Source organism: Aegilops tauschii, chromosome 2 (assembly GCF_002575655.3).
Source record: "Aegilops tauschii subsp. strangulata cultivar AL8/78 chromosome 2, Aet v6.0, whole genome shotgun sequence".
Lineage (NCBI taxonomy): Eukaryota > Viridiplantae > Streptophyta > Magnoliopsida > Poales > Poaceae > Aegilops > Aegilops tauschii.
Genome location: NC_053036.3, coordinates 421,570,048 through 421,642,136, shown reverse-complemented (window position 1 = coordinate 421,642,136; position 72,089 = coordinate 421,570,048). Strand labels below are relative to the sequence as shown.

At 47.0% G+C, this 72,089-nt stretch overlaps 1 protein-coding gene and 1 pseudogene across 1 annotated transcript; one reads left to right on the top strand and one right to left on the bottom strand.

Annotated features, from left to right (window-relative positions):
• The first annotated feature begins 33,724 nt into the window (after positions 1 to 33,724).
• Positions 33,725 to 51,399, top strand: LOC109774694 (uncharacterized; annotated as a pseudogene).
• On the bottom strand, positions 46,509 to 62,951 carry LOC109774693 (MADS-box transcription factor 27). The gene is made up of 8 exons (XM_020333457.4): positions 62,561 to 62,951; positions 61,932 to 62,010; positions 49,932 to 49,993; positions 49,065 to 49,164; positions 48,939 to 48,980; positions 48,783 to 48,866; positions 48,553 to 48,707; positions 46,509 to 48,446 (listed from the first exon to the last, which is right to left on the bottom strand). Exons 1-8 carry the CDS (start codon positions 62,740 to 62,742, stop codon positions 48,428 to 48,430), a joined length of 723 nt encoding a protein of 240 aa, XP_020189046.3. The 5' UTR covers positions 62,743 to 62,951; the 3' UTR covers positions 46,509 to 48,427.
• Between the last annotated feature and the right edge of the window lie 9,138 nt (positions 62,952 to 72,089).

The following is a 72,089-nucleotide window of genomic DNA, read 5'->3' as shown; positions in this document are numbered from 1 at the left end:
TTCTTGTTTATCAGCCATTTCAATTGGAGGGGGTGATGGCAGTATCTATGGGAGTAAAAACACGGTCTTCAGAAAAGATCATGCTACCTGTCGATGCAGATAGAACCACGGTTGTACTTGCCCAAGAACCAGCCCCACCACACATAACCCAGACTCACGCAGATTGTACCCCTACCCAGTTGGACAAAGAACCAGCTACACCCCTTCTAACCCCAACCCCAGTGCTACCTCTTGAGCATGTGTTGGTTTTCCCTTGAAGAGGAAAGGGTGATGTACCAAAGTAGCGTAAGTATTTCCCTCAGTTTTGAGAACCAAGGTATCAATCCAGTAGGACACAACACACAAGTCACCTAGTACCTGCACAAACAATCAAGAACCTTGCAACCAACGCGATAAAGGGGTTGTCAATCCCTTCACGGTCACTCGCAAAAGTGAGATCTAATAAAGATAGTAAAGTAAAAAATTTGGTATTTTTGTTGTACAGATTGAAAAGTAAAGATTGCAAAATAGTAAACGAGATGCGATGTAAATAAAAGAGATGAAATATAATAAGAAAGATGTTGGGGATCGTTGCAGAAATTAAAAAATTTCTACGCATCACCAAGATCAATCTATGAAGTTTACTAGCAACGAGAGGGGAGTGCATCTTCATACCTTTGAAGATCGCGATGCGGAAGCGTTGCAAGAACGCGGTTGGAGGAGTCGTACACGTAGCAATTCAGATCGCGGCAGAATCCGATCCAAGCACCGAACAACGGTGCCTCCGCGTTCAACACACGTGCAGCCCGGTGACGTCTCCCGGGCCTTGATCCAGCAAGGAGGAGGGAGAGGTTGAGGAAGAAGGCTCCAACAGCAGCACGACGGCGTGGTGGTGGTGGAGTGGCAGTTCTCCGGCAGGGCTTCGCCAAGCTCACGCGGAGGAGGAGAGGTGTTGGGGAGGGGAGGGGTTGTGCCTTGGATGTGGTGGTGCTGCCCTCCCACCCTCTTTCTATTTATAGGGGCAAGGGAGAGGGGGCCGGCCCCCTCCAGATGGATCTAGAGGGGGGCGGCGGCCAAGGGGGAGGCTTGCCCCCCAAGCCAAGGGGGGCGCCCCCTCCAGGGTTTCCCCCAACCCTAGGCGCATGGGCCCTGGGGGGGTTTGGCGCCCAGCCCACCTAGGGGCTGGTTCCCCTCTATATTCAGCCCATAGGGCCCTCCGGGGCAGGTGGACCCTCCCGGTGGACCCCCGGAACCCTTTCGGTGGTCCCGGTACAATACCGATATACCCCCGAACACTTCCAGCGACCGAATAAGGACTTCCCATATATAAATCTTCGTCTCCGGACCATTCCGGAACTCCTCATGACGTCCGAGATCTCATCCGAGACTCCGAACAACATTCGCTAATCACATACAAACCTTCCTTATAACCCTAGCGTCATCGAACCTTAAGTGTGTAGACCCTACGGGTTCGGGAATCATGCAGACATGACCGAGACACCTCTCTAGCCAATAACCAACAGCGGGATCTGGATACCCATGTTGGCTCCCACACGTTCCACGATGATCTCATCGGATGAACCACGATGTCGAGGATTCAAGAAATCCTGTATACAATTCCCTTTGTCAATCGGTACGTTACTTGCCCGAGATTCGATCGTCGGTATCCCAATACCTCGTTCAATCTCGTTACCGGCAAGTCACTTTACTCGTTCCGTAATGCATGATCCCGTGGCCAACTAATTGGTCACATTGAGCTCATTATGATGATGCATTACCGAGTGGGCCCAGAGATACCTCTCCGTCATACGGAGTGACAAATCCCAGTCTCGATCCGTGCCAACCCAACAAACACTTTCGGAGATACCTGTAGTGCACCTTTATAGCCACCCAGTTACGTTGTGACGTTTGGTACACCCAAAGCATTCCTACGGCATCCGGGAGTTGCACGATCTCATGGTCTAAGGAAATGATACTTGACATTAGAAAAGCTTTAGCAAACGAACTACACGATCTAGTGCTATGCTTAGGATTGGGTCTTGTCCATCACATCATTCTCCTAATGATGTGATCCCGTTATCAATGACATCCAATGTCCATGGTCAGGAAACCGTAACCATCTATTTATCAACGAGATAGTCAACTAGAGGCTCACTAGGGACATGTTGTGGTCTATGTATTCACACATGTATTACGATTTCCGGATAACACAATTATAGCATGAACAATAGACAATTATCATGAACAAGGAAATATAATAATAACCATTTTATTATTGCCTCTAGGGCATATTTCCAATAGTCTCCCACTTGCACTAGAGTCAATAATCTAGTTACATTGTGATGATCGAACACCCATAGAGTTCTGGTGTTGATCATGTTTTGCTCGTGGAAGAGGTTTAGTCAACGGATCTGCGACATTCAGGTCCGTATGCACTTTACAAATATCTATGTCTCCATCTTGAACATTTTCACGAATGGAGTTGAAGCGACGCTTGATATGCCTGGTCTTCTTGTGAAACCTGGGCTCCTTGGCCAGGGCAATAGCTCCAGTGTTGTCACAGAAGAGAGTCATCGGGCCCGACGCATTGGGAATAACTCCTAGGTCGGTAATGAACTCCTTCATCCAGATTGCTTCATGTGCTGCCTCCGAGGCTGCCATGTACTCCGCTTCACATGTAGATCCCGCCACGACGCTTTGCTTGCAACTGCACCAGCTGACTGCCCCACCATTCAAAATATACACGTATCCGGTTTGTGACTTAGAGTCATCCAGATCTGTGTCGAAGCTAGCGTCGACGTAACCCTTTACGACGAGCTCTTCGTCACCTCCATAAACGAGAAACATATCCTTAGTCCTTTTCAGGTACTTCAGGATATTCTTGACCGCTGTCCAGTGTTCCATGCCGGGATTACTTTGGTACCTTCCTACCAAACTTACGGCAAGGTTTACTTCAGGTCTGGTACACAGCATGGCATACATAATAGACCCTATGGCCGAGGCATAGGGGATGACACTCATCTTTTCTCTATCTTCTGCCGTGGTCGGGCATTGAGCCGTGCTCAATCTCACACCTTGCAATACAGGCAAGAACCCCTTCTTGGACTGATCCATATTGAACTTCTTCAATATCTTGTCAAGGTACGTGCTTTGTGAAAGACCAATGAGGCGTCTCGATCTATCTCTATAGATCTTGATGCCTAATATATAAGCAGCTTCTCCAAGGTCCTTCATTGAAAAACACTTATTCAAGTGGGCCTTTATGCTTTCCAAGAATTCTATATCATTTCCCATCAATAGTATGTCATCCACATATAATATGAGAAACGCTACAGAGCTCCCACTCACTTTCTTGTAAACACAGGCTTCTCCATAAGTCTGCGTAAACCCAAACGCTTTGATCATCTCATCAAAGCGAATGTTCCAACTCCGAGATGCTTGCACCAGCCCATAGATTGAGCGCTGGAGCTTGCACACTTTGTTAGCATTCTTAGGATCGACAAAACCTTCCGACTGCATCATATACAATTCTTCCTTAAGGAAACCATTAAGGAATGCCGTTTTGACGTCCATTTGCCATATCTCATAATCGTAGAATGCGGCAATTGCTAACATGATTCGGACGGACTTCAGCTTCGCTACGGGTGAGAAGGTCTCATCGTAGTCAACCCCTTGAACTTGCCAATAACCCTTAGCGACAAGTCGAGCTTTATAGATGGTAACATTACCATCCGCGTCCGTCTTCTTCTTAAAGATCCATTTATTTTCTATCGCTCGCCGATCATCGGGCAAGTCTGTCAAAGTCCATACTTTGTTTTCATACATGGATCCTATCTCGGATTGCATGGCTTCAAGCCATTTGTTGGAATCTGGGCCCGCCATCGCTTCTTCATAGTTCGAAGGTTCACCGTTGTCTAACAACATGATTTCTAGGACAGGGTTGTCGTACCACTCTGGTGCGGAACGTGTCCTTGTGGACCTACAAAGTTCAGTGGTAACTTGATCATGATCGTCATCATTAACCTCCTCTCTAGTCGGTGCAGGCACCACAGAAACATTTTCTTGTGCTGCGCTACTCTCTGGTTCGAGAAGAGTCATCTCATCAAGTTCCACTTTCCTCCCACTTACTTCTTTCGAGAGAAACTCTTTCTCCAGAAAGGACCCGTTCTTGGCAACGAAGATCTTGCCTTCGGATCTGAGGTAGAAGGTATACCCAATGGTTTCCTTCGGGTATCCTATGAAGACGCATTTTTCCGACTTGGGTTCGAGCTTTTCAGGTTGAAGTTTCTTGACATAAGCATCGCATCCCCAAACTTTTAGAAACGACAGCTTAGGTTTCTTCCCAAACCATAATTCATACGGTGTCGCCTCAACGGATTTTGACGAAGCCCTATTTAAAGTGAATGCGGCAGTCTCTAAAGCATATCCCCAAAATGATAGCGGTAGGTCGGTAAGAGACATCATAGATCGCACCATGTCCAACAGAGTGCGATTACGACATTCAGACACACCATTACGCTGAGGTGTTCCAGGCGGCGTGAGTTGTGAAACAATTCCACATTTCCTTAAGTGTGCGCCAAATTCGTGACTCAAATATTCTCCCCCACGGTCTGATCGTAAGAACTTTATTTTCCTGTCATGTTGATTCTCAACCTCACTCTGAAATTCCTTGAACTTTTCAAAGGTCTCAGACTTGTGTTTCATCAAGTAGACATACCCATATCTACTTAAGTCATCAGTGAGGGTGAGAACATAACGATAGCCACCGCGAGCCTCAACGCTCATTGGAGCGCACACATCAGTATGTATGATTTCCAATAAGTTGGTTGCTCACTCCATTGTTCCGGAGAACGGAGTCTTGGTCATTTTGCCCATGAGGCATGGTTCGCACATGTCAAATGATTCATAATCAAGAGACTCCAAGAGTCCATCTGCATGGAGTTTCTTCATGCGTTTGACACCAATGTGACCAAGGTGGCAGTGCCACAAGTATGTGGGACTATCATTATCAACCTTACATTTCTTGGCATTCACACTATGAATATGTGTAACATCACGTTCGAGATTCATTAAGAATAAACCATTGACCAACGGGGCATGACCATAAAACATATCTCTCATACAGATAGAACAACCATTATTCTCGGATTTAAATGAGTAGCCATCTCGCATTAAACGAGATCCAGATACAATGTTCATGCTCAAAGCTGGCACTAAATAACAATTATTGAGGTTTAAAACTAATCCCGTAGGTAAATGTAGAGGTAGCGTGCCGACGGCGATCATATCGACCTTGGAACCATTTCCGACGCGCATCATCACCTCGTCCTTCGCCAGTCTCCGCTTAATCCGCAGCTCCTGTTTTGAGTTACAAATATGAGCAACCGCACCGGTATCAAATACCCAGGAGCTACTACGAGTACTGGTAAGGTACACATCAATAACATGTATATCACATATACCTTTGGTGTTGCCGGCCTTCTTGTCCGCTAAGTACTTGGGGCAGTTCCGCTTCCAGTGACCGTTTCCCTTGCAATAAAAGCACTCAGTCTCAGGCTTGGGTCCATTCTTTGTCTTCTTCCCGGCAGCTTGCTTACCGGGCGCAGCAACTCCCTTGCCGTCTTTCTTGAAGCTCTTTTTACCCTTGCCTTTCTTGAACTTAGTGGTTTTATTCACCATCAACACTTGATGTTCCTTTTTGATCTCCACCTCCGCTGATTTCAGCATCGAATATACCTCAGGAATGGTCTTTTCCATCCCCTGCATATTGAAGTTCATCACAAAGCTCTTGTAGCTAGGTGGGAGCGACTGAAGGATTCTGCCAACGACCGCGTCATCTGGGAGATTAACTCCCAGCTGAGACAAGCGGTTGTGCAACCCAAACATTTTGAGTATGTGTTCGCTGACGGAACTATTCTCCTCCATCTTACAACTGTAGAACTTGTCGGAGACTTCATATCTCTCGACCCGGGCATGAGCTTGGAAAACCATTTTCAGCTCTTGGAACATCTCATATGCTCCGTGCTGCTCGAAACGCTTTTGGAGCCCCGGTTCTAAGCTGTAAAGCATGCCGCACTGAACCAGGGAGTAATCATCAACACGTGTTTGCCAGGCGTTCATAACGTCTTGGTTTGCTGGGACGGGTGCTTCACCTAGCGGTGCTTCCAGGACATATGCTTTCTTGGCAGCTATGAGGATGATCCTCAAGTTCAGACCCAGTCCGTATAGTTGCTACCATCGTCTTTCAGCTTGGTTTTCTCTAGGAACGCGTTGAAGTTGAGGTTGACATTAGCGTGGGCCATTTGATCTACAAGACATATTGTAAAGGTTTTAGACTAAGTTCATGATAATTAAGTTCATCTAATCAAATTATTAATGAACTCCCACTCAGACAGACATCTCTCTAGTCATCTAAGTGATACATGATCCGAGTCAACTAGGCCGTGTCCGATCATCATGTGAGACGGACTAGTCATCATCGGTGAACATCTTCATGTTGATCGTATCTGCTATACGACCCATGCTCGACCTTTCGGTCTCTTGTGTTCCGAGGCCATGTCTGTACATGCTAGGCTCGTCAAGTCAACCTAAGTGTATTGCGTGTGTAAATCTGGCTTACACCCGTTGTATGCGAACGTTAGAACCTATCACACCCGATCATCACGTGGTGCTTCGGAACAACGAACCTTCGCAACGGTGCACAGTTAGGGGGAACACTTTCTTGAAATTTTAGCGAGGGATCATCTTATTTATGCTACCGTCGTTCTAAGCAAATAAGATGTAAAACATGATAAACATCACATGCAATCAAATAGTGACATGATATGGCCAATATCATTTTGCTCCTTTTGATCTCCATCTTCGGGGCGCCATGATCATCTTCGTCACCGGCATGACACCATGATCTCCATCATCGTGTCTTCATGAAGTTGTCTCGCCAACTATTACTTCTACTACTATGGATAACGGTTAGCAATAAAGTAAAGTAATTACATGACGTTCCAGTTGACACGCAGGTCATAAATAAATTAAGACAACTCCTATGGCTCCTGCCGGTTGTCATACTCATCGACATGCAAGTCGTGATTCCTATTACAAGAACATGATCAATCTCATACATCACATATGTCATTCATCACATCCTTCTGGCCATATCACATCACATGACACTTGCTGCAAAAACAAGTTAGACGTCCTCTAATTGTTGTTGCAAAAAAAATTTACATGGCTGCTATAGGTTTCTAGCAAGAACGTTTCTTACCTACGCCAAAACCACAACATGATATGCCAATTTCTATTTACCCTTCATAAGGACCCTTTTCATCGAATCCGATTCGACTAAACTGGGAGAGACAGACACCCGCTAGCCACCTTATGCAACTAGTGCATGTCAGTCAGTGGAACCTGTCTCACGTAAGCGTACGTGTAAGGTCGGTCCGAGCCGCTTCATCCCATGATGCCGCCGAATCAAGATAAGACTAGTAACGGCAAGTAAATTGACAAAATCGATGCCCACAACAACTTGTGTTCTACTCGTGCATAGAACTACGCATAGACCTAGCTCATGATGCCACTGTTGGGGATCAATGCAGAAATTAAAAAAATTCTACGCATCACCAAGATCAATCTATGGAGTTTACTAGCAATGAGAGGGGAGTGCATCTTCATACCTTTGAAGATCGCGATGCGGAAGCGTTGCAAGAACGCGGTTGGAGGAGTCGTACACGTAGCGATTCAGATCGCGGCAGAATCCGATCCAAGCACCGAACAATGGTGCCTCCGCGTTCAACACACGTGCAGCCCGGTGACGTCTCCCGCGCCTTGATCCAGCAAGGAGGAGGGAGAGGTTGAGGAAGAAGGTTCCAACAGCAGCACGACGGCGTGGTGGTGGTGGAGTGGCAGTTCTCCGGCAGGGCTTCGCCAAGCTCAAGCGGAGGAGGAGAGGTGTTGGGGAGGGGAGGGGTTGCGCCTTGGATGTGGTGGTGCTGCCCTCCCACCCCCTTTCTATTTATAGGGGCAAGGGAGAGGGGGCCGTCCCTCTCCAGATGGATCTAGAGGGGGGCGACGGCCAAGGGGGGAGGCTTGCCCCCCAAGCCAAGGGGGGCGCCCCCTCCAGGGTTTCCCCCAACCCTAGGCGCATGGGCCCTGGGGGGTTTGGCCCCCAGCCCACCTAGGGGCTGGTTCCCCTCTATATTCAGCCCATAGGGCCCTCTGGGGCAGGTGGACCCTCCCGGTGGACCCCCGGAACCCTTTCGGTGGTCCCGGTACAATACCGATATACCCCCGAACACTTTCGGCGACCGAATAAGGACTTCCCATATGTAAATCTTCGTCTCCGGACCATTCCGGAACTCCTCGTGACGTCCGGGATCTCATCCGGGACTCCGAACAACATTCGGTAATCACATACAAACCTTCCTTATAACCCTAGCGTCATCGAACCTTAAGTGTGTAGACCCTACGGGTTCGGGAATCATGCAGACATGACCGAGACACCTCTCTAGCCAATAACCAACAGTGGGATCTGGATACCCATGTTGGCTCCCACACATTCCATGATGATCTCATCAGATGAACCACGATGTCGAGGATTCAAGCAATCTCGTATACAATTCCCTTTGTCAATCGGTACGTTACTTGCCCGAGATTCGATCGTCGGTATCCCAATACCTCGTTCAATCTCGTTACCGGCAAGTCACTTTACTCATTCCGTAATGCATGATCCCGTGGCCAACTAATTGGTCACATTGAGCTCATTATGATGATGCATTACCGAGTGGACCCAGAGATACCTCTCCGTCATACGGAGTGACAAATCCCAGTCTCGATCCGTGCCAACCCAACAGACACTTTCAGAGATACCTGTAGTGCACCTTTATAGCCACCCAGTTACGTTGTGAAGTTTGGTACACCCAAAGCATTCCTACGGCAGCCGGGAGTTGCACGATCTCATGGTCTAAGGAAATGATACTTGACATTAGAAAAGCTTTAGCAAACGAACTACACGATCTAGTGCTATGCTTAGGATTGGGTCTTGTCCATCACATCATTCTCCTAATGATGTGATCCCGTTATCAATGACATCCAATGTCCATGGTCAGGAAACCGTAACCATCTATTGATCAACGAGCTAGTCAACTAGAGGCTCACTAGGGACATGTTGTGGTCTATGTATTCACACATGTATTACGATTTCCGGATAACACAATTATAGCATGAACAATAGGCAATTATCATGAACAAGGAAATATAATAATAACCATTTTATTATTGCCTCTAGGGCATATTTCCAACAAAAGAGACCCGGGGGCCATAGGTTTCACTAGTGGCTTCTCTCAAGATAGCATGTATTATGGTGGGTGAACAAATTAGTGCCGAGCAATTGATAGAAAAGCGCATAGTTATGAGAATATCTAAGGCAATGATCATGAATATAGGCATCACGTCCGCGTCAAGTAGATCGAAACGATTCTGCATCTACTACTATTACGCCACACATCGACCGCTATCCAGCATGCATCTAGAGTATTAAGTTCATAAGAACAGAGTAATGCATTAAACAAGATGACATGATGTAGAGGGATAAACTCAAGCAATATGATATAAACCCCATCTTTTTATCCTCGATGGCAACAATACAATACGTGCCTTGCTGCCCCTACTGTCACTGGGAAAGGACACCGCAAGATAGAACCCAAAGCTAAGCACTTCTCCCATTGCAAGAAAGATCAATCTAGTAGGCCAAACTAAACCGATAATTCGAAGAGACTTACAAAGATATCAAATCATGCATATAAGAATTCAGAGAAGAACCAAATAATATTCATAGATAATCTTGTTCATAAATCCACAACTCATTGGATCTCGACAAACACACCACAAAAGAGTATTACACTGAATAGATCTCCAAGAACATCAAGGAGAACTTTGTATTGAGAATCTAAGAGAGAGAAGAAGCCATGTAGCTAATAACTATGGACCCGAATGTCTGTGGTAAAATACTCACGCTTCATCGAAGAGGTAATGGTGTTGATGTAGAAGCCCTCCGTGATCGATTCCCCCTCCGGCAGATCGCCGGAAAAGGCCCCAACATGGGATCTCACGGGTACAGAAGGTTGCGGCGGTGGAAAAGTTGTTTCGTGGCTCTCTTTGGTCGATCTAGGGTATAAGAGTATATATAGGCAAAAGAAGTACGTCGGTGGAGCTACGAGGGCCCACGAGGGTGGGGGGCGCGCCTACCCCCCTGGGCGCGCCCTCCTGCCTCGTGGCCACCTCGTGGCGTTCCAGACTTCAACTCTAAGTCTTCTGGTTTGCTTTCGGTCCAAGAAAGATCATCGTGAAGGTTTCATTCCGTTTGGACTCCGTTTGGTATTCCTTTTCTGCAAAACTCTAAAATAGGCAAAAAAACAGAAACTGGCACTGGGCCTCCGGTTAATAGGTTAGTCCCAAAAATAATATAACAGAGCATATTAAAGCCCATTAAACATCCAAAGCAGATAATATAATAGCATAGAACAATAAAAAAATTATAGATATGTTGGAGACGTATCACCCAGCAGATAGTAACCCAGTTCCGGTTGACACAACACCGTCTCCACCACAAAGCACCCAAAAACGAGCAGTTAGTAAGGCAACTGCAGTGCCCAAAGCACGAGGACCACCACTCCGAACCCCAAGTCAACGCTTAAAGCAGAAGAAGAATTGTTCTCAGGTCAGGTTCCGTAGCTATGGTTCATACTACTTTGCTCTTGCATCACTGTATTTACTCATACCAACTAATTTTAAATTTGAAGGATGCAATTGAAACTCCAATGGCGCAACAGGTATGTTTTAAACCTGTTTCTTTAACGTGTTTGCTGTTGTAACTTGCTCTATGTTGATTTCAGTTTCAATTGAATAAACAGTTATGTTCTCATGCCATGCACATTGCAAGTGTTGTTATTGTTGTGTAGTTTCCCACACTTATATTCTGTCTATGCTGCTTTGTCTTAAATAGATATGATTCGAACTGTATCTATCTTGATTTGGCAACATAAACTAGAATGATATAGACCATACAGTGACCATACTACATAGATATATGTTTGTTTCATGTTGTTATCCTGTCCACCTTACTACTGAACTGGTTTACCAAAATGAGTTTCATATACTACATTGTAAACCTGTGATGTGTTTGTTTGTTTCTCTTTTAGAATGCGGATAAAATATTGGAGAAGAGTACCCCGTTATGCAATGGTAAAGGAAGTAATGCAGATAAGGTTCAAGATAGTGAGACATCCCTGTTGGTCTCCAAGAAAGCTGATAAAAACTATATTGAAGACACTCAGACAACCCCAAAGTCCTGTCTTGATGTAGTGTTCGAGTTACTGGCTACTACTGCTGGCACCAGCTCTTCGAACTCGCTGCCTGAATCAGTTCAGCTTCTTAAGTCTCCACTTCAAGTTGAAAGACATTGATCAGATGTTATGCGGTAGGAAGCCGAAGAACTGAGGAAGTCCCTGCAGAATTCAGATGCATACTTCCTGGTGCAACAACAAGTGCTGGAGGATTTAAGCGCCAAACAAGAGAAACTTAATAAGCTTGCTAAGCATCTTCCAGCATTATGGGTACCCAGGATATTGTTTGTTGAGCTCTTCTGAACTGGTTTCAGTTCTGGACTTGTTTTGCTGCGGCGTTTATTTGTACTGGTCGCCAACTTTGACAACCAGTGTATATGGTATGCTACTTTGTTCCCTATATTTGCACTGGTGGCGAACCTTGATGCCCAGTGGATGTAATATGTGTAATAGTCGTGATAGCCTAGCGTAAGTTGCTTGCTTATTTATTTCCTTATTGTCTTGTTTATTTGTTTGCTTGTAGTCTGTGCAGTTCTTTTTCCGCGGTTTGCTAGTGGCCGCAATAACCTATTTTTTAAAACTAGGCCACAATAACCATGGGCCACATATTTACTGTAGTTACCATGGGCCTCCTACGGGCCGTAGAAACAATGGGCCTTCTAAGGGCCGTATAAACAATGGGCCTTCTATGGGGCATAGAAACAATGGGCCTTATACGGGCCATAGACACAATGGGCCATTTACGGCCCGTATCATCAGTGGGCCTTCTACGGGCCGTACCTGTGACACCTGGGGGCACTGGGCTGGCCTATATGGTTGCTTTGTCGTCCGCTATCAGACGACAAAGACCTTTTCCTCTTTGCCATCTGCCAGCAGACGGTATAGCATGCCGTGGCAACAATCTGGGCTGGCCTATATGGGCACTTGAGAAGGATTATATGCATCTTGTAGGATTCGGGATTCGGATGGAAGGCTCGGGCTCTAGCGACTCGGGCGCCTCCGCCGCCCCGTTGGTCGTCTCGCCTGCCGAACCTCCCTCGCCGCCGGTGTCCCCCTCCGCCATGGCCTCCGCCACCCCCGCCGCTCCCTCCTCCCCGCCGGCCCCTCCCCTCCCGTCCCCTGGACCCCCCGGCCGGGTGGTTTGGGCGGACTGGGTGGAGGACGCCGACCAGGCCGCGGGCCGGCCGGTGGAGTGCCGCGCCCCCCCCCCCCCCCCGCCCGCCCCGGCTCGCCCTGCGCCGGCCCGCTCCGCCGGCGGCCTTACTCCCGGGGGTGGGAGTTCGGCTCCCCGGGCGTGTGCTCGCCCCCCCCCCCCGTCGGTTGCCGTGCGCCTCGTCGGTGACCGCGGGGAAAGGCTTGGCCTTTGGGGCTGAGGCTGGCCGCCGCCGGCGCTCCCCCGGCTGGGGTGTGGCCGGCCGGGCGGACCTCGGCTCTGCCCTGGCCTCCTGGAAGGGCTCCGGCTGGCCCGCCCCGGTTCGGCCGGTCGCCCCGCCGCCGTCATCGGTCGCCGGCGTCCCTCTGCTTTTCCAACGTGCGCCTTTTCGACCCTTCATCGCCTTCTTCGGCTCTTCACGGGTCTGCTGCACCCCGTCCCCCCGCCGCCTCGCTGTCCCTCGCCCGCCGGGTCGGCCGTCCGCCGCGTCCTCCTCATCCGGGGCGGCTGCTGGAACCCTAGCCGGTGGTGCGGGTTCAGTTCCTGGGCTGGGCCTTGCCGTGTCGGGCCCCGGATGCCAGCTGGGCCTGCTCCGCACCCCCAGGGTGGCCGGCCCATCGGGGCGGCCTGGGATCTGCGGGCCGGCCCAGCCTCCGGGCGGTGGCCCAGCGGCCTCGGCCCTCGCCCCTGCAGGCTGCCCCGCGGCCTCGGCCCAGATACCCCCCGCTCGGGGTGGAATCTGGCTCCCGAAAGGGTTTCTGCTTTAGCCTTCTCTCCCTCCCGCTGCCCGACCCTGCTCCCTCCTCCCCCCGATCCCGCCGCCGCCGGCTCCCCCTCCCCCCTGCGACGCCGCTATCCCTTCCCATGACCCGCTCCTGGGGCGACGGCTCGGGGCGCCCCAAGCGGCCCCTGGATGACCCTCGTCCGTCGGGGCGCGCCTCGCCGGAGGGCCAGCGGCGCGAAGCCGACCTCCGCTGCCAGCTAGCCAACCGCGACGGCCGTCGGTCTCCTGGCCGCGACGCACGCCGTTCCCCGCCGCGTGACTTGCACCGGTCCCCCTCCCGAGATGCTCGCCGGTCGCCTCCCCGCGACTCTCGGCGCTCGCCACCCCGCCACGACCGTCGCTCGCCAGGCCGTGCGGAGGGCTGCTCCCCGGTGCGAGCCGACAGCCGGCTCTCCCCCTCTCAGGATAGCCGTCGCGACCGGCCCCGCTCCCCCTCTCCCGCGCGTCAGCATGGGTGGTCCTCGTCACCCCCTCGGCCTGCGCCCTTCGACGCCGCGGCCACCCGCCGGTACCAGCCCCCCAGGACCCAGCCGAGCCATCCTCCGGGCAATGGTGGCCCCGGGGCCCGCGGCCGCCAAGGTGCCAAGAAGAAGAAGAAGAAGGGTGCCGCCCGAACCCCCTCGACCACGGATCTGGATCCCGCGTCCTCGGCCGCGCCCAACTCCGGTGCCCCTCGCGACCCTCCTCCGTGCTTCAACTGCGGTGTTGTCGGCCACTACCAGGTTGAGTGCCCCAACCCACCGACGTGCTACCTCTGCAAGGAGTCGGGCCATCCCGCGGCTCTCTGCCCGGACCGGCCGATGACGGAGGAGCTCATGATGTACATGTAGGAGATATGCCCTAGAGGCAATAATAAATGATATTATTTATCTCTGAGTTCATAATTATGTTTATGTTCCATGCTATGACTGCAATGATTCTCGAGTCTGCAATATCCACGAGGCTCGGAGGAAGACTCATATGCACGTGTGGAATAATAAACGGTAAGAAGTATTCCTAGTCTGGCCTCTAAGACTAGCTCAAGTGTTGCATGATGGTTCTGTTTTCCTGGTCATGGGCATGTCTATGCCAGCAATTTTGAGGGCACAATGTTAAGAGAACATTTGTGTTGAATCGACCCGGATTGATGTTATGCTAAGAGATTCATTCGTCACAAGTTAATGGTGCATAACACAGAGATGATTAACGTTTGCATGATTCCTTAGACCATGAGAGTATCGAGTTTCTTCATGCTTGCTTCATGAACTTTGGGGTTTGTTAAACGTCATCCGTAAATGAGTGGCTATTACGGCGGCTTGCGGGTTCATGGAAAAGTGTGTCAAGTAACTTGATAGCTCAAGATTGGGATTTGCTCCTCCGACGATGGAGAGATATTCTCGGGCCCTCTCGGTATTAGGGTATCCATCATCGTCTGGCCAAACACAGTGTGATTTGATCACTGGGATGCCGGAACACGGAAACGAGAAAAGAGAACAAAACCAGTAACGAGGTAACTAGCATAGTGGACAAGTTGTTGATCCACGGGAATGCCAACATGTCTCACCTCGGGTATTTGTAACATATCGCGAAGCAACAGGAATAGCACACGGCAACTGGAGGTTCACTCGAATATTTATTCGTGTGGGTATAGGGGTTAATATGGGTGTCCACGGCTCCGATGTTGATCATTGATCGGAAGGGGTTCCGGGTCATGTCTATACTTCACCGAACCTATAGGGTCACACGCTTAAGGGTCATCTATCTGCTGAATACTAGACAGAGACTGAGAGAAAATCACCGAAAAAGTTTCGGACAGCGGAATCGTACCGCAGAGAGAGGTCATCGGATAAGTTTCGATGATACCGAAAAGTTGTTTCGGGATACACCATTAAGTCAAATTGGTTACGGCACATGCTTGATAATTCTTGGAGGATGCTAGAATCATTCTGGAAGCTTTTTGGAACTTTCTGAGATAAAAACCGGAAATGTTCCGGAGCTGCCGGAGCCACTTCAGATGCGTTTCGCAGATGAAAATCACTAAAACTGGAATTGTTTCGGAACGCGTTGAAAATCATTTTAGTGGGTACTGGAAATGTTCTTAGCCCACATAAATATTTTCAGTTCGATCAGACGCTGAAAAATGTCGTCGTGAATAGTGAAAATCAGCTTTATGGTTACTTTATGGAAAGCCACCTTTTGGGGCTTTGCTCCAAAAGATCTTGGGGATGACATGGATGGATAGGAGCCATTTTTTGGGCCCCTCATGGGGGTGTGGCCGGCCACATGGGGTATCCCCCCTTGGGGACCCTCTTGTTCATTGGTTTCACTCCTAGGTCCTTGTGGAAGGACTTCATTCATGTGCATTTTGGGTTTTTTGTGAAACTACCCTACCCCCTTGGGATTTCCTATAAATAGAGGTGGAGGGGCAGCCCTCCACACTCATCCCTTGCTCTCATACACATGCCATGCATTATCTGGCTTCTTCTCTCCCTCCCACGAAAAGAGTTTCGTAGAGCCGTAAGGCTGTCTGGGTTCCGGCAGGAACTAGTTCTGGACGGCGAAGCCCTGCCGGATAGATGACACCGTATGTGTGCAACTCTGTAGAGAGATCGTAGTTTCGGTCTTAGTTCGTGAGTGCCTCCCGAAGGGCTGTCCGTGTGACCGTCCGAGTTTTGAAGGTCCTCCTGAAGGGTTGTCCGAGTGACCGTTCGAGTTTCGAAGGTCCTCCCGAAGGGCTGTCCGCGACATCGTCCGGGGGGCTGTTCGACCGCCTCCCGGAGGGTTGTCTGAGGAGCAGATGAGGGTATACATCCTCGCGGTTGGGAGGTTGTAAATCCTAGCTGCGGGGATCTGCACCGCCGATCGTCATCGACTCTACTTCCCGCTGCGCTACGAGTCGATAACGAAAAAGATCAAACCATGTATGCAGTCTCCATAGTGGTCCTGGGCTGGTGCGTAGGTCGGAAATTTTTTGTTTTCTGCTGCGTTACCCTATAGTGGCATCAAGAGCCGTGCTATGCGTAGATGCAGGTTTTGATCTAGAATACATGGAGATGTATGGGTATTGCATAATATAATTAGGTAGTAGATGAGATCTATTGCTGAAAATTATTTATGCGGGTGAGAGATGAAATCTGTTACCCGAGGTTCTTGTTGCTTCCCTAGAATTTGCGTTTGCTCAATCTCGAGACAGCATTGTGGAATTTGACAAAGTTCTGGCAATCCGTGATCCTGATTGATCATGGAAGTGCTATCAGTTCTTTGGGTTCTGCCGTAGTCAAAATAAAGATGAAATTCGCAGATGAAAGGGCATTGCAGATATGATCTGCACAGGGGTCATGCGTATGACGAAGTTTAGTATGGGGCTCGAGATTTAATTATCTCGTGTTTCATACACCCCGAGATGTTAATCTAGCAACTTGAATAATCATACTTGATGATAAAACGTTGGTAGCTGCGGTTTAAGTCAAAACCTTAGAAGCCACGTAAAATAAAATTTTACAAAAACCGATTAGAGGCGTCTAACTTGGTTTTGCAGGATGTGCATGTGATGTGGTATAGCAATGCTCATATTCAATTTGATTATGTATGAGATGACTATATGATGTAATTAACATGACCTGCGTGTCATGATTCGGCATGATGGCTGGAGCCATATGATTGTCACTTTAATGACTTGCGTGTCAACCTTAAGTAATGCACTTATTTTATTAGCTATAGAGATAGCAATATTATCTGGTGCATCGACAAGGTGGTGGCAATCTTCGCGAAGGTGAACACCGACGCGAATGCCGAAGACGAAGAAATGAAAGACTTCTCCGTCAGAAAGGGATATACCATATCATGCTATTATGAATTGCCTGAGATGTTTATCACTTATGATGCACCCTTCTTGATTGCGCGGTAGTCGCTTTTTATTAGGGTGATCTCTCACTTAAAATATCAAAGTAGTTAGTGTTCACCCAAGTGTAGCACCGTCTGAAATTCGTATCTTTTCGGGGTGCGCCATGTACACATGAGCACGAACGAATCGAGAGGAATGAGGCGGGTGAGGTCAGACCTCGCAGCAAGATCACTTGGTTGTCTTTGACGTTCAGGAAGGAGAGTCCTGAGCTCGGAACACGCCCATCGAAAGATGAACAAGAATCACATAGAGATGTGATCGGCAAGTTGGCCTACCGATTGAAATTCGTGTCATCGGTGATGAACCCGTCAATGGCATCGAATAGAAATATGGATCTTGAATCACTCTAAATCAATTATGAGAGATATTGATTTGAGTGGGAGCGCACTGTTGAATTAACATGTTTAATTCTCAGTCCAATTAATTATGAACACTGTCTAAGTGTTTCTTGCAAAATAGTTGTCGAATAATGGCTCGCGATTCCACTTTCCCTGTTAAAATTGAATAGCTGTTAAATATCTGGTTAAAACTTTACGATTGGTAACGTAATATGAGGATTGTCCTCAAAAGTGCCAAGAAGGACTTTGTCCTATCGCATGCTTTCCGTATCCTCCCGCTAATGCTATGGATCATGTGACTCTCGTCCTTCGATCCAAAAGCTAGAATTCTGTTACGGTCAAGTGGAATATGTTTGCTTCCATGAAACCCAAACTTCGAAAGTTGGGATAGTTATATGATATTCATGGAACTGAAAATTATTTCCAGATACAAACAAAAAATGTTTGTTTGCAAGTATTAGTAAAAGTGTTTACTATGCATTTGACTGTTGGGAAAGGGATCCAGAAGAACGCCTGTCATATAATGAAAGGTGAATAAAACAACAACTTAAAGAGAAAGGAAGTGTCCAAAGGGTGTTAGTATGACTTACACGCCTAGGAAGTCCGGGGCTAACGCCACTCTTAAGTTGGGTGCTTCTTTTGCGAGTAGGAGAAATACTAAAAGTTAAACTGTTAGAAGTATAAAGGCAGAAAGAAAGATGACTGGAATATCCAGCTCATGTATGAATGTCATACAAGTTTTTGATGTATAGTAGGCTGGTCAAAGATATAGTTCTTGGGAATTATGGTTAAACATGTTAATCACTAATTCTTGGGTATTGTGAGTTAATCACAAAGATACCCGCTCGATTGCATTCTGTTATGAATCAATGTAAGAGCTACTATGGCCTAAAAAGACTAGCCTGAAATGAGGTTAAGGTATACACAGGGAACATAGTAAATGTTACTATACCTTCCATCGGTGTATTGCCGTCTGTATTTATTTTCATAATTCATTTAGAGTTTTACAAACTCTAGCCCATTGCATAAGGTATCTTGCAAGAAGGTTGTTCATAAGAGAACTTTTTATGTTCGATGTTATGAATAACACAAGGGCCATACTTTCATTATGAATGAGATGTATGTTATGAATATTGATAATAATACAATACCTCTGGGTTTACTTTCATAATTCATTTTAGAGTTTCATACACTCTAGCCCATTGCACAATGTTTGTTGCAAAAGAGTTGTTCATAAAAACAACAATTGTTGTTAAGTATTATGAATAACATGAAGGGCCATGCTTCCATCCAAGATGGCATGTATGTTATGAATATTCATGGTAATATGATACATCCATAACACTGACGCTAAATGTCGCAAGACTAAAAGAATACCACACAAGTGTGGCACTACATTTGGTCACATTGGAGAAACCCGCATGGAAAATTCCATTATGATGGATTTTGAAGTCTTTTTGATTTTGAATCATCTGACACTTGCAACTTTCCTCCGAAAAGTGAAGTGACTAAAATACCGTTCACAGGCCATAAGGAACGAACAACAAACTTATTAGTGATCATACATTTGATGTGTGTAGTCCGATAAGTGTTGTTAGTGGTGGATTTATTTATCTTCAGAAATGACTCAAGTAGATATATGGATATTTACTTGATGAGACGTAAGTCTGGATCTTTTGAAATCATTCGAAAGGTTTTCAAAAATGAAGTAGAAGTTATTGTAACAAGAAAATTATGTTTCTGCAATTTGATTGCACAAAGGAATATTTGAGTTACATGTTTAGCGAATGTCTGATGAGTTGTGAAAGGGGTTTCATAACTTGCACCTCCCAGAACACCACTGCAAGTGGAAAGTCCGTGGAGATGTCATCAAACCATTTATGAAATGGTAAGGTCAAAGATGACAAATAAATTTGCCATTATCCCTTTTAAAGTGATGCTTTAGAGAGTGCAACTTTTACACTGAAAAGAGCTACATCGGGTCTGTTGAAATGAAGCCATGGTATGGTACGCCCAACCATGTTATATCTTTTCTTAACATTTGGAATATGGGGCTTGTGTAAAAGGTTACGAACCTATTCCAAATCAGACAAGTGCTACTTTGTAGGTTATACCAAAATGTTGGGTATTCCTCCCTCACTATACCGAGGCAAATAGTTTTGCCGCGAAACGGTGTGCTTTTAAAGAGAATGGTTCTTTCAAAAAGGTGAGTGGGAGAATAGTGCAACTCGACGAGATAAACAGTATCTACGTCATCATATCAAAGGAAAGAGACCTTGGAAGTAATTCCAGACTTTCCTACTGCGACTGATACGGAAGTCTCTACAATAAAATGTATGAACTTCGGTCGAACTTGCAGCTGAACCACGTAGGCAAGGCTCGTGCAAACCTCTCAGGTGCGCAAACGAGATATTGTTGTTAGACAACATTATACCTATGATACACAAGGAAGCGTTGATGGGCCCTGACTCCGGAATTGGCTAAATGCCAATACAACCGAGTTAGTTTCCATATAAGTGATTCAAGATTTAAACCTTGATACACCTTTCGGAAGACTTGGAGTCTAATGAATATTTATGGAACTTAAAACTGATACGGATAAAAATGTTTTATCCATAAAGCTCGACTTGTTGAAATAACAAGTTCAAGAGTTGACTACGATGAGGTTGTTTTCATCGTAGCGATGCTTAAAGTCGGTTCGGGTTGAACTAGCAATTAATACATATTTCAATCATGAGATATGAAACATGGATGACAATAGGATTTCCATCTGATGGAAATGAAACCAAGGACTTCCATGTGTTACAGTCCAAAGAATTTTGTCTATCCAGAGGATGCTAGTAAGGGTGCAAACTTCAGAGTTCCAGCGATGGACAGAAGAGAGCAAAATGGAGTTGGAATCTTCGTGCTTTGATGAAATGCTCAAAGGGGTTTGACTTCATCAATGGGTAACGAAGATGCTTGTAATTCAAGAAAGTAAGTGGGAGCGTAATAATATTTCTAAAAACCTTGTGTGCTTGACACATTGTTAATTGGAAATAAATTTCTTGACACGAATTAGGACTTCATTTGAAAATAGCTTTTTGATGAAGTGCTTAGGCTAAATAGCCTCAATATTAGGCATAATGATCTATGGAGATAGATTTACCTAATAGGGCTAAGCAATGAATACATATTGACAAGGTGCTAAAACCTTTTAGCATTTAAAACCGCCAGGGAGTGATTCTTGCCGGAGTCACATGGAAGAGTTTTTTGCAAGACTCGGTGTCCCAAAACACTGATGAGCAAAATACATGATGCAGATTCCACACACTTTTGTGTTTGGATTAATCATGTATTCCATGGTATGTAAAACAACCAGATATGTCCGATACTCCCAAGGTGTTGCGAGTATGGATACCAAAGTGATCAAAGTACTGATCATGGGACAACAGTGAAAGATGTCATTGAGTACTAGAGTAAGTACTGATGATATGTTTTCTCGCAAGCAGAGATCATGAAGAGTTCGTTGTAAAATGTTACATCGATACAGTCTTCATCTTTTCTCGATGCGATTTTCGATTTAAGTTAAGGGTTTTGTGTAATACACAATATGGTGGCACGGTAGTTGGAAATTGTTCCCAACAGGATACTGTGGCGAATTCTATAACAAATGACTAAGTATGTTGACGCTTTAGAAGCGACAAACAAGATGTTGAACATATAGTTCATTCATGAACTTACTATGGTTCCAAGATGGCTTTTGTCAATGGGACACTACTACAGGTAGTTTCTCCATAACTCAGTCTGAGGAATCCAGGTTCGACCTGTGATTCACATACATAAAACCCAAGTCCGCACAAAATATGAATTTTGTGAAAGCGTGAAAATGCGAGGATATGCAGAGATAGACACGGAGCTGAAGTTGTCAGATCCGATGGACATCAGGCTATACCACATGCGAAGCATTTTTTACACCAGTATGCCAGAGGTGTGAAGTGCATTAGCATTAACTAGATTATTGACTCTAGTGCAAGTGGGAGTCTATAGGAGATATGCCCTAGAGGCAATAATAAATGATATTATTTATCTCCAAGTTCATAATTATGTTTATGTTCCATGCTATAACTGCAATGATTCTCGAGTCTGCAATATCCACGAGGCTCGGAGGAAGACTCATATGCACGTGTGGAATAATAAACGGTAAGAAGTATTCCTAGTCTGGCCTCTAAGACTAGCTCAAGTGTTGCATGATGGTTCTGTTTTCCTGATCATGGGCATGTCTATGCCAGCAATTTTGAGGGCACAATGTTAAGAGAACATTTGTGTTGAATCGACCCGGATTGATGTTATGCTAAGAGATTCATTCGTCACAAGTTAATGGTGCATAACACAGAGATGGTTAACGTTTGCATGATTCCTTAGACCATGAGAGTATCGAGTTTCTTCATGCTTGCTTCATGAACTTTGGGGTTTGTTAAACGTCATCCGTAAATGGGTGGCTATTACGGCGGCTTGCGGGTTCATGGAAAAGTGTGTCAAGTAACTTGATAGCTCAAGATTGGGATTTGCTCCTCCGACGATGGAGAGATATTCTCGGGCCCTCTCGGTATTATGGTATCCATCATCGTCTAGCCAGACACAGTGTGATTTGATCACTGGGATGCTGGAACACGGAAACGAGAAAAGAGAACAAAACCGGTAACGAGGTAACTAGCATAGTGGACAAGTTGTTGATCCACGGGAATGCCAACATGTCTCACCTCGGGTATTTGTAACATATCGCGAAGCAACAGGAATAGCACACGGCAACTGGAGGTTCACTCGAATATTTATTCGTGTGGGTATAGGGGTCAATATGGGTGTCTACGGCTCCGATGTTGATCATTGATCGGAAGGGGTTCCGGGTCATGTCTATACTTCACCGAACCTATAGGGTCACACACTTAAGGGTCATCTATCTGCTGAATACTAGACAGGGACTGAGAGAAAATCACCGAAAAAGTTTCGGACACCGAAAAGTTTCGGACAGCGGAATCGTACCGCAGAGAGAGGTCATCGGATAAGTTTCGATGATACCGAAAAGTTGTTTCGGGATACACCATTAAGTCAAATTGGTTTCGGCACATGCCTGATAATTCTTGGAGGATGCTAGAATCATTCTGGAAGCTTTTTGGAATTTTCTGAGATAAAAACCGGAAATGTTCTGGAGCTGTCGGAGCCACTTCAGATGCGTTTCGCAGATGAAAAACACTAAAATCGGAATTGTTTCGGAATGCGTTGAAAATCATTTTAGTGGGTACTGGAAATGTTCTTAGCCCACATAAATATTTTCAGTTCGATCAGACGCTGAAAAATGTCGTCGTGAATAGTGAAAATCAGCTTTATGGTTACTTTATGGAAAGCCACCTTTTGGGGCTTTGCTCCAAAAGATCTTGGGGATGACATGGATGGATAGGAGCCATTTTTTGGGCCCCTCATGGGGGTGTGGCCGGCCACATGGGGTATCCCCCCTTGGGGACCCTCTTGTTCATTGGTTTCACTCCTAGGTCCTTGTGGAAGGACTTCATTCATGTGCATTTTGGGTTTTTTGTGAAACTACCCTACCCCCTTGGGATTTCCTATAAATAGAGGTGGAGGGGCAGCCCTCCACAATCATCCCTTGCTCTCATACACATGCCATGCATTATCTGGCTTCTTCTCTTCCTCCCACGAAAAGAGTTTCGTAGAGCCGTAAGGCTGTCTGGGTTCCGGCAGGAACTAGTTCTGGACGGCGAAGCCCTGCCGGATAGATGACACCGTATGTGTGCAACTCTGTAGAGAGATCGTAGTTTCGGTCTTAGTTCATGAGTGCCTCCCGAAGGGCTGTCCGTGTGACCGTCCGAGTTTCGAAGGTCCTCTCGAAGGGCTGTCCGAGTGACCGTTCGAGTTTCGAAGGTCCTCCCGAAGGGCTGTCCGCGACACCGTCCGGGGGGCTGTTCGACCGCCTCCCGGAGGGTTGTCTGAGGAGCAGATCAGGGTATACATCCTCACGGTTGGGAGGTTGTAAATCCTAGTTGCGGGGATCTGCACCGCCGATCATCATCGACTCTACTTCCCGCTGCGCTACGAGTCGGTAACGAAAAAGATCAAACCATGTATGCAGTCTCCATAGTGGTCCTGTGCTGGTGCGTAGGTCGGAAATTTTTTGTTTTCTGCTGCATTACCCTACAGTACGGCCACGACATCGAGGGCCTCGGATTCTTCCACATCGAGGTGGAGGACGTCCCCCCCCGTCTCCGTCGCTCCTTGCTGTCGTCTCCATCGTGGGGGCCGGGGTCGCTTCGCCAGAGATGATCGAGGCGGAGCTTAACCACCTCTGCCGTCGCGTCTGGGACTGGCAGGTGACTCCGACCTCGGATAGCTCCTTCACTGTGGTCTTCCCCGACGCTCTCAGCCTGGGCCTCTGCACCCGTAGCGACGACATCACCCTCGCCCTCAACAAACTCGTCGTCAACATCTCTGAGCCCCTGTTGGACCCCAAGGCGGTTGCCGTGCTAGACACCGCTTGGATCCTCATAGCGGGCCTCCCCGACATCGCCCGCTCTGAGAAGGTGATCCGGAGCATGTCCAAGCTCCTAGGCAAGGTGGTGGTGGTGGACGAGCTCTCCCTCTGCAAGGAGGAGGAGGTTCGTGTCAAGGTCTAAGTGCTTGGACTCCTCCACCCTCCGTGCCACCGTTCGTGTGTTCTTCAACGACTAGGGATTCGACCTCAAGATCTACCCCGAGCCTCCCAACCATGTCGGCCGCCCTCGACACCTCGCTGATGGCCACTTTGGTGGGGGCGGCGCGGACCCCCGCGACGACTCCCACTACCGCCGTCCGCGCCCCTCCCGCCACGAGGATCCGGAGGACGACGACGAGCGCTCTGGCCGCAGCCGCTCCCCCTCACGGGACCCCTCTCCACCTCCGGGGCGTGGGGGCGCGGGTGCGGGCCGGTCGCGTGGGTTGACCTTCTTCGCCGAGGCCGCCCCCGCCACGCTTCCTGTCTCCTCTCCCTCCTCTTCGGCCGAGCTCAGCGACATCTCCAGCGTCAGCCTCCTCGTCCTCCCGGCATATCCGCCGTGCTCGCCGTGCGTCCTTCCCGTGGTGGCCACAGCACCCTCGTCTCCGGCCTCGACTTCTTTGCTGCCTCCGGCCTCGCCGACGTCGGTGCCTCCCCCCTCGGATCCCCCCGATGGACCCCCTGGGGCAGATGCGCCGCCGCCTCCCGCCTCCCCCCCCGGCTCCCTCCCTGGCCCCGGTTGACGACGCGCCGGCCCCGGATCCGCCGGCCCCGGACCCGCCCTCTCCTCAGGCGGTGTCTGGAGCCCGTATGATCCCTCTGGTGCCTGCTTCCCCGACTCGTCTGTTGCTGGTGGCCTCCGAGGAGGTGGTCACCCCCGTCGCCTCCCACCCGCCTCGATCGGTGCCCTACGTCCGTCGGGCTCGGGCCTCATCGACCCCGGTGACGACTTCCTGCCGCAGCGCCCGGCTCAATGCGGATCGCCCGGCCGGCCTCCCAGCGCCGTCCATCTCCGAACGGGCTGAGATCCGGGCTGCGGCCCGGAACCTCGAGTCAGGTGCGATCGACATCCCTTCCAGTTCTTCCAGCTGCTCTTTTTCTGCGCTCGAAGCCGTTCCGCTCGGCCGCCTTGCCAAGGTGGCCCTAGACTTGTCCGTAGTTTTCAGAGGGGAGGTTGGCCCCCCCTTGGAGCAGATTGCGGCTATCCAGGCCCGCGAGATCCTTGACGGGAAACTCGCCGAGACACGAGCCCGCCTCCTCCGCACCCCAGCACCCCAGCCCTCTGGGAAGCCGGTCGAGGAGATCCGTGGCCGCACTCGCTCTCGCACTGCCGTTCTTAGAGCTCATAGTGCTTCCACCGTCCTGGGGTCAAGCAGCCCCTCAATGGCGGTTTAGATGCGCGCCCTTTTCTGGAACATTCGCGGCTTCGGCCATGACGGCCGCCGCCGCCAGCTAGTTGAGTACATCCGGGACAAGCACATCGACATCATCGCCATCCAAGAAACCATGCGCACGGATTTCTGTCTCCCCGAGCTTGACAGCCTTAGCTCCCACCTGTTCGCCTGGCATTGGCTCCCTTCTAGTGGGAACAGTGGCCACTCGGGTGGCATCCTCTTAGGTGTTAAGGATGCCACCTTTGAGGTGGGAGGTATGGATCGGGGTGAGTTCTTCGTTAGTATGGACATCTTCGAGCGCGCGCTCAACTTCAAATGGGAGGTCATCATCGTCTACGGACCGGCGGATCACAGCCGCTCCCCGACCTTCCTCGCCGAGCTGCAGCAGAAGATCTCCGCTTCCCCCTACCTGTTGTGGTGGGTGGTGACTTTAACCTCATCCGCTCCCCGGATGAGAAGAACAATGACCGGGTTAATCGCCCCCGGATGCAGATGTTTAACGACTGCATCGCGGAGCTTGGCCTCCGTGAGCTCGAGCGCACGGGGGCCCGGTTCACCTGGACTAACCGCCAGGCAAACCCGACGCAGTCTGTCCTGGACCGCGTCTTAGTTTCCCCGGAATGGGAGCTCAGATGCCCCCTGGCCTCGGTTCAGGCTATTACCAAGATCGGCTCTGATCATATCCCTCTCCTCCTCTCCTCTGCTGATGAGCGCCCCCCATTCCCCCCCGGTTCCGGTTCGAGCTCTTCTGGCTCAACCAAGCCGGGTTCCGCGCGGCTGTTGCGGCTAAGTGGACCGCCGCGCGCGACTCCCCCCACCGCGCCATGTCCGCGGTCGACTCCTGGCAGTTTTGCGCCAAGCTAGCCCGCCAATTTATGAAGGGCTGGGGCGCGAACCTCGGCCGTGATATCCGTGACCGCAAGAAGGCCCTCTTGAGTGCCATCCAGGCCCTGGACGCCCGTGCTGACTCGTCCGGGATCTCCCCGGATGAGTGGATGTTGAGATATGATCTCGAGGACCAGCTCTCGGTCATTTACGCCGACAAAGAGGCCTACTGGCGGTTGCGCGGCACCCAACGGTGGGTGCTCCAGGGCGACGCCAACACGGCCTACTTCTAGGCGATTGCCAACGGCCGGCGTCGCCGCAACTCCATTCACTCCCTTTGGGCGGGTGATACTCAGCTTGTTCGACCCTCGGACATCCGCGCCCACGTAGATGGCTTCTATAAAGCCCTTTTCACCCCCACCCCTCGGGGTGGGGCTGCGCTGGCCCCCGATACCTGGTCGGGTGCCCAGCTTGTTTCCGCCGAGGCCAATGCCGCTTTAGTGGCGCCTTTCTCAAAGGAGGAGGTCCTTGCGGCGATTAAAGGCATGAACCCCTCCTCGGCTCCGGGCCCGGATGGATTGCCAGTATTGTTCTTTAAAACATTCTGGCAAACCATCAAACTGGAGGTCATGGCCCTCTTCGACGAGTTCTTCTCTGGGACCATGGACCTTGGGCGCCTAACTATGGGATCATTACCCTCATCCCAAAGGTTCCTGGGGCCTCGGACATCCGCCAGTTCCGCCCGATCACCGTGATTAACGTGATCTTCAGGATCCTGGCCAAAGGGTACGCCAATAGGGTGACCCTTCTTGCGGACTCTGTCACCCACCCCAACCAATCCGCCTTCATCCAAGGCCGATTTATTTTGGATGGGGTGTTGGTCTTTCACGAAGTCCTCCATGAAGTTCGATCCAAGCACCACCGCGCAGTGTTCCTTAAGCTCGACTTTCACAAGGCCTACGACACAGTCCACTGGCCCTTCCTTCGGGAAGTATTGCTTCGGAAGGGCTTCGACGACCGCTGGGTGACACGGGTTATGCAACTTGTCACCTGCGGCCGGACGGCGGTCAACATTAACGGCGAGATCGGGTCTTACTTCCCCACCTTATGTGGGGTTCGCCAGGGTGACCCATTCTCCCCGTTCCTCTTTAACATGGTTGTCGATGCCCTTGCGGTCGTCCTTGATAAGGCCAAAGCCTGCGGCCATATCCGGGGCGTTGTCCCCCACCTTGTGGACGGAGGAGGGGTCTCCCTCCTCCAATATGCGGACGACACCATTGTCATGGTGGAGGGCTCCGCGTCCGACATCGCCAACCCGAAGTTCCTCCTCATGTGTTTCCAACAGATGTCGGGACTCACCATCAACTTCGACAAGAGCGAAGTGATGGTCCTCGGCTACCCCTCGGACGAAGCTTTGGCCATTGCGGACCGGCTTAACTGCCGCCTGGGCACCTTCCCCACCACCTACTTGGGGGTGCCCATTAGTGACTCCAGACTCACCGTCGCGGATCTTCGCCCGACGGTGACTAGGATGCAGCACAGGGTCGAACCCTGGAGGGGACGCTAGCTGTCGAAGGCTGCCAGGGTGATCCTAATCAACTCCTCGCTGGCTAGCCTTCTCTGGTTTCTCATGAGCTTCTACAGCCGGTATGAGACCCTCCATCAGGAGGTGGCCAAATACCAGTCGAGGTTCTTCTGGGCTGGCGAGGGCGACAAGCAGAAGTACCATATGGTGAGCTGGCCCGACATCTGCAAACCCAAAGACCAGGGGGGCCTTGGGATCCTGTCCTCCCGACGCATGAACATTGCCCTCCTGACCCGATGGTTGTGGCGTATTGCCAATGGGGAGGGAGGCCTCTGGCTCTCCATCATCCGTAATAAGTACCTCCGTGGCCAACCTCTTGCCTTTTGCCAACGTACGGGTGGTTCCCAGTTCTGGAAGTCCGTGATCCAGCTTCTACCCGTACTACGCATCGGCACATCCATCTCAGTTGGCTCCGGAGCCTCGACCTTGTTTTGGTTCGACCGCTGGCTTGGGGACGCCCCCCTGGCGGCGCGTTTCCCAGAACTTTTTGCCATTACGGCTGACCCTCGGGTCTCTGTCGAGACGGCCCTTATTGACTTAGGGCGTCTCGCCTTCCGGCGCCCCTTTGGCCCCCTCGAGGTGGCTGCCTGGGACTCCCTCCTCCAAGACATCGCACTTATGCCGATGGACGTGGCGGAGGACCGGGATGTTCTGTCCTGGCGCCTCGAGCCCTCTGGACGTTTCTCCACGAAGTCCCTGTACGGCGCCATTGCTCCCTCGACGGCCCCGGAACCTTTTAGCATGATCTGGGACATCCGTCTCCCGCTGAAGATCAGGATCTTCCTGTGGCAATGGATCCGTGGACGCCTCCCCTCTGGGGTTGATGTCCTCAAGCGTAATGGCCCGGGTGATGGGATGTGCCCCATTTGTGGCACGATTGAGGATGCTAACCACATCTTTTTCTCGTGCCACTCTGCCCAGTTCCTTTGGGCCTGCTTCCGCGAAACGGTTGGCGGACAGTGGTGTAATACCAACTTTCCCGACCTGCTTGCCGAGCTTAACGCCTGCCCTGCTCGCTACCGCCATATTAGATGGCTGTGCGTTGGGGTTCTCGCCTGGACGCTTTGGAACATTCGAAATAAGCTTGTTATTCAGAAGGTGCCCCTCCGTCGTGCGACTGACGCAATCTTTAAATTGTGTGGTTACCTGCAGCTTTGGCGGCCGCTTAGCCGCCCCCAGGACCGAGACGTCATCACCGCCCTCCTCTCCGATCTTCGCTCGATGGCGCTCCGCGTGGCTCCCCCGCTGCCGCCTCCTCCACCTGAGCATGACTAGACCGCCTGGCGGTTATGTGGTTTGTGGCGTGTGTGTTTTGGGTTTAGGGCTTGTTGTGTTGTGCCCTTAGTATTGACCCTTTCGTGTACTATTTGTCCCTGTGGACCTCCGTATGTGTGTGCGTGTGTGTGTGTTGGACCTTGTTGGATGCTTGCTGTGCGGTTGGCTTTATAATATAAAGCGGGGCGAAAGCCTTTTTCGGTATATGGGCACTTTGCCGTCTGCTGGCTGACGACAAAGATGCAAAAGACTTTGCCGTCCGCCAGCAGACGGCAAAGCACGCCGTTAACCCCCTAACGGACCTAACCTTCCACGTGTGCCGTCCAGGCTCTTTGCCGTCTACTGGCGGATGACAAAGACCATTTCATCTTTGCCGTCCGCCAGCAGACGGCAAAGAGCCCTTCGCCGTAGCCTATTCAGCCGAACATGTTGCTGTCCGCTGGCGGACGACAAAGGCCTTTGCCGTCCGCCGGACATGCCTTTGTCGTCAGCCATGGCAGACGGCAAAGTGCCTGATTCTTGTAGTGAATTGAAAAGTAAAATAAAAGAAGTAAAATTGCAGCAAAGTATTTTCTATTTTAGTAATATGATTAAAGTAGACCCCTGGGCCATAGTTTTCATTAGAGACTTCTCTCTCGAAACATAGCATAAGGTGGGTAGACAAATTACTGTTGGGCAATTGATAGAAAAGTGCATAGTTATGACGATATTCATGGCAATGATCATGTATATAGGCATCAGGCCCATGACAAGTAGACCGACTCTGCCTGCATCTACTACTATTACTCCACCAATCGACCGACTCCTGCCTGCATCTATAGTATTAAGTTCATGACAAACAGAGTAACGCTTTAAGCAAGATGACATGGTGGAGACAGAATAAAACCAAGCAATATGATTAAACCCCGTCGTTTTACCCTTAATGACAACAATACAAATACGTGCCTCGCTACCCCTGCTGTCATTGGGTGAGGACACCACAAGATTGAACCCACTACAAAGCACCTCTCCCACTGAAGATAAATCAATCTAGTTGGCCAAACCAAATGGATAAATCGGAGAGAAATACAAAACTATAACAATCATGCATCATAAAGTTCAGAAAAGACTTAATTACTTTCAATGAATAATCTGACCATAAACCACAATTCATCGGATCCTAACAAACACACCGCAAAAGAAGATTACACATCGAATCGATCTCCGGAGAGAACATTGTATTGAAGATCAAAGAGAGAAAAGAAGCCACCTAGCTAATCACTATGACCCCGTAGGTCTGTGGTGAACTACTCACACATCATCAGAAGGGCAGCAAGGTTGATGTAGAAGCCCTCTGTTATCGATTTCCCCTCCGACAGAGTACCAGAAAAGGCCTCCAGATGGGATCACGGAAGAATAGAAGCTTGCGGCGGCGGAAAAATGTTTCGTTTGGCTCTCTAGGGTTTTTGGAATATTTGGGAATTTATAGCGCTAAAATTAGGTTAGAGGAAGCCACGTGGGGCCCATAAGGCATCAGGGCACGCCCTATCCCCCTGGGCGACCCCTGTTGCCTTGCCGTCTCCTTGCTTCTCATCTGGTCTCCTCCTGAAGTTCCAAGGGTCTCTTATGTCCAGAAAAAAATCGTCAAAAAGTTTCATAGCGTTTGGACTTCGTTTGGTACAATTCTTGGGGAAAACCAAAAACAAGTAGAAAACAGCAACAGGCACTAGGCACTAAGTTAATAGATCAGTCCCCCAAAATGATACAAAATTGCATATAAAGTATCCAGGATTGATAATATAATAGCATGAAACAATCAAAAATTATAGATACGTTGTTGACATATCACCTAGTGACACCTAGCCAATCCAGGAGACACCACTCTCCGTAAGGTAATAGATGTTGTTGTTGATGATGAACTCCTTGCTCTTGTGCTTCAAAAGATAGTCTCCTCAACACTCAATCATTCTCTCATAGATTTGACATATGGTGGTAGGAGAAGGATTGGAGTGGAAAGCAACTTGAGGGGGGCTAGAAATCAAGGATCAGAAGTTGGAGTGGAATTTCCTTGATTTCAACACAAGTGTACGTGGTTCTCTCTTAGAAAATGGATATGGGAAGTGGTAGTTTCGCCCTGGATACTCTCTCAGAGAGTAGGTGGAATGAGTGGGGTATATATAGCCATCACCAAAAATCTAACCATCACCCACCTTTGTGCACAATTCGGTGTGACTGGGTGGAATCACTCGGTGAGACCGACTAGTGCAAAAGGTTTGAACTTTAGGATTTTAGGTGAGACCGGATGAAACAACTCAGAGGGACCGATGGATGATGACCTAAGCACTTTCCACACTTCAGTGACACCGATCGAAACCACTCAGAAATTCCGAGATGAAATCGATAGGTTACAGAAGGTTGGCAAGCGCACTTCAGTGGGACCGAATGTCATCTCGGTGAGACCAAGTTGCTAGGGTTCAGGCATTGGCTCTGTCAAGTGTATCTCGATGGGTCCGAATAGATGTGTATCGGTGGGACCGAGATTGACTTTAGGGTTTGGGATAATTAGATTTATGCCCCTAGTTTTGTCCCACTCATCTGTTTTACCCCTAATTCCCAAAAGTCACTGGTTCTGTCCAAGTCACTTTGCTCCTATTGTGCTTTTGCCCTTTGACCGTTTGACCATCAGTTTGAAAACTTCATAACTAATTCATACTAAATCAGAAAAATGCAAAATAAGATACTGAAATGTTCAGAAAAACATCACCTATATGTCAGTGTCATTTGCATTCATGAAAAAAGTGTTGGAAAGTGCCCATCCGAGTTTTAGCTCTTATGCTACCACCATGAATAGTGAAATCTAAAAAAGTTCAAAAAATTGAAAAACAAATGGTGGCAAAGAATGGCAAATGTTTTAAGTGCCTGCCAAGTTTCATCAGGGAATAACATTCGTGGGTGCCGTGGCAAAAAAAAACAATCAGCACTCCAAAATAGATTTTTTTTGCCACGACATCCACGAATGTCGTTCGCTAATGAAACTTGGCAAGCACTTAGAACATTTGTTGTTCTTCGCCACCATATTTTTTTGAATTTTTTTTGAGTTCACTATTCATGGTGGTATCAAAAGAGCTAAAACTCGGATGTGCACTTTCCAACACTTTTTTCATGAATGCAAATGACACTGACATATAGGTGATGTTTTTCTGAACATTTTGGTATCTTATTTGCATTTTTATGATTCACTATGAATTAGTTATGAAGTTTTCAAACTGACGGTCAACCGGTCAAAGGGCAAAAGCATAAGAGGAGCAAAGTGACTCGGACAGAACCGGTGACTTTTGGGAATTAGGGGTAAAACAGACTAGTGGGACACAACTAGGGGCATAAATCTAATTATCCCTTAGGGTTTTGGACAAATAGGAATATGAGGGTGTGGCTGAGGGTTTTGGAGCAATATCCCTAAGCACTTAAGCAAATGATTCATGATCAAAACCTCACCCCCTTTTAATAGTATTGACTTTTCTATGGACTCAATGTGATCTTTGATCACTTAACAAAAAAAGTAGTCTTGAAGCTTTTGTCAATGCTTTATCCTTTGCATTTGAGGGATCCACATCCACATCCCATTGCCATACCTAGATTGAACTTCCCTGAAATATTCTTTTAATAGGTATTAGTTCAATGATTTATATATTATTATGAATTATGAAATCACCTGAATATTAGTTGCACTTTCAGCCGACAGCAAACCCCCCATTGGGAAGCGAAGGGATCCGACGGGAAACCTGGTTGAGAGGGGGGATGGGGCTCCAACGAAAAAGTAAAAAAAAATGATGTCGGACTGTTAGACCGACGTGACAGATAGTCCAAACTTTTCTATTTTCCCCTCAATTTGAAGTTGGATTGTAGACCGTCCAACACATATACGAATCCAAATAAAGCAGTCCATTGGATGTCAAAATTGTCCGGACTATGTGATGCAGACAAATGAGAGTAAAATGGGGCTAGCCTTGGAGATGTCCTAATCATGGATCGTGCCGTGGGATTTTGATGCAAGTTGCAACTTTTCGAGATACTTCCGATACAATGACTAAACTAACCAACCCACCCTCGCTAGAAAGGCGTAAATCCCCGGCAAAATTGACAAATTTGACCTATAAACGAAATCAAATCATAGAATGAACTGTCCGTGAAACTATTTCACGCGGCTGACCCGTGGCGCCTAGCTCCCAGGCGCTGCACTAGTGCAACGCCTGGGAGCTAGGCGCTGCACTAGTGCAACGCCTAGGAGCTAGGCGCTACATTGTATAGTGTGGCGCCTAGCTCTCAGGCGCTGCACACTGACTTAGTAATTTTCGGATCACACGGGTGCGACGCTGGCCGTGTAGCGCCTACCTGTGAGGCGTTGCACAGTGTAGTGTGGCGCCTTCGTGTCGGGCGTCACACAAAAAGGTCAGCCGCGTGAAATAGTTTCACGGACAGTTCGTTCTATGATTTGATTTCGTTTATAGGTCAAATTTGCCTAAATCCCCTGACCCGATTGATCCTTGGCCATCCGGTCGGACCCGACAAGCGCACGCGGGGACAGGTGTCGCCCGCACGGAGGATCGCAACCCTTCCCTTCCGCATCCAACGGCCACTGCTCCACCACGAGCCGCGACCCACATGCCCCACTTGCCCGGTTCCGGCGACACCCCGGGGAGCGCTGCCGGCGTCGCCTCCCAATGGCTGCCCCCCATCGACAGTGGCGGAGGTACACCTGTCGGGGTGCGCGAAGCAGCGCCCCTTGAAAATGGCGCCGGGGCGACGTGGCCGGGCGAGGCACCGCTCGTCGGCCGCATATTTTACTTGCCCCAAAAGGCCAAAACCCCCACTTGCTCGCCCCTCCGACCGAACCCGCCTCCACCTTCCGCCCTACAAGAGCGCCACCGCCCCGTCGCTTGCTCCCGCATCAATCGGTCCGACCAAAATCCAGCTCAAATCCCTCGCCTCGCCTCGCCGTGCCCCGGCTGGTGCCCGCTGGCCTGCCTCGTTCCTCTCGGTGTCGGATTGGAGAGATCGATTTCCATGTCCCTGCCTTGTACAGTAGCCAGCTGTCGCTTGCTGTTGCATCTGCGCAGCTGGTGCATGACCCCCCCTCCCAAATCGTAGTCGCCGCCGGCACACCATCTGCCCACCATTGCTCAACCACCGCTCCCATCCCATCCGGTTGCGAGCTTTGGCCTTGATTTTGGTGTCTACCCCGTCTAGGGTTTCAAGCTCAAGCTCAGGGTCGGCGTTTCAGGTGAAAAATCTATTACCATCTCCCAGTTACTCTGCGTGATTTTGTTTCCCTCCTAGGTACTCCAGTGTAGCTGCTGAGTTAATTGTATGCATGTGCAGCTCTGTGTAGTTTTTGTTATCTCCCGTGTTAAAACTTCGATTAGCTAACCTCTTAGCATAAAATTACGAGCTCCTTGCTTGATCCAGACGCAGGTGCAGGCTGCGCTAGATATTTTTTTATTTGATTTTGGGTACTGAAAATGATACTAGAAGTAGAACTGGCGTTGCTGAGTTTTTGCATTGCGAGGATTTTGCCGCTTTGAATCAATCTTAGGAGATTTATTTTAGTTGCCGCGCTTGATGTTGAAATTTGTGCCACAATGTTGGAGATGGCGTTCGAGTTCTGCATTGTTGTTGGCGGGTGTCACAGTTTTCCTTGATTCTAGAGATGCCATGCTTTTAGTCATGTGGTATCCTATATGTTATCATGTTGTGAGCGCTGAGAGCTATAGATGTAGTATCAGAAACTTAAGCTGTGTTGTAGTTTGTTGTTTCATGATTATGAATTTTGTGAACAATAACCGTGGACATCTCAAGTATAATGACCAGAAATGGAGGAGGATGAGAGTTCCTGCCAAATCTGTGTTATGGCATATTTTTGTTTTGCAAATAGTGGATTATATTTTGCGCATCATTTGTTCCTAGTTGTGATGGTTCCACAAGCTTTGGGTTGTAATACCCTATTTGTATTTGGTTTTCTTGCTCTTCATGCATAGTTCATGTATAAGTATGCCACGGGTTATGCTCCTATATGTACTAAAATTCAGTGTACCCTTCTCGGCCGTGAATGTACAATTCAATGAAGAGCAACTGCAGAAATATCGTAATTGTATTTCTTTGGACGGCTTACTCAGTTTTAACTAGGTTTTTGAACGTCTTCGGTGCTTTTGTAGCAACTATGCGTTTATGCAATAGCTTCAGATTTTGAAAAGGCAATTATTATTGCAATGGTGGAGGTTTGGCATATAAAATGGTCACTGGAAAATTGGATTGCTTCAGTAAAATTTAAAGCATGTGTAAGGATGAATTGTTTCACTAAACATCATGATCCGTTGCATGTTTCATGCTACTGCCAAAATATATTATTTCACCATTTGGAAAGGAAAATAACTGGTCCTCCTTTGTGATTTGACCAACATCTTTGTGGAAATTGTGGTTTGTGGGGTTGGCGTGCTCTGTATTCAAACATTGCAATTTGCATGTACACCTTAGTAGCTGCCATTGGTGTTTTGACATTTCTGTGTTCGATATGCTATAATTAGTACAAATCTACTTGAATTGGCGGAGGCTCTGTGTCATTTGTCGAAGTTCAGACTCTACAGAACCAAATGATTACATTGGTTTGTAGAGAGGCTTCTACTGGTCCGCCTTAACAGAAGCTTCTTCCAGGAGCAAGTTATATTAACAAGTACTTTCCTGTTTGTTTTCTAGTTCTTGAAGGGGAAATACCCCTTGGCCCTCAGGTGTATATGCACCTGATATGGGAAAAGAAATAGTAACTGCGAAAAAAGTCAAAAAATTCTGAAACTTATTTAAAAACAAACTTGACCTTCTGTTTTACTACTCCCTCCGTTCACTTTTCTAAGACCTTTTAGACATTTAAGACAGCACCTAAAACAGTTCAATTTCAACTGTCTTAAACGACTTATAAAAGTGAACAGAGGGAGTAGTATAAAAAGTTTCGCGAAGGAAAAACTCGCGGCGTCTTCAGGGAAAACATAAATAAAAAATTTGAGGACAAAAAGTGTGAATAATAACTTGTATATAGTGTTGATTTAGTTTTTTTCCATCCAGAATACCATGAAAGTCAATCCTTGATGAAACTTTTAATACAAGTACAACAGAAGGTCAAGTTTGTTTCCAAATAAGTTTCCGATATTTTTGACTTTTTTTTGCAATTACTAAATTATTTTTTCATATCAGATGCATATACACCCGAGAGCCAAAGGTGCTTGTCCTTTCTTGAAGGCTATTCTAAGCAGTTCTGTATTACCTCTGAAGGAACCGTATACTGTTCAGATAAGAAACTAGAGCTGAGCTGCCTTAGCTTATACTTGGCCATCAAGCAACAACAACAACAACAAAGCCTTTAGTCCCAAACAAGTTGGGGTAGGCTAGAGGTGAAACCCATAAGATCTCGCAACCAACTCATGGCTCTGGCACATGGATAGCAAGCTTCCATGCACCCCCCTGTCCATAGCTAGCTCTTTGGTGATACTCCAATCCTTCAGGTCTCTCTTAACGGACTCCTCCCATGTCAAATTCGGTCTACCCCGCCCTCTCTTGACATTCTCCGCACGCCTTAGCCGTCCGCTATGCACTGGAGCTTCTGGAGGCCTGCGCTGAATATGCCCAAACCATCTCAGACGATGTTGGACAAGCTTCTCCTCAATTGGTGCTACCCCAACTCTATCTCGTATATCATCATTCCGGACTCGATCCTTCCTCGTATGGCCACACATCCATCTCAACATACGCATCTCCGCCACACCTAACTGTTGAACATGTCGCCTTTTAGTCGGCCAACACTCCGCGCCATACAACATTGCGGGTCGAACCGCCGTCTTGTAGAACTTGCCTTTTAGCTTTTGTGGCACTCTCTTGTCACAGAGAATGCCAGAAGCTTGGCGCCACTTCATCCTTCCGGCTTTGATTCGATGGTTCACATCTTCATCAATACCCCCATCCTCCTGCAACATTGACCCCAAATACCGAAAGGTGTCCTTCTGAGGTACCACCTGGCCATCAAGGCTAACCTCCTCCTCCTCACACCTAGTAGTACTGAAACCGCACATCATGTACTCGGTTTTAGTTCTACTAAGCCTAAACCCTTTCGATTCCAAGGTTTGTCTCCATAACTCTAACTTCCTATTTACCCCCGTCCGACTATCGTCAACTAGCACCACATCATCCGCAAAGAGCATACACCATGGGATATCTCCTTGTATATCCCTTGTGACCTCATCCATCACCAATGCAAAAAGATAAGGGCTCAAAGCTGACCCCTGATGCAGTCCTATCTTAATCGGGAAGTCATCGGTGTCGACATCACTTGTTCGAACACTTGTCACAACATTATCGTACATGTCCTTGATGAGGGTAGTGTACTTTGCTGGGACTTTGTGTTTCTCCAAGGCCCACCACATGACATTCCGCGGTATCTTGTCATAGGCCTTCTCCAAGTCAATGAACACCATATGCAAGTCCTTTTTTTGCTCCCTATATCTCTCCATAAGTTGTCGTACCAAGAAAATGGCTTCGACCTCCCAGGCATGAAACCAAACTGATTTTTGGTCACGCTTGTCATTCTTCTTAAGCGGTGCTCAATGACTCTCTCCCATAGCTTCATTGTATGGCTCATCAGCTTAATTCCACGGTAATTAGTACAACTCTGAACACCCCCCTTGTTCTTGAAGATTGGTACTAATATACTCCGTCTCCATTCTTCTGGCATCTTGTTTGCCCGAAAAATGAGGTTGAAAAGCTTGGTTAGCCATACTATTGCTGTCCCCGAGACCTTTCCACACCTCAATGGGGATACAATCAGGGCCCATCGCCTTGCCTCCTTTCATCATTTTTAAAGCCTCCTTCACCTCAGACTCCTGGATTCGCCGCACAAAACGCATGCTGGTCTCATCAAAGGAGTCGTCCAGTTCAATGGTAGAACTCTCATTCTCCCCATTGAACAGCTTGTCGAAGTACTCCCGCCATCTATGCTTAATCTCCTCGTCCTTCACCAAGAGTTGGCCTGCTCTGTCCTTGATGCATTTGACTTGGCCAATATCCCTCGTCTTCCTCTCTCGGATCTTGGCCATCTTATAGATGTCCCTTTCACCTTCCTTCGTGCCTAACTGTTGGTAGAGGTCCTCATATGCCCGACCCCTTGCTTCACCAACAGCTCGCTTTGCGGCCTTCTTCGCCATCTTGTACTTCTGTATGTTGTCTGCACTCCTATCCAGGTATAGGCGTCTGAAGCAATCTTTCTTCTCTTTAATCGCCTTCTGGACATCATCATTCCACCACCAGGTATCCTTATCTTCGCTTCTCCTTCCCCTGGACACTCCAAACTCCTCCGAGGCCACCTTACGAATGCAAGTCGCCATATTCATCCACACATTGTCCGCATCCCCTCCTTCCTCCCAAGGGCCCTCCTTAATAACCCTCTCCTTGAACACCTGAGCTACCACCCCCTTGAGCTTCCACCACTTCGTTCTAGCGACTTTGGCACGCTTGTCCCGCTGGACACGAATCCGAAAGCGGAAGTCAGCAACCACCAGCTTATGTTGGGGTACAACACTCTCTCCAGGAATCACCTTACAGTCTAGGCACGCATGCCTATCTTCTCTTCTCGAGAGGATGAAATCAATCTGGCTAGAGTGTTGGCCACTACTAAAAGTCACCAGATGTGATTCTCTCTTTCTAAAGAGGGTGTTAGCTACAATCATGTTGTAGGCTAGAGCAAAGCTTAAGACATCTTCTCCTTCTTGATTCCTGATGCCATAGCCAAAGCCCCCATGCGCCCCTTCAAAACCTGTGTTAAATGTACCCACGTGGCCATTGAGGTCTCCTCCTATGAAGAGCTTCTCACCAATCGGTACACTCCTAACCATGTCTTCCAGGCCTTCCCAGAACTCCCTCTTGGTGTTCTCATTGTGGCCTACTTGCGGGGCATACGCGCTGATAACATTGAGAACCAAGTCCTCAACTACCAGCTTGACCAGGATAATCCGGTCCCCACGTCTCTTGACGTCTACCACTCCATACTTGAGGCTCTTGTTGATCAAGATGCCTACGCCATTTCTGTTTGCAGCCGTCCCCGTGTACCACAGCTTGAAGCCGGTATCCTCCACCTCCTTCGCCTTCTGTCCTCTCCATTTGGTTTCTTGGACGCAAAGGATATCAACACCTCTCCTCACCGCTGCATCAACTAGCTCCCGAAGCTTCCCTGTCAGAGACCCTACGTTCCAGCTACCTAAGCGAATTCTCCTAGGCTCGGCTAGCTTCCTTACCCTTCGCACTCGTCGAGTCAAATGCGAAGACCCTTGCTCATTTTCCACTACATCCGGGCGCCGATGTAGCGCCACTAAGGATGCGACGACCCGATCCTCGCTCACTTGCCACCGTATCCGGATCTAGATACGGCGCGCCACTTGGGGGGTGACGGCCCGGCCCTTGCCCATTTTCCACCACACCCGGGTTCCGATGTGGCGCGTCGCTGAGAGGGTTACGCCCCAACGAAAATCTTTTGGGTTTCATCTCCATAAGAGTGGCTGAGTTTTTACGTTGGCTCGCCAAGCCTATCACAACCCTCCTCCTTTACCCGGGCTTGGGACTGGCTATGTTGAGACAACATAGGCGGAGTTATACTTGGCCATCAAGCATGTGAGCAAATGTTTTTAGCAACAGTAGTTAGGGTAGCTTCCCAAAAACATGTCTTTTAGTGCTTAATTAGATCTCTTTTAGCTATGTAGAGTGTAAAAATCCGCAATGTGTCAAGCATCATGTTGTAGTATAAAACTATATGGTGAACAATCACACAAGAGAGAAAAGCTTTGGCAAAGCTAACTGCACATTCTCAAAGCACAGCCACAAAAGAATACAAGGACTGTCCCTCTCAAACCTTTTAAAACTAACTGATTCTTGCCCCAGCCCCACACAAGAATCTAATCCTAAAGAACATAACCTCTTATTCTCTCAAGCCCTGACAATTGTTTCTTCCTTGCTCTGTCCTTGGGTCTGGTTGCTACCTGGTGGTTTTATATGGTTCCTTGCTTGTCCTCCTTCCGCAGCAAGTAGAACTCCTTATTAATGTAGGGCTCCTAGCTCGAATTCAAATATGACTGGGATATGAGTCACGCCCTGAACGACCGTCTTCTTATTGAACGTGCTCTCTTTTCAGGAGTATATTTGAGTTGGCTAAGCTGTTATAACAGTTTATGGATGTAAATTTCTTCAGGATTTGATAACTCATAATGATGTCCAGGAAATATTTGTGTTATCAGTGGTATTAACCTGGGGCTGGACACCTTTGTCTGTTGTGAAGAGCACCAACAGAATCAGAATGCTGTTAGATGTTATTTCTGTCCTATCGTTTGTTGAATGGACTAAGAAAGAGATTGTTGCTTGTAGTATTGGTACGATGAGGTGAAGTTTGAACATCAAGTAGTTTTTAACTCTTCCCACCATCTCTCCTTGTCAGTTAAGAATTTTGGTGTTTTGATTTCCCTGTGCTTAATATAACTTTTGACTTAATGAAATTGTGCTCTATACTGTTATATAGCATTGGATGTATACGGATAGCTGTTGGCCCTAGAAATACTGGCTAAATCTACAAATCTGTTAGAGACCAAGTCCCTCTGCTCACACAAAACCTTTGCCACTTTCACTATTCTCCCCATCATTTTCTCTCCTTGTTCAACATGATATCTGGTAGTGACGCAACTACGTAAAGCACATTCAGATTGGGTACTAATATATTTAATATTCCCTTTCGAAATACACTCTATACTGCATTGCGACGAGTTTCACTTTCCCTTTGAACATCATCTCGTTTGCAGCTTATCAGCTATCACCAACAATAGCAGTACCGGTTACTTCACTTCAAGTACGCTTTTGATCTAAATTATTTATTTCCTTTTGTGCTAGTTTCTGCAAGTGGAGGCGGCAAGCTAGAGACAGCAACTGCATAATTTGCAAGAAAATCGTAAGTTGTACAATACATGCTCTTCCTATTATTCATGAGAAAATGACATATATTTCACTCATTCTTACTATGTAATTAGATAATGCGTCCTAACTTTCTTTTTGAGTTACTGTTTGCCTATTGCTCAGATTCACATGTTTTTCACTTTTTTCTTAACATTTGCTGAAATTCATCTATAGAAATATTTGAATCCAGGATATAATAAATTTAATTGGTTTAGAGCTGCTTTTATCTGCATGCAGATCACAACAAGAAAATCACAAGTTGCCCAAGGCACTTTATATTCATGAGAAAATGACATCGATTTCTGTATATATTTATATTTGTTTACAGATCATTTTTAGTTATCACCAAAGAACTAGCTATGGACAGGTGTGCGTGGAAGCTTGCTATCCATGTGCCCGAGCCATGAGTTGGTCGCAAGATCTTATGGGTTTCACCTCTAGCCTACCCCAACTTGTTTGGGACAAGGCTTTGTTGTTGTTGTTGTTACAGATCATTTTTAATTGTTATGTATCGGTACTTTGTAGTAGACCTTAGTGCTTGTACAGTTTGCTCAAATTAACATGTGGTAGAACCTGGGGTCCTATCGAACCGGCTCCTGAGGTTGTAGGGGAAGACCGGAGGTTGTTGGGGGCGAGGGCGCGGCTTCCGGCGCGCGGGCGCCGTCGCGAGCTTGAGGGAGGGAGGCAGCGGCTGAGAGAGAGGGCGGCTAGGGTTTAGGGTCCGGCTCCTCTGGGAGCCGGGCAATAGAATTCTTCTTATTGCTTAATCTCAAAAATGGTCTTACAGCTAGTATATATAACCACGATGCTGAAAATAAGATAACTTGTGGGCCAAGCCCCTAACTGAACTTGCCCGGTGGGCCTCCTACGGGCATAAGTCTGCCCGGTCATAACATCTCTCCCCGCCTGCGCAAACAGCTCGTCCTTGAGCTGAAAGTCTGGATAGTGTTGGCAGAACTTGTCACGTTGCTCCCAAGTGGCCTCCTCCGCCGGAAGTCCAGTCCACTGAATCAGCACGTACCACACGCCGCGACGGAGCTGGGCCTGCAACACCTTCTCCGGTCCCGGAAGAATGCGCCCGTCGAGGGTTGGAGGGAGCGCGGGAGGGGCCGCAGGTGGCTCCCCACGGTAAGGCTTCAGCAGCCCCACATGGAAGACGTCGTGGATGCGGGCTCCGGCAGGAAGTGAAGGCGGTAAGCCACCTTCCCGATGCGCTCCAAGACAGCAAAGGGCCCCGCGTAACGAGGGCCCAACTTGCGCTTCGCGCGCGGGTCCAGTGACTGCGTAGAGCGGTGAAGAAGACGCAGCCACACCCAATCACCCACCACGTACTCCACCTTGCGATGGTGGTCGTCGTGGTAGTGTTTGGCCAGCTGCTGGGCCTGAAGGAGGCGTTGGCGAACTTCGGCCAACATGTCGTCACGGCGCAGCAGAAGCTCACCGGCCACCTTCGTCCGAGCCGTTGACGGATCCACCGGGATGATGGGCGGTGGCGGCCGGCCATAGACCACCTCAAAAGGAGTGGCGCGCAGGGCAGTGGTAGGAGGTGTTGTAGCAGTACTCCGCCAAGGAGAGCCAGTCCACCCAAGCGCGAGGACGATCACCTGTGACACAACGCAAATACATGGCAATCACCTTGTTGACAACCTCGGACTGACCGTCTGTCTGAGGATGGAATGCTGTGCTCAGGCGGAGCTTGACGCCTGCCAAACGGAAGAGATCGCGCCAGACATGTCCGGTGAACACTGGGTCTCGATCGCTGACGATCTAAGAGGGAAACCCGTGTAGATGAACGATACCGTCGAAGAAGGCGCGGGCCACGGAGGCAGCAGTGTAGGGATGACCGAGCGCAATGAAATGAGCATACTTGGAGAAGCGGTCGACCACCGTGAGAATGACCGACTTGCCGCCCACCTTGGAGAGGCCCTCAATGAAGTCCATGGAGATATCCGCCCAGACCTGAGACGGAACCTCCAAAGGCTGGAGCAGACCAGCCGGCCGTAGCGTCTCCGTCTTGTTGCGCTGGCATGTCACACAAGACCGAACCCAGTCACGGACCAGGGCCCGATCCCCAGGGATGTAGAAGTCGGCGCGGAGACGATGGAGAGTTTTTTGCACACCCTCATGGCCCGCCGAGTGGGCCAGTAGCAGCACCTGGTGACGGAGATCATCATGCGCCGGCACGAAGACCCGGCGCCCATGGAGGAGCAGGCCGTCGGTGAAGCGCCACGGCTCCTCCAGCTCGCCCGCCGCCAGCTGCTGCTGGAGAAGAAGGGCGTCGGCCGCGGTCGCCGTGGCTCGGCGAATGTCGGTGAAGAGGCCGAAGGTCGGCTCAGAGCGGATGCACAACACTGCCCCCGCGGAGTCGCCGATGGTGGCGTCGAGGTCGGCGTCGCGGCGAGACAAGGCGTCGGCCACGGTATTAAGACGACTCGGGCGATACTCGACGGAGAAGTCGAAGCCGAAGAGCTTGCTGATCCACTGATGTTGCGGCACGGTCGAGAGCCTCTGGTCCCGCAAGAACTTGAGACTGTAGTGGTCCGTGCGAATCCGGAAAGAACGTCCCCACAGATAGGGCCGCCAATGGCGCATCGCCTGTGCCAAGCCAATGAGCTCCCGCTCGTACGCCGCGAGCTTAAGATGGCGCGGAGCGAAAGGCCTGCTGAAAAAGGCGAGAGGGCCATCGCCCTGATGAAGCACGGCGCCAAACCCCGCACCCGAGGCGTCACAGTCCACCACGAACAGGCGGTCAAAGTCCGGCATCTGAAGAACGGGGCCCGTCGTGAGGGCCCCCTTGAGGGCCTCGAATGCCGCCGTCGCCTCGTCGTCCCATGCGAAAGCGTCGCGGCGCAGCAAACGCGTGAGTGGTGATGCGATGAGGCCGAACTCCCGGATAAACTTCCGGTAGTATCCTGCGAGGCCGAGAAAACCGCGAAGAGCCCGCGGTGAGTGCGGCGTCGGCCAGGCTGCGACGGCCGCCACCTTGTCGGCATCCATAGCAACCCCGTCGGCCGAGATGACGTGGCCGAGGTAGGCGACTGAAGGCGTCCCGAACGAGCACTTCGAGCGCTTAAGATGAAGATGGTGCGCCCGAAGCTCGTTGAAGACGATGGCGATGTGCTGGAGGTGCTCCGCCCAGGAGGCGCTGTAGATAAGAATATCATCAAAGAAAACGAGCACAAACCGACGTAAGTAGGGCCGGAGGACGTCGTTCATCAGAGCCTGGAAGGTCGCCGGGGCGTTGGAGAGGCCAAAGGGCATCACCAAGAACTCGAAGTGGCCGTGGTGAGTCCGAAATGCCGTCTTGGCGATGTCGTCCGGATGCATGCGCACCTGATGGTACCCCGACCGGAGATCGAGCTTGGTGAAGAAGCGCGCCCCATGTAGCTCATCGAGGAGCTCATCAACCACCGGAATAGGAAACTTTTCCTTGAGCGTGAGAGCATTAAGGGCGCGGTAGTCGATGCAGAAGCGCCACGTGTCGTTCGATTTGCGGACGAGGAGAACCGGCGCGGTAAACGGCGACGTGGAGATCCGAATGATGCCCGCGGCGAGCATGAGTGCGCACTGCTGCTCCAACTTGTCCTTCTGCAGCTGCGGGTAACGGTAAGGACGCACTGCCACCGGTGCGGAGCCCGGCAGGAGATGGGTACGGTGATCATAAACCCGGGCTGGCGGAAGGCCCTGCGGCTCGGTGAAGAGGTCGCCGTGTTGCTGCAGAAGGTGATCCAATAGTGGGTGCTCGGCCTCGGAGGTAGCCGCTGCCAGCTGAAGCTGCGGCGTCGCGGGTACGGCGCCCCCAGCGCCGTCCCACCGGATGCGGCGGCCGAGCTGCCAGAAGGTCATCGTCAGAGCGTCGAAGTCCCAAAGTATGGGACCGAGGGTCCACAGAAAGTCGACGCCAAGGATGAAGTCGAAACAGCCCAAATCAATGCCTGCACATGTGGCGGAGAAGTGTTCATCGCCGATGGTGATGGGTACGTCCCATGCGAGGCCATGACACCGGAGGCGATCGCCATTGGCCATCGTGACCCGAAGTTGCTCCCCGCCCGTCGGCTGAAGCGCTAAGCGACGCATGGTCGCCTCGGGCAGGAAGTTATGAGTGGAGCCTATATCCACCAAGGCCACCAAGCGCTCGCTGTGGATCATCACCGGCAAGAGCATGGTCCGCTCATCGAGGATGCCGGCGAGCGCGTGGAGAGAGACCACGAGAGCCGTCGCCGGGGCGGCCGCGGGTGCGGCCTCAGCAGCCGCTGGAGGTGGCAGTGCGGCGGCCCCGTCGGCCAGGGCGTCCTCCTCAATGAAGTCGACCGTCTCCAAGTAGAAGAGGCGCGGGCAGACATGGCTCGGCGTATAGGGCTCATCACAGTTAAAGCAGAGGCCCTGGCGCCGCCGCTCCATCTGCTCCGCCGGAGAGAGACGACGGAAGGGTCGCGTCGTGGCTGGTGTAGTAGTCGCTGGAGCGGCCGGAGGTGGCCGGCCCGGCGCCGGGGGTGGTCGGGTGGCCTGCCGGCCTCCTCGAGCCGGGGCGGCTGGTTGCATGGCCTGGGCGCGAGCCTCGAAGGCGCGAGCGTAATACATGGCCTTTTGGAGATCCTGAGGGCCGCGAAGCTCCACGTCCACGCGGATGTGGTCCGGAAGGCCACCGACAAAGAGGTTGGCCCGCTGCTGCGCCGTCATGCCCGACGCATGGCACGCCAGGGCCTGGAAACGGTCGGCGAAGTCCTGCACCGTGGAGGTGAAGGGAAGGCGGCCGAGCTCCGCCAGTCGGCTCCCGCGCACCGGAGGCCCAAAGCGAAGGAGGCAGAGCTCGCGGAAGCGCTCCCAAGGGGGCATGGCGCCCTCGTCCTGCTCGAGGGCGTAATACCAGGTCTGTGCCGCGCCGCGGAGGTGGTACGAGGCTAGCCAGGTACGCTTCGATGCGAGGGTGCGCTGCCCGCGAAAGAACTGGTCGCACTGGTTGAGCCAGTTGAGGGGGTCCTCCGTGCCGTCATAGGTGGCAAAGTCGATCTTGGCGAACCGCGGCGGTGTCTGGGTCGGAGCGTCGTGTCGAGCTGGCTCGGAGGTGCGAAGCAGCGAGGCGGGTGGCGCCTGGTCGGAGTACTCCGGGTAGGGACCCGCGAAGCCGGATGGCCCGCCGAACTGCTGAAACGGGGTCGGCTGCTCCGGAGCCGTGGTGTAGACCGGCGATGGCGAAGACCCAGCCGCCCAAGCTGGTAGTGGTGACGGGGAGGGCGGGAACCGAACCTGATGTATCGGAAGGCCGGCCGGCGAGGACGCCCTCGAGCTGGGCAGAGGTGGCGCCGGTGGTTGCAGCGTCGGCTGTGGAGGGTGGGCGGGCGCATTGGTTGCCGTGGGGGAAGGCGGCTGCAGATGCCATAGGGGAGCCGCAGCTGGCGGCGTCGGCAGATGCCATAGAGGAGCCGCGGCCGGAGTGGTCCCGCCGGGGTGCCTTGCCTGGAACGGCAGCAGCGGCAGCCCAGTGCAGGCCGGCGCGCCTTGGGCCGGCCACGGCAGCGCGGGGGGCCCGCCTGGAACGGCAGCAGCGGCTGCCCGTTGTATGCAGGCGCGCCCTGGGACGGCCACGGCAGCGTGGGGTGGCTGTAGGCGGCGATCGGCGCAGCCGGCGGAGGTGCGTACGGCCCGGCCATGTACTGGTGGTACTGGTTCAGATGGAGTCCCTGGACGGCCGTCACGAGATCCCGACGGTGGGGAGCCCGCGGTGGTGACCAGGCCCGGCAGCGTGGGGGCCCCGGCGGTGGTCATCGGGGTGGTGGTCATCGGCGCGGTGGTGACGATGGGCAGCGGCGGCAAGGGCGTTGAAGAAGACATGATCGAACCCGAGTCTCTGGATACCAAATTGGTAGAAGCTGGGGTCCTACTGGACCGGCTCCTGAGGTTGTAGGGGAAGACCGGAGGTTGTTGGGGGCGAGGGCGCGGCTTCCGGCGCGCGGGCGCCGTCGCGAGCTTGAGGGAGGGAGGCGGCGGCTGAGATAGAGGGCGGCTAGGGTTTAGGGTCCGGCTCCTCTGGGAGCCGGGCAATAGAATTCTTCTTATTGCTTAATCTCAAAAATAGTCTTACAGCTAGTATATATAACCACGATGCTGAAAATAAGATAACTTGTGGGCCAATCCCCTAACTAAACTTGCCCGGTGGGCCTCCTACGGGCATAAGTCTGCCCGGTCATAACAACATGATTCGAAACATTGTTGAAATCAATCTATAAAGATACGAGTTCCGGGTATGATAAATTCAGTTGATCTGGAGCTGCTTTATCTGCATGTGAATCACAAATGCCGCTGACAGATACGTGTGTGTTGTACACCCGAGAACCTGACTTACTTGAAGCTATTTTAATAGAGAAATGGTTGAAGCAATCCTGGAATATCGAGGAGCAATTTTTGTATTTAATATGAACTTTATAGATAAATCTGTTACTGTTATTCATGAATTCATAATATTGATGTGGCAGTAATATTTACTCCCCTCAGGTATTATTAGGCGTATTTTAATTGTCAAAGTTCATGCTTTGACCAAGAACTATAGTAAAATGATATGTGGGTTACTTGACACAAAATTTGTAGCATTTGATTTGTATTCTGAAGTAGTTCCTTATGATTGTGATTTCTAATTATTAACAAAAGATTGTAGAAGAAACTTCTGGTGAAAGTTTGAAATTTTGATAAAAAAGATACACGTCATATATCCAGAGCTATAGGGACCCATGGCATTGAGTTCCAGGATATATCATTATTTTGCTATTAAACCTTTAGCTAATCAGGTCAATATTGCTAACCAACAATCTTTGTTTACCGTGATGTGTGAACGGACAAAGTATTTCCACCTGTTAGCTAAGCTAGTGGCTCTCTTGCCATAGTATTTATTTCCAGTTAATTTCTCTGTGCCTGAGACCTGAGTGATACTTTTATTAGCATTTGTGAACGTGCAAACGGTGGCATACTTACAAATGAAATGGAGAAATGTAAACCCTGTCACACACCACATAACTTTCTAAGAATGAAGACAGAAAAAAGTGGTAACTGAATTTTGCTCAATCCACACTTCACACCTTTTGTCAATAAGCTAGCCGCTCATGCAGTTGAACAAACTCGCAGAATGTGTTAAATAGTTCTAATACAACCATTTGCACATCAGATTAATCCTTCCATGGAGTACATTTTATTTGTAACAGATTTACACTACCGTTTATCAATTGGTCGTCACATGCGAACCACTTATGTCTTGCTATGGGTTTAGGTTCTTTACAACCAGGAATATTCTGGCTGCTCTGAATTGTATCCCTTGAGAATAATAACAACAAGAGTAACCCCATACCCCACGATCGTCATGGATGTAGTTGCAATCTGCAAGAGTTAATGTAAGTCATAATCAAAGAAATTTGTGATTGAAACTTATAATGAGCTGAGAAAAGAGTCAATAGATCCTGTGCAGAAAAAAACAAACATGTACCCTAGTTTAGGGGGCGCAGTATGCTGAACATCATTTTGTTGCTGCGGGGAATTGAGTTCAAGATTAACAGAAACATTGGCATCTTCAACAACTGCAAAATTGTATGGGGTTCTTGAATCTCGGTTAACTTCAGTCGCTGCCTCCGTCTCAGAGAGCTGAGCAGAAAATTAAACAAAAGTCAATCATGGAAATCATTCATGTGATTTCAACTATCATAATTAAATCAATACCTTTTTGTGTAACTCAGCATTTTCTTGACGAATTAGGTTAATCTTTTTGTATAATTCCATGTTTTCTTGGTGGACAAGACTCCCCTGCAAATAAACCATCAATAGTCAGTTTGTTGAAATATTTCACACGTTTCAGGCTGATAAATGTTGTAGTACCTTGTGATTCAGTTCATGAATCTCATCAATTAAGATTTGGTCCTGAAAGAAACATTAGTGCTCCTCTGTTAGTCTTTTTGGAGGAGCCTGTGAGGTGTATATATAACAAGTGTTTTGCATGTTGACCTTTTTTGTCCGGATGCAACGCAGGCTTATTTCCAGTTGATTTTCTAGAGTCTGTAGTTCCTTGACACCCATTCCAGAAAGATCTTGTCCCATCAACTGCCTGCAATTAAACAATGTTGCGTCTGCTTTGACTGAATGTATATAGGGAACATTTCAGAATATTTCCACAGCCTCTAGCATGTCTGATCCAACTGTGAATTAGTGAAATGTTGTATTTCAATTTATTAGATCTGTGTAAGTTTTATCCTTTTCAGTTAGTTACGGTCTTACGGATTAGGCTTCTGTAGAATGCAACTGTTGATTTTCTTCTGGGTGGGGATTTAACAAACCAGAGTGCTCTGACAGTAACAGTAAATAGCTGAAGTTTTTAAAACTGGTCATTGGTTTGCATGGGAAATTACTAACTTAATTTCATCTTTATATTTCTTTCATTTCTAGAAGTGAAAACTGACATCCACATAAGCAGAGCATTGTTCTGTGGAGTCAGCATACCTAGTTCCTACACAAAATATTGTATTCTTATGCGTTTGGCTTATTGTCTACAAAACCAAGTTTCATCTTTACATGCAAAGGCTATCTGCTTTCGAATGCAATAATTTGTCGCAAAATTAAATATTCTACACAGTGAATAGCTATTAATGCATGGACTCTATTGTGCATTTTGAGTTCTTGTATCCTTCATAATTGAGTATCATGAATTATTTTCCTGAAAGAATTTAGTTTCTTTCATGGCACATTTAAAGATTCTAGTTGCTGGATGGTGTACACCTGTGCAGTTTTGCTTGTGCTGATAGCATGTTCCTCTTATAAATTTGACAAATTTCTGATAAATAAATACGGAAAATTTTCAGGTTTTCGGGGCCATACCGATGATTTTCTTGCAAGTTGTGCAGTTGTTGTCTCAAGCTTGCTGCCTCCCTTTGCCAGAACTATGGAATTTGAACTTACAGTTAAGTGATGCCACATCAGGTTTGCCAAAAGTATTAAAAGAGACATGGTGAAAAGCATGATTGCCCTATCAGTGTCATGAAAGTACTGAATCACATGGTAATATGTGCAACTTTATTTGACCGAGTATAATTCATACAATAAATGTTGAGAGGACAAATAGGTTATAGAATAAAACATATTGCAAGTGGGAAACCTTTGGTTTTGTTTCCTTTGGGTACTTCAGTCCAATGACTGTCAAGGCGCACCCAAAAAAACTGACTTAGTGATGTCAGGTTGAACATATATTTATACACCCCACATGATTTGTTGTCTTAGTCATCTCTAATTCTCACAAATGCTTCTGTGAGGCAAATTAACCTGTTAGCATGTGAGCTTCTAAAGAAGTACTCCCTCCGTTCGGAATTACTTGTCACAAAAATGGATAAAAATGGATGTATCTACAACTAAAATACATCTAGATACATTCATTTCTTGGATGAGTAATTCCGAACGGAGGGAGTATGAGCTAGAGGCAGAACAGGTCTGGAAACTGGTGATTATTCTGCTGGAAGAAGATTTCACGTGGCAGTCGAAGGTTGCAGTTGTTTGATACAGAACTGTCATCTGAAGGATTTGTATGTGTTGTGGATCTTTTTCAGAAGATGGGCACATGTACATGTTTCCTTAGCTCCCATTATTCCTTTTGATTTTCTGTTATGTTGGTCTTACATATTTCATTTTCTGTCCGAGGTTCAAAGGAGGTTAGGATTTCGATGAGAGCTGTATGCACAAGAGCTCTTTTCAAATGGTTTCCTACATGAGAGTTCCTAGCCTGTTTGCTGTTTCTTCTTGGCCCCAACATTTGCATCGTCTTGTGGCCTATAATCCTCGAGGTTGTTCTGTAACTGCAGAATTTAGTGAAGTATTTGAGCCTTCTGTTAGAAGGGACGATGAGCTATCATAGTGAGAAATATACTCGTGTTGGTTGATACCATTCTAGTTGAGCTTTAATGTTTAGTTCTGTAGTTGATCTGATGGCCCATTTGAATGTAAAACAAATGGTGCTGCAGACAGCAGAATCTTAGGTTCACCTCAAATAAGCTTCAAGAGTCAAGTAGATTGCAGTTCAGTTTGATGCTCACAGACTAGTTTCATCAGGTGCACCACTGTAAGGCATTTTGGTCAGCTTGGATTCGATTAGCAGTGTTTATATGTGTCAAGAGTTCTAATCTGGCTTTGCTAAACCCTACAATTTGTTTGTAGGCAAGAATAGCAGTTCTGCCAATACCTTTCGTTGTATAAAGGTGTTTTCAACACTTGGGAGTTGGCACAGTATCCATGCCATTCAACAGGGATTTATTAAGATTTATAGGAGTTGGTAGAGATCAAAATCTTATCCATTTGGTCAGCAGTTGATCATCGGTGGTGGTGTTCTGTGTCCAATAGCTCAAATATTTTCTTTTCTGAGACCTTGCAACAGTAGTTAGTTTGAGGTGAACAGTCTGGAGCTAGTAGTTAGTTTGAGGTGAACAGTCTGGAGCTAGTAGTCAGTTTGAGGTGAACAGTCTGGAGCTGGATCTTGAATGCGAGGGCATTTTCCCAATTTACATGGGCCAACTACTATCACTTTTTAGTTTGGCTTCAGACTTGTGCCTATTAAGTTAATACTCCATGCCGTCTGCCGATGCCTCAGTTAGATTAATTCACATGATTCTAGAAACACAAGACTAGGAGAAATACATAATTGCAATATCATGTCCGTTTGAATCCTACAAGATTTGGTTTATTTGACTGCATCACACTCAAAACAAAGCGTCTTTTCAAGAGGTTTAGTGGATACTAAATTTCCTATGAAATGTGTACACAGAAATTCTTGGAATTTTTTTTTCCTATAGAATATCCTACTAATCAGAGGACCGACATAGGAAGATTCCATACGTATTCCAATCCTTTGAATTTTCCATGAAAAACCTTTGAATGAGAGAGGCCCTAAGAGGTTTGAGTTGACCAATGATACGTTGATTTGGAGATAGAAATAGATCCCTATAGAATTCATCTTAGGCCGATGTTCTGAAAGTCACAGAAGTTATCTAGGGTCTGGGAGTTGATAGATGGATCTAATGATTGATGGAAGGTGAAGCTACTAGATCAGCAATTTTAATGATAAGAGATAAGGAGGCAATGCTACGTATTTCATCAAGTTCTTGAGTGCAAGAGGATTTTGGGCCACACATCATTAGAAAACTGGATGATTCTTTGTGTGGTCGTATTACTGTATAATCACTGCAATTAAGAACAAGCTGCTTGGGCCACTTGCATGTGGTGGAAGAATAAAAAGTTTGCCCGGTGATTTGGAAAGTAAAGATCCCGCAAAGTTTGGTTATTTGCAGCACGTACTGATGAACTGTTCAAGGGATGAATGACGATGGCAATTTTGGTTATTGGTGACACTAAATTAGGACGACTTGGCAAAGTTTTTGGCGACAGCGTGGGTGATCCAGTGGGTATGTCATGATGATGAATTTCAAACGCCAATGTTGACCATGTGTTTCATCAACAAATAAGCAATAACTGGATGGCTTCGAATTTTTGGCTATGCTGCGGGGATAGATAAAGTCGTTATTTTCAGGAGAGGAACAAACTAGGAGAAGAAGTGTATCTCGCCTAAGGGGCATCTTGCCAAGATTGATGCTGATGGCGGGCTGTCATGACAAGGGGATTGCAGTAAGAAGTACCTGGTGCAGGGACATGAAAGGATAACTTTTGGGCTCATTGGTCCAAGTGCTCCAAGGCCCTACTCAGAATAAAGGCAATGCCATGTATGAGGCTGCCTCCTTAACCCTTGATCTTCGGCTCTGAGATGTCCTTGGACTAACCTGAAGCTCTCAAAGATTCTTACTGAGTTTCTCTAGAAGAAAGCTCACTTTCAGGAGGCCTGTTTCAGCTTTGGAGAGAGGGACTAAAACACTAAATCACATGTTCTAGCGGAAGTTGCACATGTTCTAAGGAAACATCCTCTTTTTACTCTTGATTCATACCTTTGGAATAAAAGTCTCTTGTTTGTAAAGAGTGTTTGCTATACTGACACGTAGATATCAATTGGTTTCACTAAAAAAGGATGCTGACTATTGGAGACATCAAGGAGGTTGATTTAGACCGAAGGAACTATTGAAATCCGAACTCAAAGGAGAGGAAAATGAACATGGGCTAAGGGTCCGACATCTTCGATGATCTTCCTTTCTTGCAACAAATTATGGGCATGTAAAGAGTTTGCCAATATGTCCCTAAAACTAGATATGTGAATATTATATACCATTGACATGTGTTATTTTGAAGATAGTGACAAATGCACATAGGAGAAAATGTCAATTCTTATAAAGTACAACCCACAATGCTTGTGGAACCTTCATATGAGGAAGATACTTCTTGATAAACTTGTGATTGGTATTACATGAGTAGCAAATCTTTGGAAAATCCAGAACAATTCCTATATGAGGAAGATACTTCAATGCCTATATATGATTTGTTCATATATATACAATTCCTCAAATACTTATTTTTGGTAATTTAATGGTCTTTTTTCTCAACCTAGAATGAGATGGTATTCCAAGAGCGATTCATGTCTTACCGCACAAACCACTAGAGGTGAGCTAAGCTATCTACCTTAAAGTGTCTCAGGAGTTTCCTTAGGTTGAAACAAAGGACATAAAAGGTGCCCCCACAAATTCTCATGAAGACAAGTGTTGGACAAGCCAAGGACTTAGCCTTTCCATTTTAGTGATCCAAGATCACATTTAGTCCATAGACATGTTGATACTATAAAGGGGAAGGTGGTTGCTAACATGTGTTTCTTTCTTTGAGTGCTTAAAGATTAAACTCCAATTCCCTCAAAAGCTTCCATTTTCGACCTAAATTTCACACCTTGGAGTTGGCAAGCTCTTTCAGTCGGAACCGCTGAGCAGTTCATCCAGATATAGCCGTTGCAAACCCTAGCACTTCTGCCAAATACTCCACTTGGAACCACCAAAGCATTTGACAAAACCTCTTCTGTTGCCCTCTCAATTTCTTTTGAACACATCTGCTCGGAATTTTTGAAGTGGTTACAAAGAGTGTCATAGCTGCACTACTCGCCTCAGATCCTCCGAATGTTACCCGGTCGTACCATCCCATTCATTTGAAAGTTGGCACCTTTAAGCCTATTCCAAGCTAACAACCTCGAAGCTTTCGAGTTGTATTAAAGGGTGTGTAATGATCATATTTTTGGCCGAGCCTATCCCATCAATTCACTCGAAGCAAACCCTACTCATGAACTGTGATCCGAGAGAGAACTCCAACTTCTTGTGCTGATTTCAAAGGGCTTTCTACTCCAACCATCAAGCCACCTCTTTGCTTCCCACCCCTAATTCTCCAATCCAAAAGCCAAATCTTGAGAGAGTTTGTGTGTGATATTATATTTTGAAGCACAAGAGCAAGTGATTCATCACCAAGCAACCTCAGTCTTATTACTTTTGTAGGTGTGCGCCTTCTAGATCGGCTAGGTGTTTGGGAGTATTTAAGATTCTGAAGAAACCAAGTTGTAACGGCGCGGAGATCATGTACTTCATGAAGATCAACCTCAAGTAGGGTTAGTCATTCGTGGACGTATGCCAGGATGACATAGGTTGGTTGATCCTTCGTGGACCCTTGGCGGGTCATTGTCCTTCATGGGCTAGTTTCTTTATGGAACTCACAACCTTGATCTTCGTGATCTTAGATCCTTCATGGATCGAAGCCTCCATCAACATGGAGTAGTATAGTCCAACTATCCGAACCACGGGAACAATCCTCACCGAGCCACCCCATGTCTGCATTTCTCTAACTCTACTCTTATTTTACTCTTGCAAGTCTTTACTTTCGGCTGCCTATACTCTTGTAGTTTTGCATGTGTAGGGTCCTTGATTGACCACCGTAGAAAATGTTAATTGCCAAGGAAACTAAAATTTGGGAAAAAAACCCTTTTGCTCAGTAGTCTATTCATCCCCTCGAGACATACTTAATTAATCCTACACTACCGTCTTAAAAAGAGACATCAAAATATTCTGCATGATTAAACTTTGTCGAGAAGTGATGTTGGGTAAATCATTTTGCCGTTGCACATGCTAGTGGTTAGTGGTAAACTGTTTATTTATTCTCAAAGAAGTATATTTTTTGCTTAAAGTATCACATTTATCTGGATAACCTCTCAAACTATTTCTTGGGTTGATTTAACCCCTAAAACATAAAATATATTAATTAACCCTAATGCGGGATATGAAGATGATATCATTCACATGGTAACCATGTTACTGCATCACTATTTTTCCCACTTGTCATCATACGTAGAAAATGACATAATGAACCACAAAAAATGTGCTAGAAACAAAATACCCCCTAGGACTCTCATTCTTCATTTCGAGTCTCTCTATAATTTTGCGTTAAACCATGGTGCAACATATTTTGATCGGTGTGCTTCTCAATGCAATCTCTTTTTGGTATCATATAGTGCTAGGAAGAAACATAGTTGTTGTGAGAAATTGATAAGAATGTGTGAGAGGAAAGAAGTGAAGGAAAGAACAGATGAAGACATTGAGGTGACATGGGGAAGAGATAAGTGACAGTTGCTACATATGGAATAGCACATCGATAGTTGGTCAAATGAATGACACATGGGCAATATACCTTAAAACATTGACCTAATTAGGGGTTAAGTGATTTGGTTTTTGAAGCCCTAGAGTCCAAAATGTCCAAAAAAAACGCTACGATGGATTATTCATACAAATGCAACACTTGTGAAGCATGGATAAACTAGACCTTTTCCTTGTTTTCTTGCCATTGTCTTGAATCCAGGCCGCATAGAGTTCACTTGACCACTTAAGTTGTTGTGGTTTTAGATTGCTTAAGTTGCTAGAGCCAAATAATATTATGTAATTTTTTGTTAGAATATTTATTGTAATCTCATAAGTAATTAAAACTTGACCACAACAACTTTTGATTCATAAGCTTTTATGGATGTTCTTTATCAAATTTAAACAATACGATTTATCTAAATGAATTGTTTCCTCACTAAAAATATTCTGAGTGGGATACGCTACAACTAAAGGATGTAAATGCACATATATAAGAACACACACGTGTGAACATAATTGAGTGAATGTTGTATCTCAGGCTGAGAAACATGGGAGGTTAAATCGACGACCTTGAATAGTGTAGAACATATTTTCCCTAGTGAGTTGCACTTGGGTGTTTCTTAGGATTGTTATCTTAGTAGAATGAGTTGTATTCCTACTCCCATATGTTCCAAAAAAGTCAAAGTCATACCTAGTTTACATTGAAGTAGATTCTTTTAGATCTTTTGCTAGATGAAAAAGTGGTGGCACCAGGGTTCAAGAGTGACACGATTGATATGTTTGTAAGAAGATGACAACTAGAGATAAGTGAATCTTCTTTTCATTTATGGTTGCAGTTGGGATATTGGGCTTCCAGGCCAGCCAAATATGCGGTGTTAGTTGGCCGGTGAGCTAAACTCAATGGAAGTAGACACATTTTTAAGTGAAGATAAGAACCGAGGATTCTAGAATACAAATTTATGAGATTTAACTCATCATCATTATGGAGAAGCTCGAAAATGCATCTACTAGATAGCATTGAGATTAAATTTACTTGGATTACTATCAAGGGTGTTGCGATGTGTGTGGGTATGACAAATTGCCATTTATTTTGTCAGAAACGGTACCAAAATATGATTTAGCCAGTCAAGAGGTGAGAAAGATGGATGTATTAGTGAGGTCTTTTAATGAATCATGTAGGTGGATGTTGATGCATGCATTTTCCTTACATATTTTCATGTGGGCTTTTGCACTTTATCTAACTTTTTATTACTGTATCTATAACATAAGTTTTCGATGTACAAGTATTCCTAAGATGTCAACAATTGATGTCTCATGAAGACACGGCAATCAATGAAATCACCCGAAAAGGGAGCTCAAGAAGAAGAAATGTCACAAGTGGTGCATCAGACACACTAGCTAGAGAGTTGTTGTATGGTCCAGTTGGTTGTCATGGTCCAACTATGCAAGGATCACGCTATCTTGCGTTGGTGTGTGGTCCAGTGCTTAATTTTTTTTCTGCCTCCGCATTGAGATATAAACTCAAACAAAAAACGAGTGTAGAGTGGGAGATAACATATAGAAGTCTTTCCACCAAGATATACGTAGTCTCCATTTCACCACCACACCAAGGGACGGAAAACTGAAACCACCATCGCCAAGTTCTCCATCGACCATTCATAGTTGCTGAATCTTTTCGGGATCGATTTATTGGTTTGTATGCGGATTTATTTTGAGACATTTTAATTGTTGATATCATGGTATATCTCATTCGTACACCGTTCTTGTCTCCGGTTTCATTTCCTGCACAAGTCATTTCATTCTTGTATATATATATATATATATATATATATATATATATATATATATATATATATATATATATATAGCTAGGGTGGGAAGATAGATTTTACGATAGATTAAGTAACCTTGACCAATCTCCTAAATTATTCACATGCAAGATCTATGCCATAGACACACAAACCTTAGTTATGCCTAAGAGTGAGATTAGGATGCACTCTATATCCAACCCACCATGGAAATGTGTAAAGGTTTTCGATCTGAATTTTCAAACGTCTTCCAGAAGCCTCTGAACGACTTTTGGTCGGACCCTCAGAGCTATTTGGTAGTTACCTTCTCTAGTTTTATTTAGTGATTCTGAGATGATCATTTGGAGCCTCCGAGCTTTGCTAAAAACATAGTGGGGTGCGACAATCACATTTTTGGGTCCAACCTACACACATCCAACCGATACCATCAGTTCACTGGAAGCTAACTTATGGAAAGCCCATTTTTTGAGAGAGAACAACTACTCCTCATGCTGAGTTCAAAGTGATTCCTACACCAACTTTTCAAGCCACTCCATTGAGCTCTAATCCCTCTCCTTTCTTTCCACCCCAACTTTTCCATTCCAAAGGCCGATCTTGAGAGAGTTTTGAGTGTGGATGAAAGTATCTTTTGAAGTACATAAACAAGAGATACATCACCAAGCAACCTCAGTCTTGTTACTTATGGAGGTTGCGCCTCTTAGACCGACTAGGTGTGTTTGGGAGTCTTCATGGTGTGAAGGAACCAAGATGTTTGTATGGGCCTGAAGATTGCATACTTCGTGAAGATCTACCTCGATTCAGGATAGACCTTTGTGGTTGTATGCCATGCTGGCCTAGGTTAGTTACTCCTTTATGGACCCTTCATGGGTGTAGTTCTCCGTGTATCTCGCAACTGGGATCTTAAGTGATCCTAGAACGTTGGTGGTTCGAAGCCTCCATCAATGTTGAGTAGAATAGCGCCAACTATACGAACCATGGGAAAATCTTTGTCGAGCCTCTACTTGTCCGTGTTCTCCTAACCTTTACTCTTTACATATACACATTAATGTCTTCCGTTGTTGTACTCTTGTAGAATTTCTTGCGTAGGGTGTTTGTAGGCTACCAATAGAAAAAGCTAAAAACTGCCATAAACTTAAAATTGGAAAAGAGTCATTCTTGTAGTCTATTCACCCCACTAGACATAGTAATGATCGTACATGGGCTTAACCACCTCGAATGGCCTTTTGCTGATTGTTGGTTTTGCACAAGTGTTACTTTTCCCTGCCCTCACAGATACAATACTTCACTCATTAAAAGTAGCAATAAAAATGGATGATTATGAGGACTTGCATGACATCAAATGTTTGACGTTGGGTAGACCTAGAAGATCTAATGATTTGGGCAATGGCTAAATTTAGATAAGTCAGGAGAAAAGGAAGAAAAGAAAGGGGAGTATAATTCATCATGAATGGGAGAGTTGTGATGAAGCCACCCACCTCTATGCACTCCCACCTCACCTGACCACCTTACCTAAAATTTTGGAATAAAAAGAATTTATGATTCTTATCGCACAAAAGAAGTTCACAATGAATCTTGGTCAAGTGTCGCAATAATATGGACTAGATACCTAGCTAGTGAGGTTGTCGCAATAAATAATGCTTGACCAAGTAAATTGTAGAATTAAGCAGGGAATATAGACTACATACCTAGCTAGCGACTAAACATGCTAAGACACTGAGATTTTTCACCACCACATCTCAATTATTCTGTTTTTTCATGGGCATGAGCAGGAAGTAAGCTGACGCATGTTGGTCTCCAAGATGATGTGGTGTTGTGGTGATAGCAACAAGGATGCGTCTCTCTGACCTATCTAGCATGGGCTTGCCACTGGATGCAAACATGGTGGAAGGATGAAACGCTCTGGGCAAGAGCCTTGTACCGACGAGTTACAGTGTCGAGCACGATGGTGCTTGCACATCTTCCTCCTTAGGTTCGTCTTTTGAAGAGCCCCCATCTTCTCTGCTGGACCATGGCCAATCGGGGTCGGGCAGCCGTGGTGACTGCTGACATGGTCGAAATCCTCCCCAGGGTTCGTTCGGTGGGGTTGCGAGTGCTCTAGGTGAACCCCTTGTCTCGACGTGCGTCAATGCTGATGACAATAGCATCCACTGTCACCTTGGAGGAGTTGCTAGAGATATCCGTTCAAGGCAAATGTTGTATTTGATGTTGGATGCCAGCTTGTGGTTGGCAGGTGCGCTTCGAGGGGTGTTAGTGCCTCCAATCGACATCTTCTTCTATTGTTTTCAAAAAGGGAACGTAATGCTCAAACTGGAACTGCTAGAGGAACGAATTTCAATAGCATAACTTGGGCTCCTAGAATATGGCGCCCTTGGGACAATCTATTTGATTGAAGGGTTTTGTTCGGAAGCAAAGATATCCGCGGAGGCCGGTTCATTCGTCTTATTCTGATATTCATGACCAAGAGGTACTGGATTCTCTTTTGGATAGGCCCTGAAAGGAGAGGAAAGGCTGAAATGCCAATGAACCTCTGTCTATTCTCTAATTCATGTGCCTTTGGCCTAGGTTAAGTAGTGTTCTCCGTTGTCAGGGTTTTACATGGCTGTACTCTACTCGGCCGTTCTTTGTATGGTTTTGGTCTAGTTTCCCTCGTAAACCAGACCAATCTTAATAAAATCAACAGAAACTCCCTGCTCACTTGACGAGATTCCCCAAGAAAAGGGAAGAGTATGCATCAATTTAAGAGAATACTAGATATCCCGATGCGAACAAAAGAGCACTTGAGCTCGGTACTGCAAACCAATGTATTCCCACACCCATATCAATTGAGAGCTAAGAACCCTAAAAATGAGAGCAAGACCACTCACAATGCACAACATCATGATACTAGTGTATGAAATGAGAATACAGACTAGTATCATATTGTCAATTCATTTATTCCTTTGAAAAATCCCAATACAGCGCTGTGCGTATCGATACTGTGTCATAATATGGTACTAGAATCTCCTCTCTTATCCTTAATTACAATGTCACATCATCTTTTTCTTAGATCTAAGCTCAATTCCCTATATGATTACTCACTCCATTTCAATGAACAACGTGCACAACATCTTAAAATTTAACTTTGAGCATAAATTAGACCAACCAGATGTGGATTATATGTGATAAACATTATACTGTTGAATTCATTGAAAATAAGTTTTCAACGGTATAATTTTGAAGTCACAGAAATATACATTATTTATCTAATTTATGGTCAAAGTTAGATTTTGGAAGCGTGCACGCCTTATTCATTGGAATGGAGGGGGTACATTCTCCAATTCCTCGGATGTAATAACAGCTCAAATGTCCTGGCCATCAACAATGTGCATCTAGTACTAATTTTCTGCTAAAAGGAATCAGAACACCCAAAGTAGCATGAAACATCATTCTTACTACATGCAATAATGGTGGAAACATAGCAACAGCTGACTATTCAGCAGGCTCGTAATTAACTTGCTATAACTCTGTCCAGTTTAGACATGCTTGAAGTGGCCTAGCTATTTCAAGCAATTTTGAGAAGGAATAGGTCCCTTACTTTGTATATTTTCTTTTCCCACATATAGCTATATATACCTACGATCGTTTTTCTATTGAACTTGGTCCGTGGCACTATGTACCATTTGATTACCTCTATCCCTTTTAGCACATCAAACCTTACCTTAATACTTGTTATAGCTGACATGAGCTATATCTAGCTAGTTGAAATAATTCACAACATGATTATGAAGGCTGTAGTGACGAAGAAGTAACATGACTACCCATTTTTGAAATTGTCTACTGCGTGCATACATTCTGAGCTTCCTTATATAACTATCCATTCTTCAAACCAGGTATTGGGTGCATATATTCTGAACTTCTCTAACTATATAAAAATCTCTACCGCCAACAAAATAATGCCTAAGCTGGCTTCTGCACTGTAGTTATAGCTGAGCGCTCAACTTGATCAAGACCTTTTCTCGCATATATACAACACTTCTGTACAACTGAAAAGCAAAAGTACTCATTGCGTCTATTACTTGGAAAAACAACGATAAAACAAACCCCAGTAGACACCAACTCATTGCCGACTTCATGCATGCATGGATGTTGCAGATGAACGTCCTTTCAGTTTAATTTAGTATTTTGATCCCTGAATTTGCATTCGAACTGTAGCACTATATTTGCTCTCTTGTTCTTGCATGTAGTTTAGGATGCCAGACTTGTTTCCTGTGCCTACTTAAAAAGTTTTGCTTTGTACTAACTAGTGTGACAGACGCGTGGTGGTTGGGGGGGGGGGGGGGGGGGGGCGGTGGGTTGGGGTAATAAAGAGGCGAATGTATTAAAAAACCGAAAATCTATTTAAAAAAACCAATATAACTATGAACCAGTAAAACACCAACAGCTTCACATGAGGAAAAATATTTTATTTAAGATCTGCAGGATTTTAAATCACAGTTAAGGCTTACCTTAAGCTCCGAGTTGGGGTTTGCAACAAGTTGCTGCTCCTCCTTGGCTCGTCCATATCGATCTATCACTGACTTCATGCTGCAAGAATTTGATCGAACAGCACACCAATAAGAACAAATTGATATGTAATTTGCAACAATTACTGTACTCATGTGAGGTCTGGGCGAACATGGTTCTCACATAATACCAGAAACCCCTAGATCTATATTACTTCATTTTAACGAGGAGATATACGTTTTCTTCATTCCAGTGTGTAGCTAGGATCAAGCTAAGAAATGCATGGAGAATAGCAAATACATAATAGGCTAGATAGAAGGTATAGAAAGGATATAACGAGAAGATGTGTAATTTTTCTAAAAGGAAACAATTTGTCAGAGTATTCTTGTTACTCAAGGCCGCTGTATGCATATGTTACAGGCAGCTGTACTCTTGATGGTTGGTGGCCTGTGCAGATGAGCACAAATATATTTTCGAAAAGTGTTCTCAAAAATTTAAAATAAGCTTTCAAAGGTGAAATCACAGGCATCAGAAGCTAATCAACAAAACAAGCATGTAGTTTTCATGATCAAAGTAGCTTGCTTTTTCTGATAAAATGGGAAAGCAAACTGAAGCAATGGAATCCATTGACCTGGAGCTGGCGTACTCATAGAGGCGGCCGGTGCTGGAGAAGATGACGAGACCGACCTCGGCATCGCAGAGAATACCCAGCTCCTTGGCCTTCTTGAAGATCCCGTTCCGCCGCTTCGAGAACGTCACCTGCCGGCTCGTGGAGTTGTCGATCCGCCGGATCACTATCTTGCCGCGCCCCATCTTCAACTACCTCCCACACGCAGAGGACAAGCTAAGCTACCTGGCGCAGAGCAAGAGGGCGATGGAGATAGATAAGCTGGGTGGATCTAGCTGCCGGAGCTCTGGAAGGAGAAAGTTCCCAGGTTTCCCAGATAGGCTGATTGGAGAGGGTGAGAGGAAGAGGAAGGGGGAGAGGAGTCTTCTGCTGGTGGCTCTGCAACTTGTCTTTCCTTTAGTTGCTCAACTTCCTTAAATTAGCAAAGAAATGGAAGGGGAAAGATACCCCCCGATTGGCTAGGATCGTAAGATAGGTTAGTTTATTGTAAATGTTAAACAACTGATGATAATTATGGGGGCATGGGCTATCTTGGAAAGGATGCCCCAAATTGGTTGCACGCAAGAAAGGTAAAGCAAGGCATTGTACAGTAGTAGATATAAATTTTTATTTAAATACCCTGGATGTCATTTAGGGACAAGTCAAGATATGAGGCTGTCTGTAAAGAGATGCCACCTTGATTTCTTTAGTGAGAAAAGAGAACGAAGCGAGAGAATGCGGCTACATGTAACTCTACAAATGGTCTATTTTTTTAGGATCACAAATGGTCTATAACTAGTAATTTGGATTAGTTTCATGCATATGACATTAGTCTATATTATTAATACCTGATGATGGTCACAATAGGAGTATCATAGGTTGATTATTACATTAGTATTTTTTTTACCCTCTCCTTTTCTTTTTCTTCACATTTATTATATTTGTCTAAGAGCGCGCATATAGCCGGGCTCTTGCATGAGAGCTCACACTCCTATTACTTTTTTATACCTTTCTCTTTCACATAGACAAAATCATGTAAGTGAGCTATAAGCATGCTATTGTACCTGCTCTTATGTTACTCGCACTATGGCTAGCCTAAGATTGTGTCACATACAGACAATATATTTGATCTTGTATCTTGTATCGTGCAAATAGTAATGGTGGATATATGGGAAACTGCGGTTGGCTTCGGAGATCACTGAGCCTGGTTTTTGAAAAATTCAAAAATCTGTTTATTTAGATTTCAAAAAGTTCTGGAAAAAAATACACACATACCTATGGATGAATACTGTACTTGTTTTGTAAAGTTTGAAGGTTAAATACATTTTCAGGCGAGCTACACAACAATGATAAATGTGTTTCTAGCTAGTACATGTACGCTATAAAAGACCATGCACACAAAGCATTTTAGCAATTCCAGCAACATGCAGAAAATTATGGCTACTCATCATAAGTAAATGAATAATATAACATAAGGGGCCATTATATTATATGAACGAAACATATTATTTTTGGTGTATCAACTATTGCTTAAAAGAAAAATTTGGTCCCTTAAGTCAACTAGTTTGAACAAAAATTGCACAGAAAGATTATATTTTGAAACTAAAAAGCAAACAATATCAAAATTAATTGTAGGAGAGCAAAATTTTATACAATCATAATATGAATATTACAAAAAAAATCTAAACAAAGAGAAAGTAAAATGGGTACACATAACTTTATTTGTGAATTTGTATTATTTCCCTATTTTTTTATGCCCCCAAATTATTATTATTTTCTTTTCACATTGGCGGTGACTGAGCTGCCACAAGAGCGAAACTCGACTATCTGAGACATCTATCTATTGAATTTTCTAACTATGGGGTATATTTTGTACACATCCTGTAATAGTAGAGAAAATTCAAATGGCCGCCTGGCGTTCTATCCCCATTTGGTATCCCCTCCCACCTAAGAAACATGTTCGCTGACGACTCCCTCTCGCTTCCTCCTCTATTCCTAGGCGGCTAGGGAAAACTCTTTCCTTTAGGCTTCACTGGCGAGCCTGTGGATTTGCCTACCCTTCGCCTGCCACTCCAGCGGTCGGTGGCTGGGAGGGTAATCCCGGTGCCTCTGCTCTGGTTAGTAGTTTAGGTTAGGATTTTTAGTCTTTGCAGGTGCGGCGCTCGGCCGAATGACATCGTTTCTTCTTCGAGCTTGTTTTCTGGGCTTTGATCCTCCCCGAGTTCATCCATCTGGTAGTAGTCGTCGGAGCTCCGTAGGTTTCTTCCATCTCCTTGGATCGGTGAGGTTAGAGTTTCTAGTCATGTGGCGAGATTTGATGTCAGGTACTTCAGATATGTGCAAGGATTCAACGACGATGACTGCGACTCCAGTGCACTACTCTTTAGGGGGCATGTGCACGAAGACTTCCCAGTTGTCATCGACAAGGTCAAGCCGGCTCCGGTAGGGAAGCGTTGACGGCTCATTCTGGCTGCAGTAGTGGTCGCTCGATGATCTTGAAACTCGATGTATTTTTTTTTGTTATGTTGGAGATGATTTGTATTTTCAGTGAACTTTTATAATAGATCGGATCTTTTTGAAAAAAATATGTTCAATGAAAAAGAAAAAGAAAAAGAAAAAGGTAACACGTTCGATGCTAAAAGGAAAAAAAATGAAACACGTTCGATGCAAGAAAAAAAAAGAAAACCAAGAAAGACGTAGACGATTACGTAGTCTCACGGTCACCTACCTCGGCATTACCTAAGCGCCGCCTTAATCAATGTGATAGCTTAAGCTGCACAGTTGTGGCTACTAGTACGAAAAATGATTCTCGTAATTAAACTTATCGCGCTGATCGCGTGGATCTAATATAATGCGGTTGCCGTACTAGTCACATGGGGACCTAGCTTTTTATAATTCCGGCCGGTCGCCGTCGCTGTATAAGAAAGGCAACTTCTTTCCTAGTTTATACTAAATCGAACAAAACGACGGGGGGCCATCGACGGGAATAGCCATGCCGTTCCAAGTCAAGACTCTGCTGCTCTGGCGTAAGCTAACTAGCTGGCTAATTAAGCAACCTCATGTGACCATGATTTGATTGATTGTGATCTCTGACGCAAACCGTACTACAGTAGTACTTGTTAAATGTTAAATTCGACAATACATGTATATATGGAGGAGCGCATATAGATCTACATACTGTACATACTTTCTCCATTTGTAAGTACCTTGAATATTAGGCTTCGCTAAAAAAGTTTACCAAGAATTATTGTATTACCATGAGGCGATCTCCGCATGAGATGATCCTGCCGAAGAATGGAGGTGGTATGGGTTTCCGGGACATATGTTTATTTAACCAATATTGTTTTTTTGAAAAAACTTCCGATTTATTCATCTTTAATCGTGGTAGTACAATGAACACCAGAAATAATAAAAATTACATCTAGATTCGTAGACCATCCAGCGACGTGCACTGAAGCGAGCCGAAGGCATGCCGCTGTCATCGCCCCTCCCTTGCCGAAGCCGGGCAAAACTTGTTATAGTAGACAGTCGAAAAGTCACCGTGAGGATTTGTTAGCAAAGCATGATTGGAGGTTGATTGACACCACACACAGCTTATCCGCAAGGCTGCCGAAGGCAAAGTATTATCCAAGCACTAGCCTCCTTTTTTTGGGGTGAAATATAGCATCGCTATGTCATTTATTATGAGGAGGAACCGACAGAGCCGGGAAATTACAAGGGAATACAAGGTAGAAAACAAACATACCACATCACCTAACACAATGAAAGAGAAAAGGAGAAAATTGTGCCAAGGAGACAACAGGGCAAGCACCGAAAAGAAAGAAGAAATGCACAACCATCAATTTCCATCATCCTCAATAGTGGGGGGCTGAATGAGAAATATCACCACAGTATATGAAGAGCTCCATTAAGCCGAAATCAAACCCAAGCTATTGACATAATTGAAGGGCAACGGACACTGAGTCCACACCCAGACGAAGGGCCAAGTGCAGCCGAGGCGACAACACAACAATGACGCCGGTTGAAGGGCATTAAGGAGCCGGGTTCACACCCGGATCGCTTCATCGAGCACACCCACCACCGTGATCGCTGAAGGGATACTCCGACACGTCCATACCACAACAAGAGACGACGCCAACAAAGAAGAAGAATAAGCAAGGTCAATAAAAAACAAACCACCTCGTCCCTACACGTCGGTCAACCAACAAACAGAGGGGCTCCATGTCGATGCCTCTGATATGTCTCAAACGTATCAATAATTTTTGATTGTTTCTGTTGGAAATATGCCCTAGAGGCAATAATAAAAGGTTATTATTATATTTCTTCGTTCATGATAATCGTCTATTATTCATGCTATAATTGTATTGTCCGGAAATCGTAATACATGTGTGAATACATAGACCACAACCTGTCCCTAGTAAGCCTCTAGTTGACTAGCTCGTTGATCAACAGATAGTCATGGTTTCCTGACTATGGACATTGGATGTCATTGATAACGGGATCACATCATTAGGAGAATGATGTGATGGACAAGACCCAATCTTAAGCATAGCATAAAAGATCGTGTAGTTTCGTTTGCTAGAGCTTTTTCAATGTCAAGTATCTTTTCCTTAGACCATGAGATCGTGCAACTCCCGGATACCGCAGGAGTGCTTTGGGTGTGCCAAACGTCACAACGTAACTGGGTGACTATAAAGGTGCACTACGGGTATCTCCGAAAGTGTCTGTTGGGTTGGCACGGATCGAGACTGGGATTTGTCACTCCGTGTGACGGAGAGGTATCTCTGGGCCCACTCGGTAATGCATCATCATAATGAGCTCAATGTGACTAAGGCGTTAGTCACGGGATCATGCATTGCGGAACGAGTAAAGAGACTTGCCGGTAACGAGATTGAACAAGGTATTGGGATACCGACGATCGAATCTCGGGCAAGTAACATACCGTTTGACAAAGGGAATTGCATACGGATTGATTGAATCCTCGACACCGTGGTTCATCCGATGAGATCATCGTGGAACATGTGGGAGCCAACATGGGTATCCAGATCCCGCTGTTGGTTATTGACCGGAGAGGCGTCTCGGTCATGTCTGCATGTCTCCCGAACCCGTAGGGTCTACACACTTAAGGTCCGGTGACGCTAGGGTTGTAGAGATATATGTATGCGGAAACCCGAAAGTTGTTCGGAGTCCCGGATGAGATCCCGGACGTCACGAGAGGTTCCGGAATGGTCCGGAGGTGAAGAATTATATATAGGAAGTCAAGTTTCGGCCACCGGGAAAGTTTCGGGGGTTACCGGTATTGTACCGGGACCATCGCAAGGGTCCCGGGGGTCCACCGGGTGGGGCCACCTATCCCGGAGGGCCCCGTGGGCTGAAAGTGGAAGGGAACCAGCCCTTAGTGGGCTGGGGCGCCCCCCTTGGGCCTCCCCCCATGCGCCTAGGGTTGGGAACCCTAGGGGGGGGGGAGCTTCCCCCTTGCCTTGGGGGGCAAGGCACCCCTTTCCACCCCTTGGCCGTTGCCCCCCCAACCCTAGATGGGTTTTGGCCGCCCCCCTCCCAAGGGGGCCTATATAAAGGGGGGGGGAGGGAGGGCAGCAACCTACAGCCTTGGGTGCCTCCCTCCTCCCCTGCAACACCTCTCTCTCTCTCTCGCAGAAGCTCGGCGAAGCCCTGCCGGAGACCCGCTACATCCACCACCACGCCGTCGTGCTGCTGGATCTCCATCAACCTCTCCTTCCCCCTTGCTGGATCAAGAAGGAGGAGACGTCTCTGCACCGTATGTGTGTTGAACGCGGAGGTGCCGTCCGTTCGGCACTCGGTCATCGGTGATTTGGATCACGACGAGTACGACTCCGTCATCCACGTTCATTGGAACGCTTCCGCTCGCGATCTACAAGGGTATGTAGATGCACTCCTTTCCCCTCGTTGCTAGTAGACTCCATAGATGCATCTTGGTGAGCGTAGGAAAATTTTAAAATTATGCTACGATTCCCAACAGTGGCATCATGAGCCAGGTCTATGCGTAGTTACTATGCATGAGTAGAACACAAAGAAGTTGTGGGCGTTGAGTTTGCCAATTCTTCTTGCCGCTACTAGTCTTTTCTTGTTTCGGCGGCATTGTAGGATGAAGCGGCCCGGACCGACCTTACACGTACACTTACGTGAGACAGGTTCCACCGACTGACATGCACTAGATGCATAAGGTGGCTAGCGGGTGTCTGTCTCTCCTACTTTAGTCGGAACGGATTCGATGAAAAGGGTCCTTATGAAGGGTAAATAGAAATTGGCAAATCACGTTGTGGTCATACGTAGGTAAGAAACGTTCTTGCTAGAAACCTACAAACCACGTAAAAACTTGCAACAACAATTAGAGGACGTCTAACTTGTTTTTGCAGCAAGTGCTATGTGATGTGATATGGCCAGAAGATGTGATGAATGATATATGTGATGTATGAGATTGATCATATTCTTGTAATAGGAATCACGACTTGCATGTCGATGAGTATGACAACCGGCAGGAGCCATAGGAGTTGTCTTTATTATTTTGCATGACCTGCGTGTCATTGAATAACGCCATGTAAATTACTTTACTTTGTTGCTAAACGCGTTAGCCATAGAAGTAGAAGTAATCGTTGGCGTGACGACTTCATGAAGACACAATGATGGAGATCATGATGATGGAGATCATGGTGTCATGCCGGTGACGAAGATGATCATGGTGCCCCGAAGATGGAGATCAAAGGGGCATGATGATATTGGCCATATCATGTCACTATTTGATTGCATGTGATGTTTATCATGATTTTGCATCTTATTTGCTTAGAACGACGGTAGCAAGTAGGATGATCCCTTATAATAATTTCAAGAAAGTGTTCACCCTAACTGTGCACCGTTGCGAAGGTTCGTCGTTTCGAAGCACCACGTGATGATCGGGTGTGATAGATTCTAACGTTCGAATACAACGGGTGTTGACGAGCCTAGCATGTACAGACATGGCCTCGGAACACACGCAATACACTTAGGTTGACTTGACGAGCCTAGCATGTACAGACATGGCCTCGGAACACGGAGGACCGAAAGGTCAAGCATGAGTCGTATAGAAGATACGATCAACATGAAGATGTTCACCGATCTTGACTAGTCCGTCTCACGTGATGATCGGACACGGCCTAGTTAAACTCGGATCATGTTTCACTTAGATGACTAGAGGGATGTCTATCTGAGTGGGAGTTCATTAAATAATTTGACTAGATGAACTCAATTATCATGAACTTAGTCTAAAATCTTTACACTATGTATTGTAGATCAAATGGCCAACGTTGTCCTCAATTTCAACGCGTTCCTAGAGAAAACCAAGCTGAAAGATGATGGCAGCAATTATACGGACTGGGTCCGGAACCTGAGGCTCATCCTCATAGTAGCCAAGAAAGATTATGTCTTAGAAGCACCGCTAGGTGATGCACCAATCCCACAGAACCAAGACGTTATGAACGCTTGGCAATCACGTGCTGATGATTACTCCCTCGTTCAGTGCGGCATGCTTTACAGCCTAGAACCGGGTCTCCAAAAGCGTTTTGAGAAACATGGAGCATATGAGATGTTCGAGGAGCTGAAACTAGTTTTCCAAGCTCATGCCCGGGTCGAGAGATATGATGTCTCCGACAAGTTCTTCAGCTGTAAAATGGAGGAGAACAGTTCTGTTAGTGAGCACATACTCAGAATGTCTGGGTTGCACAACCGCTTGTCTCAGCTGGGAGTTAATCTCCCGGATGACGCGGTCATTGACAGAATCCTCCAGTCGCTTCCACCAAGCTACAAGAGCTTTGTGATGAACTACAATATGCAGGGGATGGAAAAGACCATTCCTGAGGTATATTCAATGCTGAAATCAGCGGAAGGGGAGATCAGAAAAGAACATCAAGTGTTGATGGTGAATAAAACCACCAAGTTCAAGAAGGGCAAGGGTAAGAAGAACTTCAAGAAGGACGGCAAGGGAGTTGCCGCGCCCGGTAAACCAGTTACTGGGAAGAAGTCAAAGAATGGACCCAAGCCCGGGACTGAGTGCTTTTATTGCAAGGGAAGTGGTCACTGGAAGCGGAACTGCCCCAAATATTTAGCGGACAAGAAGAAGGCCGGCAACACCCAAGGTATATGTGATATACAAGTAATTGATGTGTACCTTACCAGTACTCGTAGTAGCTCCTGGGTATTTGATACCGGTGCGGTTTTCTCATATTTGTAACTCAAAGCAGGAACTACGGAATAAACGGAGACTGGCGAAGGACGAGGTGACGATGCGTGTCGGGAATGGTTCCAAGGTCGATGTGATCGCCGTCGGCACGCTACCTCTGCATCTACCCACGGGATTAGTTTTAAACCTCAATAATTGTTATTTAGTGCCAGCTTTGAGCATGAACATTGTATCTGGATCTCGTTTAATTCGAGATGGTCAATGGTTTATTTTTGATGAATCTCGAACGTGATGTTACACATGTTCATAGTGTGAATACCAAAAGATGTAAAGTTGATAACGATAGTCCCACATACTTGTGGCACTGCCGCCTTGGTCACATTGGTGTCAAGCGCATGAAGAAGCTCCATGCAGATGGACTTTTGGAGTTTCTTGATTACGAATCATTTGACACGTGCGAACCATGCCTCATGGGTAAGATGACCAAGACTCCGTTCTCCGGAACAATGGAGCGAGCAACCAACTTATTGGAAATCATACATACCGATGTGTGTGGTCCAATGAGTGTTGAGGCTCGCGGAGGATATCGTTATGTTCTCACTCTCACTGATGATTTAAGTAGATATGGATATGTCTACCTGATGAAACACAAGTCTGAAACCTTTGAAATGTTCAAAGAATTTCAGAGTGAGGTTGAGAATCAATGTGACAGGAGAATAAAATTCCTACGATCAGATCGTGGTGGAGAATATTTAAGTCACGAGTTTGGTGCACACTTAAGGAAATATGGAATAGTTTCACAACTCACGCCGCCTGGAACACCTCAGAGAAATGGTGTGTCCGAACATCGTAATCGCACTCTATTGGATATGGTGCGATCTATGATGTCTCTTACCGATTTACCGCTCTCATTTTGGGGTTATGCTTTAGAGACTGCCGCATTCACTTTAAATAGGGCTTCGTCGAAATCCGTTGAGACGACACCGTATGAATTATGGTTTGGGAAGAAACCTAAGCTGTCGTTTCTAAAAGTTTGGGGATGCGATGCTTATGTCAAGAAACTTCAACCTGAAAAGCTCGAACCCAAATCGGAAAAATGCGTCTTCATAGGATACCCTAAGGAAACTATTGGGTACACCTTCTACCTCAGATCCGAAGGCAAGATCTTCGTTGCCAAGAACGGGTCCTTTCTAGAGAAGGAGTTTCTCACGAAAGAATTGAGTGGGAGGAAAGTGGAACTTGATGAGGTGATAGTCACCCCTTCCGAACCGGAAAGTAGCGCAGCGCGGGAAAATGTTCCTGTGGTGCCTACACCGACTGGGGAGGAAGTTAATGATGACGATCATGAAGCTTCGGATCAAG

Excerpts from the sequence above, each read along its gene's own strand:
- LOC109774693 (XM_020333457.4), bottom strand. The coding sequence starts at position 62,742 with ATGGGGCGCGGCAAGATAGTGATCCGGCGGATCGACAACTCCACGAGC. Across the intron at positions 49,165-49,931 it reads AACTTGCAAGAAAATCATCG|GCAGTTGATGGGACAAGATC; the intron begins GTATGGCCCCGA and ends GTTTAATTGCAG. Across the intron at positions 48,708-48,782 it reads ATGCTGAGTTACACAAAAAG|CTCTCTGAGACGGAGGCAGC; the intron begins GTATTGATTTAA and ends TTTTCTGCTCAG.